This window comes from Brachycentrus maculatus, unplaced genomic scaffold, assembly GCF_059751285.1.
Source record: "Brachycentrus maculatus isolate JH-2025_06_01 unplaced genomic scaffold, ASM5975128v1 h1tg000222l, whole genome shotgun sequence".
NCBI classification, from domain to species: Eukaryota; Metazoa; Arthropoda; class Insecta; order Trichoptera; family Brachycentridae; genus Brachycentrus; species Brachycentrus maculatus.
The window spans coordinates 216,192-288,280 of NW_028280973.1; the positions used below are offsets into that span (position 1 = coordinate 216,192).

Sequence of the window (72,089 nt, forward strand, 5' to 3'; positions counted from 1 at the left end):
TATGAGCTTGTCATACATATTGATTATACTATGAGGAGATGCATGAACGTGGAAGAGGCGAAGAATGTTTGCAAAGACAGAGTGGTGTGGCGTTCTATTCTCTCTGCCTACCCCTGCGGGGAAGCGGCGTGATGGTTAGTTAGTTAGTTAGTTAGTTATGAGGTTGTTTTATTTCCTCGATATTCTTTTTAATTAAATTTCAACAAGATTTTTAAAAAAATATGTCATTATTTGGTTCCACTGTACCTACTTTCAATACTTACTTGTACTTTCAATAAAATAAAAATCTGGTTCGACTGTTAAAAGTAACGGGAGACAAGCTTGCCGACTACTAACTAGTCGGCAAAGTGACCAGCCTAGTCCAGCATTTATATATGTATGTTTTAGCTTTCAAATAGCGGTAGGACTGGAGGTCCTATTCACCCAATGTTATAAACATGAATTTAAAGAATGTTGCGTAACAGTTACAGTAAGTATATTTTAGATCGCAGCTAGTGTGGATGCGATGCAAGTATAGTGCTGGATGTGATGGTAAGTGTCCCAGCGATGTAACACAAAGTGATGATACATATTCATTATATACTCTGATGCAAATATGGGTCAATTTGTTCCACTTGCTGCGAATGTAGAATTATTATTATATATTTAGCCAATGCACATGAACGAGACAAATGCGAACCAATTTATTATTAGTAACTTTAGAACAATAAAAATGATATATTATATTTTTTTGAAAACATGCTCTGATATGAAATGTATATGAGGAGAATTCAGTTACTATATGGACGCTGGAAAGCGAAAATGTTTAATGTAATTTTCTTAGAAATACGTTTTGTTACACATAATATATTTCTGTTGTCCATCTCATGGTGGTTAGCGCGTTTGGCTACGTTTCGCTACCGTGCTTAAGGTCTAGGTTCGATTCGCAGAGGGGGGGGGGCAAAACAAATAGAAGTGATTTTTCACGTTAATATTTGTTATATATCACTCTGTACTGGTACCTACCTAAAGTTCAGGAATGATCGATCACATTACTTTTATGTAATTAACGATCAAGATGACACTGCGTCGATATGATGCAGTCGCCTATGCACCAATGCGTGCGGATAAGGGTTGGAGGAAGAAGAATATTTTATCTGCTTTAGTCCGACTGGGGACTTTTTACTATTTCTAGAATAAAATCATCCACCTATTTCGAAAGCTGATTATTAGGTACCTACTGAATTTTTTTAAACGCAAATTTATCTTTGTTTAACTATTTAGTGCCCTGCCCTATACACCATTTCAAGCACGTAATTATCGAGTTCAGATAATAATGTCATAAATAAACATTCTCTCCGAAGTGCTATCAGAATGGCTGAGGTCACCGAAGAGATAACCTTAAAGAAACCAGACATTTGATGGAATATTTATCGACTCCAAAATATATACATTTTTTAAAAAGACGAAGTACTCATCGAACTCGTTATGCAAATAAACAGTTGCTGCGGGTGGCAAGTATTGGGAACATTGAAAAAATTCAAGCATTAATTAAAGCCAAGCTAACTTGAACATACTAACGAAATTATTAAAAAAAAAAACATATCGCTCACTCCTTTCAAGAACGTCATAAATCAAAAAACTTGATTTTTCAGGAAAACGTTTTTAAGGTTTGAAAATAAAACACAACGTTTTAAAAATAAACATCAAGCCACTTATTGAACTTTTTACTGTGCAACAGATCTTTTTGGGTAAAACCTGAAGGTGTTTTCTCCATTTGAACAATATTTAGTTTATTAAAAAAAATAATTTAACAATACATTTTCTTCAAAATGCAAAAACAAAACTTTCTGCCCTGTAGCGGGTAAATATTAAGTTAAAAATATGCCTCTTTCGCTGTGATATAGTACATTTTCTGGGCATTCCGAAAACATGCACAACTGAAAAATGACGATTTTTGATTTATGACGTTCTTGAAAGGAGTGAGCGATATATGTACCCATTAAATTCCCGTCAAAATGTTTCGAAAACTCACCACTACTGATATGTCCGACTGACAGTTACAACCCGGGATCAATCCTGAACCATACGCAAAAGACACAAAATTGTTAAGCTGTGAATATGTACATTTTTCCCCCTCAACAATGTCAAATCACGGCACAGACTCAGAAATAATAGAGTAAAACGTAAGCCTAAGAAAGGCTACACACTCATGCAGCGTTACAGAATTGATTTATTTTTAAATAATTTTTATCTGTTTTTAACAATAAATTTAGTTTAGGAGACTATCAAAATCAGTATTTGATTTTAACATTTAATATATGCTTTCATTAATTGATTCGGCAGCCACTTTGTGGTAAAATCTATCCATTTTTAATTCAAGTTTATACTTATTATTACTTACAACCCTTATCCGCACCTAATGGTGCATAGGGCCCTGCATCGAATTGAAACAGTGTTATCTTAATCATTACTTACATGAAGGCAAGGTGATCACTCTTGCGCTTCAGGAACCAGCCCAGGATAATATTAAATAAATATTACAGTGTAAAATCACTAATATTTATTTTTACCCCCCCCCCCTGGGAATCGAACCCGGGACCTCCAGCACGGTAGCTAAACACGATGACCATTACACCACGGAGGCGGACAATTTAAGTACACCGCATCGGTGTTTGAAAATGATGCGGAATGCATCGAAACACGTGTCACAGTGGATTTTAAGAAATAGTGGTTTTTAGTAAGTAAAACGTTGATTAAAAATTTAATATATGCATACATAACAGAAATACGCTCCAATTGCAATGTTCGCACAATGCACGATGGTGCCCGATGCAGCGTTTAGCTTGCCCTTGGTCAAATCAAACGTTACAATACGTTAGCACGTTTGACTTATATAAAGTTAGCTGCAAGGCGTGTGCAAAATATCACTATTGTACTGAATTTATACATTTATATTTCAAAAGTCTGCGCAACAGGAGGGCATGTATGACTAGATGTATGAATGTGAAGGAAGCGAGGAGTGTATGTCAGGACAGAAGAGTGTGGCGTTCCATCCTCTCTGCCAACCCCTGCGGGGAAATGGCGTGATGGTAGTAGTACTGAGTTTATAAAGCTTAAGATTACAAGACAAAAGTTAACGTTTTAACTAGAAGTGTAGATAACTAATTACGTACTTACTATAAATTCTTTTTTTTTCGGTATCTTTGATTAACTTCGTAATAATACGGATCAACAACGTTTTACGGTAAAATAAAGTCATTATTAGAAATCAAAGTCCAGAAGTAATGTTAAAGTTATCTTCACTACGTAGTTAAATCCTTAACTTCCGTACAGCAGCCCGGGATATTGTTTCCAAAAGAGTAAGGAAAAAAGAATATTCATGCAACCGTTTTCCTTTTGGAAGAGTGAGCACATACCGCTCACTCCTTTCAAGAACGTCATAAATCAAAAATCGTCAATTTTCAGTTGTGCGTGTTTTCGGAATGCCCAGAAAATGTATTATATTCCAGCAAAAGAGGCATATTTTTAACTAAATATTTACCCGCTACAAAGCAGAAAATGTTGTTTTTGCATTTTGAAGAACAGGTATTGTTTAATTATTTTTTTAATATACTAAATATTTTTCAAATGGAGAAAAAACGTTCAGGTTTTACCTAAAAAGATCTGTTGCACAGTAAAAAGTTCAATAAGTGGCTTGATGTTTATTTTTAATACATTGTGTTATATTTTTAAACTTTAAAAACGTTCTCCTGAAAAATCAAGTTTTTTGATTTATGACGTTCTTGAAAGGAGTGAGCGATACGCGCTCGCATTGCTATCTATCATAGGTCACAAACAAAGGTTGTGACTTGGAAAGGATGTGTCGCGATACGAGGGAATATTGTAGTATGGCCCCAATAACATGGATAAAAAGTTATCACAAGCGTTGACTCGTCAAGTTAATGGTAAGGGGTCAAGGGTAAGCAGGGTTAGCACGTTTAAAACGGATATGATTTCCAAACATGTAAACATGCAAATTTCCTCTGTTCGGTTGTATTCGTTATTTCTTTTAACTTTTAACATGAATATTTTCAAATTATAATATAACCCATGGGTATTTATCGTGCGACATTAAAATAGGTATAAAAAGTTTGAGGAATTACCTTGACTTCAATCCTGTAGATCAAGGAAGCACGGAAAAGAAAAAAAAACATAATTAGAATTGGAATTTTGGGAATCGCGCATAAGAGTAAATTAAAAAATAATGTTTTTGAAACGCGCTTTAGATCCGTATAATATTGACCGAGTTGACGTCACTGACGAGCATCGGTGACGTAAAAGTATTATATTATTGATAGCCGCCAGGGCCTTTAAAAAGTATAAAACAGGTACATATTTCAAAGAAACAAAAAAACCTGTACGTTTTCAAATATATTTCAATTACGGGTAAGATGCAGCGACGCAATCACCAAATTAAATTATTCGAGCAACATTACACGAGCATTCTAAAGCGTCGCGGAAACGGTCAATTCAATTGTCGACTTATACGTCAGTGACATAAAAATATACAATTTCGTTGACCGTCTCCGGAGGGGTTAAATATATATATTTTATATTTTTGACATCTCAACATAGACGAAGAAGAATATGTTAAGTGATCACTTTACACACGTGTAACATTCACCAGTTCTATAAATTTTCGAAACCCCAGGTATATTGATCAAATTCAGTTCATGCGAGACTTCCATATTTTTCTTCATCTATGTTGAGATGTCAAAAAATGTATAAAATAACTCCTAAGCGGAGATAATCCAGATTTGTGGACAAGTATTTGGACACATTCAAAAAGTTGTAAATACATTTATATCTTAAAACATGTATCAATATGTAATATATGTACAGTTCTGAAGGTGAAATGTTTTAGGTTTAAACCAGCCATGTTTGTCGTACTTCATTTTTTTTCATCAGACACGGTTTTTATTTTCGATTAATAAATAATTTCAAATTAATCAGTAAAAAATCATCAAGATTTACCACTTTAAAAATATATAAATGTTATCCATTTAGTATTTTATTAAAAAGCAAACAAAATATTTTTATTTGGCTGATTTCGAGATGGTTGTTCCATCATAACAAAAATGGCAGTCGAAGGTCTAACGTAGGAGGTACGATAGAAGTACTCACTGGAAACAATTGCGATGTAATAGTGTTTTTCATCGTAAATTACTATTGTGAAGTGTAAAAGTTTATATTATATATTTTGTATTCCGTTTGTGGATAATTTCAGTATTATTTCAAAATAATAATTGAAATAGTAATATAAAGAAAAAAATCGCCTATACACGTACGTAGTTTGATTCGAGTTACATTTTGAGAAACTAAAAGAAACAGTGGACTTGAAACAGCCATTTCCTGCAGAGAAATGCCAGCAAGGCTTATCTTAAATTTCGTCTCTCCTTGGTTGAGAAGCTCATTTCGCTCTTGTGACCTGGTCACAAAATTATGTTCTTCTTTAGTCCCTTAACGCACCCATTGGTGCATAGGGCACCGCATCGGATGGACGCGATGTTGACTCGGTCGTATAGTTCACCATGTTTAGCAATACGAGTAGGACGCTCGTACTCAAATTTTGAAAAACAACAAAGTACAATTATTCTACAAGGAAAAAATAAAATTGAATCTAAAAAAGCATTTTCTTATACATTCCTACCTACAGCATCAATCACCCACCCCACCCTTTTTATTATGTATCCTTAATTTTCAAGGGATTATAATAAAAATAATCATTTACAACAAAGGTACAAGTGACGATTATGTAGTATATTACATTTCAAAGAGCAGTATTTTCATTTAAAACATAATTATATATGTCATAAAATATCTATAAAGTGTAATATTATATTCGATGCGTATGTTCTGGCTTTCACCTACATATCTTACTTAACATATGCTCTGGCATATTTATGAATACACATTTATCAATGTACGCACGAAATCATTGATTTGTGCATTTTTGGCATATTTTAAGATAGAGATAAAAGAAGATATTGAATAAGAGGTATAAGGGCCAAAAATTTCATGATTATTGAGCACAAAATCTTTTCACAAAAATCAATAACACACCACTGGTCCGATGACGACTCCCTTCATGAAAGGTCAGTAACCTAAAATACCGTTATCTTCATTACATATAAAGGAAAATATCCCCGTTCTCCTTGATTCGAGTAGTCATAATAATGGGACATTTATCTAAATACTTATAGTTTATTGGGTTCACTAAAGATAATCAATACATTACGAGAAAACACCGCGTTTGATAACAAACCTAACCTAAAATAATTTACGACAGTTTTTCTTAGAAAACAGCCGTTGAACTAACCTTTTCTGACATCACACATGAGACATTTAAATGCCTCCGCAGTATTCCTGTAGGTGCAGACACTGCAATCCCAGTAGTTATCTTCTAAAACCTTCGACTGTCGTTTAGCACGACGGATGTTGTTTTTCTTATCCATTTTGCAATGGCCGATAACTTCACTCTTGCACTCACTATGCACAAAACTTGAATAGCAACGTACGTAAAGATGGCTCCATATTTTCGGTGAATAATTTTACATTTTCATTTGTATTGAATAACGATCGGGTTTAATAAATATGTGTGAAAATCAATCTCGGCGACGAAACCGCAACGCCATGACAGTTGGCTTGTCTGTCGATGAGTAGCGAACTGCTTTACCGACGCGGCGCTTCATACAACATCGTAGTAAATTTTCTCGGAGGCTAAAACTGCGTTTTTGTAGGTACCTTGTGGTTCTTCAAATACTCAATGGCGTCTATTGTCCATTCCAAAAAAACTACTTAAAAATATAAATCTAGGTTTTATCTTGAGGTATTTATGCATCTATGTAAATATCGTCCCCCTCCGTAGTATAGTGGTTAGCGGGTTTGGCTACAGTGTTGGATGTCCTGAATTAGTTTCCAAGGGGGTCAAAAAATATATAAGTTCTTTTTTATTATAATATTTATTCAATATCTCACTCGACTGACACACGAGCGTAGGAATGATTAGTTTGCCTTGGCGTAAATAATATATTTATGCACCATCAGGGGTTACGAACAGAGTGTAGGTATTGCGTTCGAAAGATCTTTTAATATTTGTGAGTTATAAAACAGCGCAGGTTTATGATAAGGTAATAATATTAGAACGCATATTATAATGTACATATTTTAGAGATGTGATATTTATGATTAATAAATAAATCATATTAATTTATCGTATTATCTCAACGCAAATTTTGAATGGGTAAATATGGTACCTCAAGAAATTAGAAAAAACCGGCAGTTTACGTTGTAGGTTACTTGTTAGAAGGTACCTATTTACCTAAAATAACTATTATGTATGAAAAGCTATGTAGTTAACTAAATTTTCTTTTCCACAGAAAACACCATGAGTAATGAGTTATAGTTTTGTAAGTATAGGTACATAGTAATTATGTGGGTACATAAATAAATATTATGCACATAGTGCAACACTGTCCCTAGAAAGCGGGTCAAATCATAACTAGTTTTATGTCATTTATATTGATATAATTATGCTTAAAGGTAGGTACACATGCCCTGCCCTACATAAAAGCTTATTGATATGTATTATGGTAATTTGCAATATATGCGGATATTTAAAGATTTAAAATCACCTTGATGTTTCAACATGCCATAGAAGAAGAAGAATATGGAAGTATAGGTATTTTTAGAAATTACGACCTGTCATAGGCTAGTTAAAGTGGTCACTTTATACACATTCACTATTCTGCCCACACTACTAAAATTTAGGAAATTGGATTTATCCTTCAATTGACAGCTTCTTTCACATGCTAATTCGCGGCACCATGTAAATGGTGCTGAATTAATTCAACCATAGGTTTGAGTTGAATTTTTATTTTTATTTTAGCAGAGACCTTTATGAAATTTGAGTAGTGTGGTTGTCAATAATTGGTAGAATGGTGAATGTACACTTATCATAATATTCTCCACAACTCTTCGTCTTACCCTTCTTATATCCTCCTTGTGGAGGAATTTTACCAAAATGTGGCCATAAATATATTATTATTATTATACAATATTACCCTACAATATTCAAACCTTCTCCCATAGTAAAAAAAATATTATTTTAATCTGCATACCTACTTATCTATATGGGACTTTCGGTGAATCTTTTGCCATAAAGCCTACCATATATGTTTTATCTTTTATGGTGGTCCAGTGCCGTTTTTTATTTGGAAATTTTAGTATGTAACTAGATAAAACCTTATTATTAAAGAAATATCATAGATACTTTGTACCCAGTGACGTTAATTCCATGTAGGCAAATCATTAGTGCCTACCCTGCTCTAGTGGAAACCAAACCAAAAATAAGGTGCTTGAATGTAAGTAAGTATGTCGTTTTCTGTGTTTTTTTTTTAATGACAAATTATACGCTTTTACCTGCTACCTACCCTTATTAAAAAGTCTCTACCAGCCACTGCTAGTGCCTAGTAGGTACCTGCAAGCCTTTCAACGTTTAATCTTCCGATTTCCAAAAATCCTTTAAAACACAACTCTGTACCTACGTATATATCGGTAGTGTAATGGCAAACGGGTATATCTGTCAAATTTTTCATTTTCTAAATTTGTTCCACAAAATGTCTAAAATAGTGTATTCCATTCTAGCAAAAGGGTATAGCTGTAGTTGCAATACTTATTTGGTTTTATTAAGATATGTACATATGCCATCCGAACAAAATATTTAATTTCGCAAGTGTGTTTTTGCTCTCCTGTAAAATTTGGTCTGAGACAGATATACCCCTTTGCCTTTACAGTACCGATATATTGTACGTTACGTAGAAGATAGGTAAACTGGAGCGTTTCTATTCCGCATTTCATTTCATCCCACATCTCTGTAGGGCTGTTTTTCTTCACTTGTTGCTCCCCTTCCCCCCCCCCCCCCCGATGGTCCCCTCGCGCTGCCACCCCGCAGTCCCGGAGATCAACGTGGAGAGGAATGGCACTCCGACTCTCTAGCTTCCAGCCCCTCCAGCACTCGTGCACCTACTCGGGGAGGTGATAGATATGCACCTATACCTAAACACTTGTGTAGACTGTATAAGAGTAAACTATGAAGTATGTAGATACCTACCCCGAAAGAGGGAGCTTTGCTCTATACTGAAGCCACATCACTCCGCTACTTTGTGAACTGCACTGGTGACGAAACGGTAAAATATAGCATCTGTCTTATTATGTATAAAACAACGCATTATACAGTTCCAGAGTAGGTATGTATTCCAGACGAATCATCTGAAAGACGTATCACGTTTCGATCATATCTAAAATTTCGATCATATCATACCAGCGCACTAAATTTGACGAACGTTCCCTTAATGTATTTTTATTTATTTTGTTTCACTAATTTCTACATTTAATTGTTGATGGCATAAGTTTAAAATAAGGAAATATCCATTTACAGATTAAAGTTATAGTAAATAACATTGTACAGCAGGAAAAACAAATCAAACATTTTCAACCCTACGCAAAATTTAGGGGAAATAGAAATTATGAGAGTGATATGATATTTACAAATTATACAAAGACGCTTTTGTTTGAAAATCATTTAAACAATGTTCTGTTCCCTTAATTCAATAAAAAAAATATTTATGAGTTTAATCAAAGCGCCATTGAGGTATCTTACGATAGTGGCACTATTATCTTATTTAAATATCTAAAAATTAAAGACGACAGGACATGTTCTGCGACGCAATAACCTCATTACATAAAGGGGAAAATAAACGTGAAAAGAGGAAGAGGAAGACCAAGAAAGAGTAAAGTGGAGCACAACAAAAGAAAATAATAGTCGTGTAATATGTAATATTTATGGTGACGTGATGAGGATGGGATGGTGATTGTATGAGGGACGAGTTGGAAAAGTAAGGGATGGATCCCAGATCATTCCAGCATCCGTATCCCAGATCTAATACAGAAGCATCTAGGCTTCCTGAGAGACCTTTTCTTGCAAATCAATTTTTTTTTTAACTAAGAAATTTTTAGAAAATATGAATTTAAATTGTATCGCGATTTTACGTTCAATTTACATTTAATATGCTGATGATGCCCTACTCTTAGTTTTTGGAGGTAGTAAAAGAATATTAGAAAAGAGAGGACTCACTGCAATAACTCCTATGGGAACAGGACAGAACAGTGACATGTACACAGGTGTCAAATAGGAGACGAAGTGGTAACGGGACTGTACGGAGCGCACCTAAAAAACTGTATGGTGCGTGATGCATGCAAAGTGTCCCTAACTACTAGGTAAGGACACTTCTAATGGAAAACTCGAAATTAGAGCCAAATATGTACTTGCTAAAGTCGAAAATCGAGATTCGATTCGTGATATTATCGGAAACACGTAGATTACGAACCGGATCAGACATTTTATAGGCTATAGCTGCTACGGTACATTAAAATTACACTTTTTGAAAGCCACCCTAAGGGCACCTCGCAGTATATATATATTTTTTTATTAAACCCTCATCCGCACCCGATGGAGCATAGGGCGCTGCATCATATAAACACAGTGTTATCTTAATCGTCAATACATGATGGAAAGGTGATCGCCCTCCGCTTCAGGCACCAGTCCAGGGTTATATTGAATAAATATGGTGAAAAATGTAAAGGAGTGAAAAATCACTTAAATTTATTTTGATTATTTTTATATTTATAGCCGAGCGTACTGACCAATACACCACGAAGGCGGAATAAAAAATGTTTTTCCTAAATTACATAACATTATATTTTACAGAAAGAGTGTGTACATATATTTTTCTTTGACCACTATCCGTACCGACCGACGCGGTGTCACATGGATCTCGAATTACATGAAGGCAAGGTGACCATTTTTGCACTTTTAATTACTATCTTCAAAACTTTACAACAATTCTGCTCCGATTTTTTTCCAACCGTTTTTCATTTGCACGATAGTGTTCGAATTCTAAAAATATGTATGATAAAACTTTGGTTCAATATTGAAAGTCATAAATCAAAGTAAATTATGCAGATCCTCACCCTCCTGTACTCGTCCATCTAAAATCATCATTTTGTCTCGTAAATTACAGTCCCTATATGAAACCGAAGCTGACGCATATCCCGACGCTATTAATCTGATAATTACTCACGATGCGTTTTGTTTGACAAAAGACATATTGTATTAGTTTGTACCTGCCTCTGGGAGAATTCAGTATTTTATTTCTACTTTTTCATTGGCAGGTTCAGTATAAGTCAGTATACAGTTTTAAAATTAGACAAAACTCTACTTGTGAATGTGATGAGACGTTATCACAAGATTTAGTTGTGGGGAAGTATAATTTTTGAAAAAGAAAGATTTAAATTGGAAACAGAATGTGCAAAAAAACGGTATTCAATTGACAAAATTGATGAGTTAATTAGGACATATGGTAAAGATCTATCGGATTCAGTGGTGTCTTTTAAAAACATATCGCTCACTCCTTTCAAGAATGTCATAAATCAAGAATCGTCAATTTTCAGTTGTGCATGTTTTCGTAAAGCCCAGAAAATGTACTATATCCAGCAAAAGAGGCATATTTTTAACTTAATATTTACCCGTTACAGGGCAAAATGTGTTGTTTTTGCATTTTGAAGAAAAGGTATTGTTTAATTTTTTTTTTTAAATATACTAAATATTTTTCAAATTGAGAAAAAAACGGTTTTACCTTAAAAGATTTTTAAACTTTAAGTTTTAGTTTTTTGATTTATGACATTCTTGAAAGGAGTGAGCGATATGACAAGACGAATAAGACAAATAAATGAGCTATGTGACAAATCTTGATAGATATAAGATATTGAATCTATTGTGTCTTTTTGTATCTTTTGTATTGTTTTTACTGATCAACCTTATTCATTTTATTATTATTTATTATAAACTATATACATCCACTATCATTTTTAAGATATATAAACTAAATATCCTATAAATAAATAGGCAAGGAGAAATTTCTGAGGCAACTAATGTTTTTTTTAAAATAATTTTTAAAAATTCAGTTTACGTACTTATAATAAATATATTTGGCTGGATGTAAAAAATAGTGTGCAATTCTGGATACTAATTTTATCATTTTGTCACCAACAGCATCATTTTTAGTAGAAAGTTTCTGATAATAAGCAAAATAAATAAATTTAATAAAATTCTCTCTGAGGTCACTGAAATATAATCTATCTCACCCCTCTACAATATTCTTCTCAACATCTCTACCCCCAGTGCAACAAAACTTGTTAAGAACTTGACATACCTTTGCGACGATGGTCAATATGTCATCCGCGAGAGAACAGTTTCCACTCCACGACATAACACATAATTCGTGAGTAAGTCCTGCACTGTCCAGGCTGCCTGAATATAGAATAAATCACCTCCCCAAGTGACAAATGCATCTTCTTTGACAACCTTCAAGACACGTCTGAAACATTACTGTTTTTTCTTGGAAAATTATATTATCCCTCCTTGGATATTCTCCTTCTCCCCTTCAACCCTTATGTATTATATATCCTACTTCCCTTACTTACCTACCTATGAGATATACTTCCTAATTGCTGCGATGTTATCATGTGCAACTTATCCAAACAGTTCTAAAAGTACAAACCTTATCCACCCATTTTAGGTTGCACCAACCAAGGATGATTGCAAGTGTACAACAGCCATCTATGTTGGATTTAGAAAAGGTCTTATTTAGCATAGACCCTTTTATTTGTATGCCAGATACAAACTCCGGATTATTTTTACAAACTGAGAAACGCTTTAAAACAGGATTTTCATTTTTTATGTAGCTTATAATTTGACCGCCTCCGTGGTGTAATGGTCAGCGTGTTTAGCTACCGTGCTGGAGGTCCCGAGTTCGATTCCCAGGGGGGGGGGTAAAAATAAATATTAGTGATTTAACACTGTAATATTTATTTAATATTACCCTGGACTGGTTCCTGAAGCGCAAGAGTGATCACCTTGCCTTCATGTAAGTAATGATCAAGATAACACTGCGTCAATTTGATGCAGTGCCCTATGCACCATTAGGTGCGGATAAGGGTTATAATAAAAAAAAATATAATTTGAGCAGTTATTTTTATACATTTAGAGTGGGTCCAAATACTTGCTCACAAATCGGTCAATTGTTCAAAATAAAATTTGGACACATTCAAAACATTGGGAATAATTTATTCATATAAGATTTTTTTTTAGGTGACGTTTATATTGACTTGTTTTGTTATAAATCGAGTAAATTTATATGTAACTTCAACAAATCGCTTTTAGGGACCGCACGCTCCTTTCTTTCAAACAAAATGTTGAAATCAATCAAATAAATAGAACATTGTTACCACTGAAACTGCATAAACTATATATCAACACCACGAAGTTATTATGATTACTTTTGATTTTTATATTAATTAAAAGTATTACTTTTGTGGTTTTAAATGTAACATATGGTTAGTGTAAATTTGATAGTTTCATTGTAATTTAATATCGGCATTCCTCCCAACGAAAGGTTATTTAAATCACCTGTCAAAGAGAGGCCTTCTCCCGAAACTAGTGACTAAATTTAACGCCATGAAATAACAATGCTGTTAACTAAATGAATTAAAACATCAATAATTGTAATGCGTCACAATATCAGGTTGTGGTCCCGTGGTTAGTATCGAGGAGTCAGAGTTTCTAGGTTTTTATTTGATTATTATTTTTTTATTTATTCGGGAATTGTACAGCTTACATATAAAAAAAGATATAATAAACAATAGTTACATTAACAATAAAAGACATTACATTACATTAACACAAAATAGTTAGGTTAAAAAAAGCCAATTAAACAATTCCACGTTTATGTTATAAAACTATTAAAAAACATTCAGAGATTTAAAAAAAGGGTATTAAGTATATAAAATAATAGATTTAGCAGGAAGGAGAAGGAAAGGAGAGGAATTCATGAGGGTGGTTAAAGGATTTTTTTTCTAGGTAAGAAGTTTAAAAATATATTTATAAATATACATACGCATATAGGTTCGAACCCACTCTACGACCTGATTTCTTAGGTTGACAAAAATATAATGAAATCGAAATATTTGTTAGTATAATGATACAAATATTTCCTTATTATAAAACAAAAAAATACAAACACCTAAATTACATGTGTAATAAAACAACAACTATTTTTTACATTTATTTTATTTGACCGGTGATCGGATTTCTTCGTTACCGACAATCCTGGTGATGATGTCGGCAACGATGAAACCCGGTCACCGGTCAAATAAAATACATGTGAAAAAAACTATATATATATATATATATATATATATATATATATATATATATATATATATATATATATATATATATATATATATATATATATATATATATATATATATATATATATATATATATATATATATATATATATATATATATATATATATATATATATATATATATATATATATATATATATATATATATATATATATATATATATATATATATATATATATATATATATATATATATATATATATATATATATATATGTAATTGTTATTTTATTAGGTACATAAAATGCATTTCTACGAAGAAATGTTTGTACAAAATATAATCCAAGAAATATCTTAGTCAAAATACCTATAATAAATATCGGTCCCAGGTCCTTTAAAGTATGAACTGACCTGATAAGTTTTTAAAAGTAAAGGCTGCATCGTTTTTGGAACCTAAAACCCTCCCAGACTATTTTTTTTAATGTTTTGAATATTGAAAGCATTAACTTTGTGGATCATATTGATATATTTTTTGAGAGATAAAAAGACTTCGTGTTTTGATCCACTCACATTTGTGATTGTGACACATTTGTGACACAAATGTGAGTGGATCAAAACACAGTCTTTTTATTTCTCAAAATATAATATTTCTTTAAAATCTTAATATGTATGTATTTTCTCTTACGCTAAACTAAGTATGAATATACGTGCTACGTATATTTTTGGTTACGTAAGTAAGTATATCGTATATCGCGTTCTTATTTCTTACGTTTTAAGTTAGAATTTGAAATTCCACCATTTCCTGTTAGAAGCGCCAAAAGATTTCAAAATTCGCTCGAAATTCAAAATTCGACTCTCCTCCGAACACCGACTCGACTTTTTATCCCATTTTTTCTTACGGACAGCCGCTCGCGACAAGTTTCGCCCGAACTAACTTCACTCCCTTACGATAATGTCTTCGGAACTTGCGCCCACCAAAACCGAGACAAAGTTTCCGCACAAATTTCTCTTTTACTCTTCTTTAAATCTTACGAAAACGTCGGCGAAACTTGTACGGCTGTATACGAAGTATAGTTCCCGTACAAGTTTCGCTCGTTCTCGCGCGGAATGTTCGGGGGAAAGACGGGCGCAATTTATGCGCGGGACCGGCGAGGCATGTACACTGTCGTGCTAAGCAAGTATGTGAAATGTTGAACGGATGACAGCAATGCTGGAAACTCTATACTTGATGGGAGCGCTAGATAAGGAAAGGACCGGCGGAGGGAGACGGCTAAAAGGCATGGCTATAAAATCTATGTGGGAAAAATAATATTTTATCACTACATTTTTAAAACTAAAATTAATATCCACCGACTTTTATTTTTACTACACGCATGAAATAAAATATATCACCGATTTGGTTACGTAATCGTGTGAATGTATAAAAATTGAGGTATTTGATGTGATAGAGATAAATATAATAATAATAAATACCTTATAGAGTCAATTGGGAATTCTTAATTTTCACGCTCTTAGCTTGTTTCAAAATTATTATTAATAAAATCAAAGTTATTTTTAAGACAGCTGTTTTGCTTTGCGAGGCTATTAAAAATTAGCATGGTAATGAAAAATTATTGATAATACCTAATAGAATAATTTCCTTATCATTCCTCGTTCAGTTTGTGTAATATGTACCACTTAAGATGAGATAATCATGGGATCATGGAATTTTAAGAAGTAAAAGCCTATTCAATCAGTATAACTTGAATAATTTGTCATTATCATTACCCCGTGACTCTTCCTTATAAGCATTGTACACAACTCACATAAACTTGTACGAGTACGACTATACAACGTTGCTGCTTTACTCTTTTTCTTTCGTTCAGTACCTGGTTTTCCTTACCCATTTCCTTTCCCATGTACTAAGTCAATTAAATCGTAAGTAATTATGACATGTTTTTAAGTCAATGTCTGTACAATTATTGAAACATTACAATTAATCGACTTTTGTATGGATTCAATTTTGTGTATTTAAAATAAAATAAAACACACCACAATTTCTTCTTCTTCTTCTTTTCATAAGACAATATGGAGTTGGATGGTGTAAAAATATACAATGCACATTCAAACTGTAAAAATAAGTATATACAATGCACATTCACAATGCACATACAATGCACATGCAAAATATATAGTTTTGGATACAACATACAAAATAAAAGAAAGAAAGCTCCGTCTCAAGATTAATTAAATGTATTTTAATTGTCTGTCCCGCTTATTGAGGCTTTTAAGTGTTTTCCATTAAAAGTTAAGTATTTCATAGTTCTTTCGTAATGACGAAATAGCAAGATTTTTCCACATATGTAAATAAAAGTAGAAAAATCTTTTCAGTTGTTTTTTTTATTGTATCACTTTTTAAAAATTATAATTAATTTAAGAGATTAACCATGAATGCACTAATTTTTCTAATTTCAAAACGTTATTTTTTTTACATATTGTTGTGAAGTGAATACACGTGACCTAACGTGCGTTATCTTTCAAGAGAATTAGGGAAATGTGAAAATGTTTCGGAAATGTACAAAGAATGAGTGATGGACGAAAGGTGAAACAGACTTAAGTTGCAAATGTGATTGGAAGTGGAAGCAGTGGAACGCCTAAGAAGACATAGAATTTTCACGCACTCTAAATCCCTGAAAGTGGATAAGTCAGAAGTAAAAAAAAGCAAGCAAGCAAACCTGGAAAGGCGTTGATATCTCCCCCTGCCCATAAAATATATTATAAATCTTTTTGGAAATCATATTATTCTTTAGGTGAAAAATATTATTTTTATTTATTGATACGGCAGTCACTTTGTAGTATAAATCTATAAATTTTTAATGAAAGTTTTACTTAGTAAATACTTATTTACAAAGTGTAACTTAAATTAAAAATACAAAAAATATTGTTAGTATATTTATATCCATACTGGTGATTGGAATGGTGGGAGAGTGAGCACGCTATGAGGAGAACGGTTGAGTTAGAGAGAGATGGAAGATGATAGGAGCGTTCAGTCTATGGGACAGGGGACTCGATGCATACATACAGAATATACTACGAACAAAGATCCTCCACATATATTATTTAATATTATTATTTATATGGATTAAAAAATAATTTAAAAAAATATATTTTGCTTATTACATATCAAAAGGAGCTTGTGTTAGTAAAGAACATGAATAAAATGTCGGTCGTAAGAATCATTTGACAGGACACTTTTTTATGTTATTCCGGGTAACCTGTTGATTCACGATTTACAATACTACGTCACCAGGACACTACGACAATATGACCACGCGTCACCAGTCTTCGTTTACTACCTTCCATTCATTAATAACAACGTGAATACATAATAATAGATTCAATTCGATACACCGTGAATTGAGGATCTGTTTTAGAATTTCAAATGGAAATATAGGTTGAATGGCATGGCATAAGACATTTTTTTACCAAACTAAGCCCATAACAGGTAATGATAAATCCCCACAGTAACAACTGCCAGTATAGACAGTTATGCATGAAGTATTAAAAATATTCTCAATATTATTAATATTTAAAGTATTTACTCTGTGGTTAGTCATTTTTACTTGTTTATTTTTTTACAAAAATATTGATAAAACTAGTATATAACCACTAGTATATACTAATTTTATTAACATTTTTGTAAAAAAAAAATAAGTATTAAAAATATATTTTACTCAAGAATTCCCTCGCATGAAGCTTACTGGCGTCATTTCGTTTACTCTTATGGAAACTGTTTTTATAAACAGTTATTATTTTACGTTATGCGAAATAATCTCAGAGTATGCGCGCAATTAGTCACGTAATCAGTTTTATATTGACTATATGTTAGCCTCGTGTCATATATGTATGTCTGATTGCCTATTCCCATTCCCGGTTGACATTTCGAATCCATGTTTCGTACAACCTTCTTATAAATGAGTTGAGTATAAACTCTGTCTACTCATGTATGAATCAATACATTATATGGCTCCAGAGTATATCTAAAACAGTTTTGTATTCCTGATGAATTGGTTGATAGACGTCTCACGTTTCGATCAGCTACAATAAAATGACTCGACTGCAATCAGTGTTAAACGCAGCAGCGAGACTAATTTTTGTAATTTCTAAATTCAGTCACATCACCTCACTACTTCACAAACTCCACTGGTTACGCTTTCCCGAAAGGGTTGAGTATAAACTCTGCCTACTCATGTATAAATCAATACACAATATGGCTCCAGAGTATCTTAAGGAGCTGTGTATTCCAGATGAATTGGTTGACAGACGTCTCACGCTTCGATCGGCTACAACATCTGCAATGGGCAAAGTGATCTTACCAGCTCGCAACCAACGCACTAAATTTGGCGAGCGTGCCTTTGCTTTTGCGGGGCCGACGGCGTGGAATGCTCTTCCACCAATGGTTAGAAATAGTGAGAGTGAGATGATCTTTAGAAAAAGACTAAAAACGCATTTGTTTGCTAAATCATTTCCACTATAATATTTTCCCCAATTCATTCACAGTGAAGCGCCCTTGAGGTATTTTTTTACGAAAATGGCGCTATATAAGTTATCCAAATTTATTATTATTATTATTAATTGCCACAGGCTAAGTGATCTTACCAGTTCTCAACCAGCGTACTAAATTTGGAGAGGAATCCTCTTACACCAGAAGTTAGAAGTACAGTAGTGAGAGTGAGATGATCTTAAAATAAAAATAAAACGCATTTGTTTGCTAAATCATTTCCAATTCCTCCTTTTCCCCAATTCAATACAGTGACGCGTTCTTGATGTAGTATTTTACGAAAATGGCGCCGTATAAATTATCCAAATTTATTACTATTATTATTCGAGTGAAATGAATGGATTTTTGTAATACATGAGTGTGTTTTTTAATATAAAGGAAAACTTAAAAAATAATATACATATTAATATATTTAATTATTATCTGCAGGTTTTAACGGTCTCTCATATACTACTACTAACACTACCATCACGCAGTTTCCCGCAGGGGTAGCCAGACAGGATTGAACGCCACACCCTTCTGTCCTGTCATACACTCCTCGCTTTCTTCCCATCCATAAGTTTAGTCATACATGCCCTCCGATTACACAGACTTTTGACATCACCAGATTTTAGGTTATGATTGAATTTTTTGAAATATCTATGTAAATCTGGTTTGTCTATATTGTTGGATGTTTATCATCATAAACACGCCAATAATATTTGCTTTGTAACATAGAAACAAGACTAAAAGTAATTAAAATAAAACCAAATTAAATAAATAACATCTTAAGGTGAATTCTCACTGAAAAAGCGCTATAGAAACGGATAACTTATTATTATGATTATAACTATAAAACACAGTTTGAGAATCCCAAAAGCATTTCCGATAGAAACCTACACAAGTGCACATGTGTGCAAAATGTGAGGGTGATACTTGTATGCGTGCCTATACGTATACCAATCTGTGCGTGCTATGCTAGTGTTGTGCGTGATATACCCATGGTACAGCCGATCTGGAAAATGTACGGTAACAGTAAACCTCATATATAAAAAAGTCAAACCCACAGTACAAAGATGCAAAAAATACTAGCTAAATTCCGACACCTTTTTACATAGTGTTAGCCTTTTTTTCCTGATCTTGTCACTGGTTGATGGCAATTCATACATTCTCGAAGGTATTATTTTTTATCACTAGGTAGATTTGTTAAACTTTAGTTAACTGTGACTCTAACTCTACGCGGAACGAATTCAGTACGAATAAATACCAGTTTTCAGTTTAACGTTTATTGATCGAAACTGCATAAAACTTAATCGTTTGAGGCGCATTATTTTTTTTATATGATACGTATATGTATGTATATTAAATGATATGACGTTCCATCCTCTGTTTGATAATCACTCATTTCGCATTTTCGCCTCCGTAGTGAGGTGGTCAGCACGTTGTAATAGGCTGATTCAGGTACAAGGCTCGACGAAAAGTGTCAAAAATAGTTGCATAAATTACCGACAAAAAAAAAACGGAAAATTATCTCAAAGAAGTCGTACATTTTTGCGCTAGCTTGTACAAGTACGGGTTTGCAACCCCGAGTGCCCTAGCCATTGCTGTTTTTTCCTTCCCACTACCCACTCCTTCATTTCATTTCCCCTACGATTCGTCACTTACGTCATCTTTATCATATCTAATATATTTCACTCGTATACCCAATAACCTTTCCTTCGTGCAATTAGCATTTCGTTGACACTACGTAGATTCATCGCAGTGCCCTATGCATCTCTGGATGCGACTCTTGTGTCTACAAATCATTATTATTTCAAAAATATAATTGCAAATCGTTTTATCGTTTCTAGTTTATTCACCAACTGCATTATTCATGCTGTGCCCTTTGCGTACATAAGGTGCGGAAAGAGGTCAGAAGACTAGACTCCTTTATCACCCTTATTTTTTAACAGATGTCAACAGGAGCAGAGGAAGACCGAGAAAAACTTGGCACGTTCGGTGTGTGCAAAATATTTGAAAGGAGTCGAAATAATCGGCGGGCATGTATGAGATGCATGATCGTGGAAGAAGCGAAGAATGTTTGCAGACATAGTGGTGTGGTGTTCCATTCTCTCCCCCTGCCTTCTCTGCCTACCCCTGCGGGAAAGCGGCGTGATGGGTAGTTAGCTAGTTTGTTTAGATTTAAAAAATAAGAGTAGATACCTACCGGCAATGTTATTATAATTAATGTTCATATTATTTTATTTTTTTCACTTCTCATTAAAGATGAAGAAGAATATGAAAGTCTGGGCATCTACGGGGCTGACGACCATACTATGACGGTCGTCAGCCCCGTAAATGCTCAGACTTCCATATTCTTCATCATCTTTGATGAGATGTCAAAAAACAATATGAAAAATAACTCCTATAATTGGAGATAATCCACATTTGTGAACAAGTATTTGGACACACTCAAAATGTTGTAAATTATTAATGTTAATTTCAAATATGTTAAATTAAACGCAACAATAACATATTTTAGGAATAAAAAATCCCACACGCTCCGTCCATCGCTAAACTCATGATCGCATCCTACCATCGTAACATCATGTTACGATGGTAGGATGGTTGGCACTTGGTTGGTAAGTGCAAAACATCTGCCCACCCATACCAGGAGGTCAGGAGAGTATGTAGGTGCCAGGTGCCAGGTGCATTGTACGTGGTGCGTGGTGCACTCGATCGCAGTGGCGTGCGCACAATTCTCTTTATCTCGTTAGGCTACTGCCGATGCCGTCTAATGACGTGTGTAAGATCTGCTCATTCAAAAGATTAATTAAACTGTGGATCGAGATGGGGGGTCTAAGTTTTATCACACTTTCGATGACAGGTGACAAATAAAAGGTCGTAGTGAGATTTCGCTATCGTGAAACATTACATTTTCCTTTCAAACCTCTCTGTGACCTTTTTAAATCCCCTTTCATATGGATTCTCCTGGAGTAAGGTAGGCCAGGCCTATATGGAATGGGTAGGCTGTTTTTGTGCCTATATGGAATGTACGCCCCTGATTAACTCGCAACACGACAATTTTAATTTTAAAAGGCTAGGTAGGTAGGCTACTTTTGTTTTTTTCTTTGTAATTTTGCATGCAAACATGAATACCTTCATTTGGACCCATATGCCGCGATGGCGTTCGTTGGATTTAATTATTCACTTCAAACCCTTATCCACACCCCAATGGTGCATAGGGCACTGTTTCAAATAAACTAAGTGTTATCTTGATCGTTAACACATGAAGTAAAGGTGATCAGCCCTCCGCTTCAGGTAACGAGAGAATGACTAAGAAAATATATGTGGCGAATGTGAGCTGGAAAACAGAACGAGGACGATGAAAAAGAGGCGAGAGAAACTAAAATCTGGTGGTGTCAAAAGTCTGCGTTATCGGAGGGCATGTATATGACTAGATGTATGGATGTGAAGGAGGCGAGGAGTGTATGTCAGAACAGAAGAGTGCGGCGTTCCATCCTTTCTGCCAACCTGCGGGGAAACGGCGTGATGGTAGTAGTAGTAGTAGTTGTAGTAGTATTAGAGTGACAAAATCACTTATTTGACCCTCCTAGGTTATCGAACCGGGGACCTCCAGAACGGTAGCCGAGCGTGCTGACCATTACAATATGGAGGCGTGATTTAATTACGAATAATAAAATGGAAAATCACAAAGTATTTTTTTTGTTTGTCATACCTATATTGATGATTACAATACTTCGATAATACGTTTGGTCCTACATATACATATATATAATAAGTACAAATAGCTCATTCGTCATTTTCATTCATAATTTATTCGCTGAAACCGAATTGAGCATAGTTGCATGGCGTCTGCCTTCCCCATAACGAATTCTTTTTTGTTATTTCAGAATAATAAAGTTTCACTTTGAAAAGAAACTTAAAATGTTGAAAAAGATGGAGTTCACAAAATTCTGTGTTTCGATTCTCGGAAGGATCTCTTTTTCATACACAGAACTCCAAAAGCAGGTAGAAACTAAGGTACCAAATCTTCAGAGAAAACTTCGGATCGCATAAAACGTACAGTATCTGGATATAATCCCTCAGAAAATATTTGGCTGTTTTAATGACCAGTTTTGTAAGCAAAAATATTTATCAATAAAAAGTATTAACTCTTTTTAATAAGTCATTAATTAAAAACCAACTAACTACTACACCGCTCGGCTGTACAAACTAAAAACTCAGTAAGGGTAATTTTTTGTAGTACGTATTTTTTTGCATTTTTGGACTAAGAAGATTCTACTTAGTTCAAAAATGCAAAAAAAAACGTACTACAAAAATTGTCCTTTACTGTGTTTTAAGTTTGGACAGCCGCGCTCTCCGTAGGGGTAGGCAGAGAGGTTACTAACTATTCAGTCTTTGCATTTAACAACTTCCACATCCATACAGATGTATGAGGAGTATGAGGAGATGTATGTATGAGGAGATACATGCACGTCGTCTGTTTCGACTAAATTTCAGGATTTGGAGTACTTGAAAGTGCCATGTCTCTTTCGGCCTTTCTCGGCTTTTATTTTCCGGTCACATTGAGATGATAAATCTGTTTGAGATACCAAAGTTCATTCATCTTCCGTTCGCTTTACATGCTCGGGTCATATCTTATCGATAATGTTATCTCGCCTTGAATTATTTTCGAATTTCACCGTTCGGGCATCTATCATACAATTCATGGCACACACGCCTGAGATCGCATTTCGACTGCATTCAGTTCTTTAAGGTGGTTTGGACATGTGGAGCGAATGGATAACGACAGTGGGGAAGGTGAGCAGAACGACGACGGCCGAAAAAGATTAGGCACGATCAGATCAATCAGAACCTGGTGATGTCAAAAGTCTGCGTAATCGGAGAGCACCTATGACTAGATGTATAGATGTGAAGGAAGCGAGGAGTATAAATCAGGACAGAAGAGTATGGCGTTCCATCCTCTCTGCCTACCCCTGGAGTAGAAATATACCTATTCAATTTGATGATACCAGCTGCTTGTCACACGGCGTATACCCGCCCCGCTTTTGCGTTCCTTAGTGCTCTAGCGAGTAGCTCTCGGCTCGCGGCAGGTGGCGTTCGCTCCTCCGTTTGTACAATATGGTCCGTGTCCGGTCGACAAGCTACAAGTAGAATATATCCCCCGCCTTGCGACCCCTCACGTCGAGCCCCCCACAATACGACAGAGGCCCGACATACGGTTATCAGGTGGAATCTAGAAACAGCTGGATTATATGTAAATACTTTAACAATTTTTAAAATTAATTTAAAATATTAATCTTGAAATGGCATGTATTATATATTTATATAATATTATTTCATAAATATTTTATTTTATTCTTATATATATACATAGGTTTTATTTTAGTATAATTAATTTAATGCATATATGCTTACACCACCTTAAAGAACTCTTCTTAATCTTTTCAATATTCTCTCTAGTTCAGCCTTACATTCCTTTAATATATCTTCGTTTTAGGTCATACAATGATTTTCCACACATTCGTCTGAGGGAGCGCATTCCAACAACGTTCACTCTTCTTTCATCCTTCTTTTGCCAGCTCCAAGTTTCTTCTTTCTCCATTATTTCATCTTCCACCTCCCTACACTACAATATTGATTATTTTATGTATTACTTATTTGTTAAATCAGCATTTGGATTAAGATTTAATATATATATTAAAGTTAGAGTTCTACAAATTAAACGCCAAATCTATAAATAATTATACCCTCAACATTTTGAGTGTGACACAAAATCTGGATTATCTCCAATTACAAAAAAAAGAGTTCCTGCTCAATAAAAAGCAATTCGAAATTGGATCATATACATAGAACTTCCAAGAATTTGAGTAGTAAGGTTGTCAATAATGGGTAGAATTGGTGAATGTTACACGTGTGTAAAGTGATCACTTAAACTAGCCTATGACGGTCGTCAGCCCCGTAAATGCCCAGACTTCCATATTCTTCTTCATCTTTGATGAGATGTCAAAAAATAAAATAAATATATTGATTATGCTTTGAGCGTGTGTAAAAAAATAATAAAAATTTACTTACTGTATTCTGATAACTACTGTAGTCGTTATTAAAAATCCCGAAAACCAACACGGGAGCACTTGCAGGGAGAAAAAATAAAGAAAACAGAATGCTTCCCCCAAACGTGGTTATCTCAGCGTGGGCCCTTTATCTCGCGGCCCCCAACCTGCGACTTGCCGCGTACCGAGCCCTGGTCGAGCTCCCCTAAACCGTACATTTCAGTAGACCCACCTACCTATACAAACACAACTTGTATAATGGCCAGTGCATGTAGGATATAGGATATAGGGTAGAGGTAGTATGACGTAGCCACCGATTAATATATTTTTTAATTAACAAAAGTTAATAATAATAATAAAAACCCTTATCCGCACCAAATGGTGCATAGGGCACTGCTTCATTTATATGTTATCTTGATCGTTTACACATGAAGGAAAGGTGATCAGCCCTCCGCTTCAGGTACCAGTCCAGGGTAATATTAAATAAATATTACAGCGAAAAAATCACTTATATTTATTTTACCCCCCCTGGGAATCGAACCCAGGACCTCCATTACACTACGGAGGCGGACCTGACCCGGCCGCTTTCAAGTATTTGACATACCTGATTGTGCCAAGTTTATTATTTGCCATATTATTATTATTTCAATTGGCCATAATTATTATTTTTATTATTATTAGTAGGTATATGAATATTTAAATTATTTAACTTTGACATCTGAGACACTACTAGTAGGCATGATTAATTAAAATGCAAAAATATTTTTGTTATATTCATAATATATAAGTATGTTATGTATTTTAGTTTATTTTAGTTTTTTGTTGCTTATTTTTTGTTGACATTTATATCATATTTAATATGATATTGACATTTAAAATTGGCATGATAAAATAAAACTTTATCGCTTTTCTCACTATATTTTACCAATGACCGGGTTTCGTCGCTACCGATATCATCAGACTGGTTAGACCCCAGTATGATAATGTCGGTAACGTCACTGGTCAAATTAAATAAATGTGAAAAAAACTATAAAGTTGTTATTTTTCTAATAAAATGCAGTTCCACCAAGAAATGTCAGTACAACGATTAAATTTATATTTTTCGTACATTGGAACAGTTGGTACTTGTGCAGTGCAAACAATATTGTATGCACGAACAATGTAAATATCAAAGGAACATAATACTTATCCAGTTGTTATTTATGAATATTTTTAACCAGACCATTTGATACCTACCTACTCGTATAATTCCCTGATCCATTTGTTTCACAAATTGCGTAGATAGTAGAGATTGCCGAATACTACTGGTTCGGCCGACTAGCCGACTAATCACCCGACTGTGTAGGATTTTCTATGAGGCGAGGAAGAGAAAAGAAATGGCTATATTTTTGTGTCATTTTATTCGACTGGTTAAAAATATTTATCAGATATGTATATACAAAATAAATAAAGTCCAAGGACACAACTCTAAAATTTAGACTTGGCTTCATTTTCAAACACCGTATGTTTGAAAATGATGCGGAATGCATCGAAACATGTCGCTCACTCCTTTCAAGAACGTCATAAATCAAAAAACTTGATTTTTCAGGATAACGTTTTTAAAGTTTAAAAATATAATACTATGTATTAAAAATAAATATCAAACCACTTATTGAACTTTTTACTGTGCAACACTTTTTTTAGGTAAAACCTGAAAGTTTTTTCTCCATTTGAAAAATATTTAGTACATTTAAAAAATAATTAAGCAATACCTTTTGTTCAAAATGCAAAAACAACACTTTCTGCCCTGTAGCGGGTAAATTACTAAGTTAAAAATATGCCTCCTTTGCGGGGATATAGTACATTTTCTGGGCATTCCGAAAACATGCACAACTCAAAATATACGATTTTCGTTTTAGACGTTCTTGAAAGGAGTGAGCGAATTATGTCCTTCTGTCATGCATGATATTCTGTGTTTAAATTCATTTGAGATTTGTCAAAATAACAATGAATGTAATCAAAATATATCTACCAGTTAACAAATTAAATTTTGGAGCCATTGCTTCGTTTATTAAGTTTTTTCTTGTATTGCATTTTATTTTCAGATGTCTCTAGATAAAAGACCACGAGGGACACTTGGAAAAAGATGATGCATTTATGGCGAGATGACTACATAAGAGAACAGAAAAGATCTAGGAACCTACCAGGCGTTGGCTCTCAATGGAACGTAGTTACGAGAGGAAGAAGTTTAATTGTCAAGTTTTATACCGAAATAGGTAAACAAACGTATCAGTACGTTGATAAAAAAAAGCGTTTAAAGAAAAGTTATCCACATTTTATATAAAAACAATGAAAAGATAAGTAGATAGAGAATGATAACGACTGTACGAGTATTATTTTTAGATTCATTATTGCGATAAAATATTTTTCTTTATTTATCTATACGTAAACGTAACTCAATTTTCAATAATAATTAACCTCGTACGAGTACCAGGATAGTATGATGTAGAAATATTGTTATTATGTACAGTTTCATGGCCGATCAGGAACTGGCAAAGGAAGGATGAAAGCAGAGTGAACGCTGTTGAAATGCGCTCCCTCAGACGAATGTGTGGAAAATCATTGTATGACAGAATTAAAAACGACGATATAAGAAAGGAATGTAAGGCTGAACGAGGAATAATTGAAAAGATTAGGAAGAGCTCTTTGCGGTGGTATGGACTGTGGAGCGAATGGATAGCGAGAGAATGACTAAGAAATATATGTGGCGAATGTGAGAGGGAAAACAGAACGTGGACGACCGAAAAAGACTTGGCACGATCAGATCAATCAGAACCTAAAATCTGGCGGTGTCAAAAGTCTGCGTAATCGGAGGGCATGTACAGTATCTACTCAATGAATTAGGGCCACGCAGAATTTCGCGCAATTTCTCAATTCAAACAGGAATAACTCAGAGAAAACCTTGAATAAAACAACATTGAATTTTATTTACACATGAACACTTTATTACGCTTAAATTATGCATATATTTTCATATAAATATAGTTAGTATTTAGTATTTCCACCTTTGGCAGAAATAACTGCCTCAATTCTTTTTGGCATACTTAAAATGCACTGTTTTATCATGTTTTTTATTTCTTCGTCTTCTGACCAAATTTTTTGAATATTTTTTTTTAGACAGTCTACTGTCGGATTTGGAAATGAGTATACCTTATTTTTTAACATGCTCCATACGTTTTCTATAGGATTAAGGTCCGGAGAATTTCCAGGCCAGGGGAGCAAAGGCAGATTTTTCTTAGACAAAAATTTTATTATTGATTTAGCCCGGTGGCAAGGTGCCCCATCCTGCATGAAGGTGTATGGACCTTCTGTTGGGTCGAGTGTATGGTAGAAGGGCAATAAAATTCGTTCGAGGACCTGCTTATAGGAATTTTGGTTCATTGTTCCTTCCACGAAAAACAACGGCCCAGGTAAATTGTTAATAATACATGACCATATCATTGTTGCAGGGGGGTGTTTCATAACTTTTACCACACAGGCCTCATTGTAACGTTCCATTGGTGTTCTCCTGAAGAATCGACGGCTCTCTGTCACGGCTTCTAACCGGCACTCATCACTAAAGATGACCTGAAAAATAATGAAAATTTAAGTTTAATTCAAATATATGAGTTTATTTACTAAAATGATATGTTGAAAATTCAATTTAAATAAATACCTTTTTCCAATCATCTACCGAGTAATTTCGATGTAGCCTGGCCCATTTTAATCGATCCGCTTTCATTCGTGGTGTCAATTTTGGTACTTTTACAGGGCGCCTGCATTTCAGATTTACTTCGTAAAGACGTCGCCTCAGTGTTGATACCGATATATTTATACCCTCTTCTTCCAATTTTATTTTTAATGTTTTTGCTGATGCACTACGGTTTTCTAAGGCACTTTGAACGATTTTTCGATCAGTCCTCGTTGTTGTTTTTCTAATCCTACGACAGCTCTTTCGCCGATTGCTGGTGGCGGGTGACTGATTTTTTATTGATTTTGAAATTCTGTCCACTGTTTGACGAGAAACGTTTTCTTTTTTTGAAATTTCTCTATTAGATAGTATTTCTTATTTCAGTAGCACTATAACACTAGACTTTTTTTCCTCAGAAATGTCTTTACTTTTTCCCATTTTGTCCTTTTCAAAAAAAACACTTGTGTTTACAAAAAAAAATTATACTTTATGAACTAAAATTAAAAATTAAGTTTTTTTCACAAGACACGATAACTATATAACCTCTCTGAACAAAACAACAACCAGAACTCAAGAAATTTCACTGATAAATGAGATAGGACTATTTTTTGAACTTTCAACTATCTGTCTACCTGTGCTAATTAGGGACCTTTCTCAGAAAAAGGGTTTGAAATTTTGTAAAGGCTTAAATAATACAGGTAAATTTTACATATTATTGAAGGTAATATACATGATATTAGATGTCAATAGAAAACTTAAAGTATTTATGTAAAATAAATATAATAATCCAAAAGATTTCAGAGTATTCAAAAAAATAATGGGTGGCCCTAATTCATTGAGTAGATACTGTATGACTAGATGTATGGATGTGAAGGAGGCGAGGAGTGTATGTCAGGACAGAAGAGTGTGGCTTTCCATCCTCTCTGCCTACCCCTGCGGGGAAACGGCGTGATGGTAGTAGTAGTAGTAGTAGTATGTACAGTTTCAGAGGAATGTGCTATTGATCTTCTCTATTGTCTCTTCAATTTATAGTTTTTTTTGTGCTGAGAACGTACATTTTTTCCACATTTCTTTTGGGATTCTGCTTTTTTCATCGGCACATGAAATTTTATTTTGACTTCGCACTACGTGTAGTTTCTTTACTTCCATCCGTAATATTAGTAAATTGAAAGAAAAAAACGTCATTTGGGCTTTTCTTTGTATCTTCCTAGAAGGTGCTCAGCGCATAACATTGCATACTTGTGTCCATTGTGTACCAAATATGACATGACTTTATTCTCGGTACTTGGTACTGAAATAGTCATCATCGATCTCAGTAGGCTCTTTTCTGCATAATGGCAGTCTATCCTTCCCATCTACCCTCATGATCACCGTATTCTTTTCACAAAATCCACAGCACAATACATTTACCACCCTATTTGATATTCCTTTTCAAAGGTTCTTCGACGTCCTTTGTCCAAAGCAAATGGACAAGGATTGCCAAAATATTCAATAGTTGTTGAATGACAGACAGGTTAATTGTGTGGGTTTATGGAATGCGTTAGTGGTAGTTAGCGATTAGAACAGGAATACGATTTTCAGTAGACAAGGTAGTTATGAGTAACAACGAAGCAAGGAATAGTAAGGATAAGAACGGAAATTGGTAATTACATAGTTTGGCTCATTACATATTGAAAGGCCGAAGGGAGATAAAATTATAAACATACTTGGCAGTTATTGGTAGAACAACTTCGACCAAAGAGATCAGCACCCTAAATCTGGCAATATCGAGAGAGAGCATTCGTAACTCAACATGTGGACATGTATACCACGACCAACTAGATGGCGGTTAATACGCATATTAACTCTTAGTTTTATTTGTCTATTATACAATCCGAGTGCAATAACATTATTTTGAAGTATGAAAATTTAGGTAGCTTGCGATTTCGCTTACGAAATCGCAAGCTTCAACAATCTCCAATCAATCTTAATTGACCAAAACTAACCTAAATAGGTGCAATAATCCGAAGATGCAATGAAGTCATTGCATCTTCGGATCTGTTTAAAAAATATCACAACTTCATAGTCGCTACTTTTATTTGTTTAATCACTGTTGCTTTTCTGCTCCTGTTTACCAGTATTGTTACTTCTGTTGATAGCAACTTCTGTAATTCTCTTTTCTTTAATCCGTATATCAGCTACAATGTTCTACAGGTACAATCGTCTACAGGTACAAGCATGTGACTTTTACAGGATGAAAAAGTACTAATATCAGTATTTACTGATTTCGTTTGAAACGAATGTGATAGTAATGGTGAATTTGTGATAAATAGCAATACTACTGAAATAGTTAAAAATACAAAACTGATGATAGCGTAAAGATTTAGAGAATTACAGATGTTGCAATGCATTCAGGATTAGTACTGCAGATGAGAGTCTCACGCCTTTCCAGCATAAGGCCTCGTGTCATGAGTCATGAACGATTTCGCAATTTCCATTGCAACTGCACTCGAGAGCTGTTAGTTGCATTTCCTAAATTATATTACTTAACAGTCCTGACACCTACGGCATGCAGCAACGTTGCGCTATTTCTACATGCAGCGTTATGTTGCACATCTGTATACAATGATTTTAATTTCGTTTTATATCGTGTCTCGATAGTATTATCGTGTTTACTTGAAATTCTACAGGCAGATTCAACTCGGGAACAAATTCTTTAGGAATCTGAGAAGGGACGCGTTGGAAAAAATATAAGCTGTGATTTTTTTGTTAAAATTCCAAGAAATGTGGTTGTAAGGATAGAAGGATGCAGCCGCAAACTATACGGGCTGTATTTGCCTGTGTGTGTACAAACTAATACCGATACATAATACACACTGAAGAGCTACTGGGGACGGTAAGACGCGGGCTGATTTAAATCCATTACGCATCAAGAGAATTGCATATTGCAATATAAGATCAAAGAATGATAAATTTAAATTTGTAAGTAGTATGTGGTGTTATGACTAGACTTTTGTAATATAATTTATGGAAATCTGTCTAAGCATCAAAAATAATTTATATCCGGGACACGTGATATTCACGCATCACAAAACAATTAAGAGAACTTCTGGTAGAAGTATTCAGAAATAATAATCTCAGCTCTCTGTCATCCTGAGACAATCGGCGGAAGACAAGCAACCCTTGGATCAGCAAGCACATCAGATATCAGCAGACTTCTTCTTTTCCTTCGGTGGAGAGATGGCTAACAAGCCATATCTACCGGGATATAAGTCTCTTCTAATTTTTCCATACTTCTCTCGTTTGGGCTTTTTCAATCCACTTACTCCATTAAAAATGCGTTGTAACACACATGATTAGTTTTGATAATAGTATGATCATCTATTAATAACTGTTACGGACGGATCGCACACCCCGTACGGCGGCCCTGAAAAAGAATTCCAGGCGCCTGGCGGCGAGCGAAACGGTCGCCCGTCGGAATGCGACCCGAAGAAGGGCCTCTATGGATTCTACCGATTTCTCATGTATTTACAGAATGTATTAGATGTAAGAAAGAATAAGACAATGGTAATATTAAATGCGCCTAGATGTTAAGTTGTATAAATAGATTACTGATAAAATAAACTTGTAAATTGTAATGTAATAACGAACTGTTGGAACGGCACCGGTACGGTATGAAAGTGTAGCCCGTCCGGTGCCCATTAGAGAGAGACAGAGATATGGCTGTCTCTCTCCCCCGGCCGCTGATTGGCTGTACTTTCCCACTGTCGGGCGGTACGCGATCACGGCCGGGTATATAGAGGGCGCATTTTTTGGTAATAAACCAGTTCTGGTGTGACTGTTGAAACCTGTGTTTCATTTCTCCGCTCCCGCTCCTTGGACTACTCGCCGCGCCGCCAGCCTGGACCGCTTCGCCTCATTATACCGATTCACGGACCAGTTTCGGAAAGCCCTTATCAGGGCTATTGAGGTTGACTTGTCGGTTCAGTGCCCGCTCTTCCCGGCTCATACATCCATTCACCTCCGTCCGTATCCAGCTTACTCGGTAACTCGGTACGGCGGGGCCGTCTGGAACGTCACCCCTTACAACGGTGGCATAGTTGGGAGATTCCGAAGAAGGCCAGGCGTGTACATTTTTGAGAGTCATCGCACGTAACCCACGCCGATTACATTTTGGTCCTTCGAGCCGGATCCTTCAACGCAGTCTCCAGCTACGATGCCTGCATCCCTGAGGTCGGGACGCAACGTCGCCATGGAGCCCGAAGAGCAGCGCCGTGAGGAGGATCGGGACTCTGTCAGTTCAGTCCGGACTGATACGAGTAGCGACTTGCGCCGCCAGATGGCGGAGCTAGCCGCCAGCAACGAGAGGCAGTTCCAGCAACTCCGTGAGCTGTTGTCGAAGTGCACAGCAGCTAACGTAAGCTCCCCAGGGGGGGAGGTTATCGCGGGTGTCGAACAATCCACCCACCTACGAACGCGGCAGGACGACGCCGCCAATCAGCCCAGAACGGGATTCAGGACATCGGCCGCAGCTCTACCGGTTCCGGTGTTGGATCCGGAACCTACGCGATTCGCTGGGGAATCGCGGGACGAACTGACCGGCCACAGAGGAGAAGCGCCCGGGGGACATGGCCCGGCGCCTACTGGCAACGCGGAGCCGAGGCGTATGGAAACCTCTGGCTTGCGTTGGCGCGCACCGGACGAACGCGATCGCTACCCGGTACGCGAATGGGTCGACGGAGCTCGACCGGACGAACGGCACCGCAGAGATGACGGAAGAGCAATCTACGCGGAACCCTCACCCCGAGGCGGGGACTACTTTCGATGGTCGGGGCAGCCGCCGGAGTTGCCCAAGTTCAGCGGAGACCCGAGGGAATGGCGCCGCTTCAACGCGGCATATCTCCAATCTACTGAGAGATGGGGGATAGGGGACGCTGACAACATCGGAAGATTGGCGCGCGCACTGGAAGGGCGTGCGCGTCACATGGTAGCAGGCCTGCTACTGTATCCGCGCAACGTGTCGGAAATATTGCGGACGCTGGAGGACGCCTTCGGCAGCCCGACACTCATCATCGCGCAGATACTGGAAGACGCCCGGAGGATGCCGAGTCTCGCCGACCACCCCGCGGATGAAGCAGTCGTGGATTTTGCGGTTTCGATACGCAACGTCATCACCACCGTGGACGGGATGGACGCTTGCTATCTCGACAACCCGCAGCTGCTAGCGGAGATGGTTGCCAAGATGCCGACGCAACTCCGGTGGGATTGGTTCCGCGATCGCCGCCGCGAGACGAGGAGCAGTATCTACGATCTCGCCGCTTGGCTTGACGAGATCACCGCCGGCATCACGCGCCACGGAGGTCTGTTCAGAATGGTGGCGAGGAACAGAGACAAGGAGCGCGCGGGTCAGCGCGACAAGTGCGCCGAGCCCGCCCGCCGCGAGAACGCTCGACGCGTCGAGCCAAGGAGTCACGTGTTTGCGACGCGCGACACGACGAGTGACAAGGAATGCGTATTTTGTAAGGCCAGCGGGCATAACTTACGCCGATGCAAACGGTTCGAGAAGAAGACCGTGGACGACCGCTGGAAATTTGTGCGGCTGTCCAAACTGTGTTTCCAGTGTTTGGAATCAGGGCACAGGGTGCCCGAGTGTGAAGCAAGAAAGTGTGAAATCTGCCGGAGACACCACAATAGAATCCTGCACTACCGCACGGATGGTGCCGCGGAAGCCGTGAAAAGTGAGGAAGTTGTGGACAATGCGCAGGTGCTGTGGACAAATGACTGTGAGGTCCCGGTCACATTCAAAGTGCTGCCGGTTACTTTGAAGGGACCGCGGGGGACCGCAAAAGTGTTCGCCTTGTTGGACGAGGCTGCGTCTGTGACCCTCCTCGAGGAGGGTGTCGCCCGCGCGATAGGTGCTACGGGGATAGCAAGGAATCTGACGATAAAAGGTGCGACTGGACAAAGCAACACACACAGGTCGCAGCGTGTAACGGTGACCTTGATAAGTGATCACAACGGGGAATTCGAGATCGGGGCGAGGACCATCAAGGACTTGGACCTTGTACACAAAAGTGGCGCGCCCGCGCGGACTGGAGCTCGCGTCATCAGACCGCAGATGCTGATCGGCCTCGATAACGCGTCTCTCATGTTCCCGATCGACACTCCAGTGCTTCGGGAGGATGGTCAGCTGACCATAGTGACCACACTGGGGCCAGTAACGTACGGGGGTACCGTACACCCCAACTTCAATCTGCCAAACAACCGGGTCGAGCAAGGGTTGGACGAGCTATTGAAGAGAAACTTCGCCGTGGAGTCATTGGGCGTCTCCACCGCCGAAAGGAATCGCGCAACCGATAAGCACGCATTGGAACTCTTGAAGAATACTACAAGACAGCTCCCGTCAGGCCAATGGGAGACCGGGCTATTATGGGCTCGGGACGGAGACGTACTGCCGTGCAATCGCCAGGCAGCCTTGAACAGGCTTCACTCTCTAGAAAGGAAGCTAGGACGTGACGCGGCATTGGCAGCGGCTTACAAGGCCAAGATAAGTGAATATATTGGAAAAGGATATGCTGTGAAGCTCGACCCCGCAGAAGAGAATGTGCACCACCCGAGGGAGTGGTATTTACCTCACTTCGCTGTGAGTAACCCGAACAAGCCGGGTAAGATAAGAGTGGTATTTGACGCTGCCGCCCAGCACCGGGGGACGTCATTGAATGACCACTTACTGACAGGACCAGACCTCCTGTCCTCGCTGTTGGGGAACCTCCTTCGATTCAGGGAAGGGGCCGTGGCGGTAGCCGCAGACATCAAGGAGATGTTTCTGCGAATTAGGATCAATGAAGCTGACCAGCCATCGCAAAGGTTCCTGTGGCGAACGAATAGCCGGGATGAACCCGAAACGTACATGTTGACATCGATGATGTTCGGCGCGAAATGCTCGCCCAGTAGTGCCCAGTTTGTCCGCGACAAGGTCGCCCAAACGTACGCACACGAATTTCCGGCCGCCGCGGCGGCCATACAAGGACGAATGTATATGGATGACTATTTGGATGCGACCGACAGCGAAGAAGCGGCCGCATCCCTCATACATGGCCTGAGGCAGGTGCTCCTAAGGGGAGGCTTTGAGCTCACGAGGTGGGCGTCTAATAAGCCAGGAGTCCTGAAAGGCATTGCGGAAAAGGAAAAGGCGGAAAATGCCATCAGAATAGGAGAAGCAAATACAACGGAAAGAGTCCTGGGTTTAATGTGGAACCCCAGGAGCGACACGTTTCTCTTCGAATATGGGACCGAGATGGCCTCGATCCCCGAGAACCCCACCAAGCGCCAAATGCTGAGCGCGACGATGAGTATTTTTGACCCGGTCGGCTTTATTACGTGCCTCACCGTGCGGTCAAAAATTATCCTACAGGCCGTCTGGCGATCAAAGACGGGCTGGGATGAGACGCTGTTGCCGGAGCACTCTGAGAGATGGTCAGAGTGGCGCCGGCTGATGGAGAACAACGAATGCAGAATACCAAGATGTGTGCTACAGTCTAAAGGGCGACTCGTGACGCTGCACATCTTCTGCGACGCATCTGAACAGGCTTGTTGTGCGATAGCCTACTTTGTGAACGCCGGCGACGCGGCGTTCGTGATGGCCAAATCGAAAGTGGCCCCCCTGAAGCCGCTCTCCATACCGCGCCTAGAGCTACAGGCGGCACTGATGGCGGCACGGATGGCTGCCACCATCAAAAGGGAGAGTCAGGCGAGGATAGTAAGAACGATCTACTGGACGGACTCCAGCACGGTGCTATGTTGGATACGCAATGATCCTTTGAAATATGCAACGTTCGTGGCCAATCGATTGGGAGAGATCGATGAGTTGACCACGCGTGAAGAATGGAAATGGGTCCCCACAAAGGAAAACCCGGCGGACATTGGAACCCGCGACAAGGGGACCCCTGACCTCTCAAGAGACGGACTGTGGTTTGGGGGCCCGCGTTTCTTGAGGGAGGAAGAGACAGAATGGCCCACAGAGAAAGTTGGGCGAACGAGACCAAGCGCAGAAGCGCTCGAAGAAAAACCGGTTCGACAGTTTGTCGGACACACAAGGAACGAGGAGGCCCTCCCGCAGGTGGAGCGGTTCTCCTCCTGGACCCGGCTGGTGCGCACGACCGCCTGGGTACTACGATTCATCTCCAGATGCCGGCGGCACTCGGTCACAGGACAACCCGGAGGGGGGTTTGAGTTGCGCGCCGCGGAGATGCAGGACGCTGAAAACATGTGGATTAGGAAGTCACAAGAAAGCTCATTTCAAGACGAGCTGCAAATGCTGCGGGAGGGAAAGGGAAGCCCGCCCGGAAGCCGTCTGTACGCCGCGACGCCGTACTTGGACAGCAATGGAATAATACGAATGGGTACACGCCTTAAGGCCGCGTCCGAATTCGCGGCAGGCCTCACTGCCCCACCCGTCCTCGACGGAGCATGCCGATATGTGCGGCTATTGATTGAACATGTCCACAAGAAAGGTGGACATCCAGGAACAGAAAGAACTGTAGCAGACCTACGAACGAAGTATCATATCCTGCGGCTGAGGGACGCCGCTAAGAAAATATCACGGGAATGTCAGACATGTGAGACAGCTCGGAGCAGACCAAGGATCCCACTGATGGGACAGTTGCCCGCATCCCGGCTTGCGTACGGCGCACCGCCCTTTGCGCACTGCGGAGTAGATTTCTTCGGGCCGATAGCCGTGACTGTCGGCCGAAGACGGGAAAAACGTTATGGCGTTCTTTTTACGTGTATGGTTACACGCGCCATCCACCTAGAACTCGCGTCCTCACTGCAAGCGGACTCCACGATAATGGCAGTGAGGCGGATGATTTCCCGGAGAGGGTGCCCCATCGCCCTGTACTCCGACAACGGGACCAATTTCCACGGCGCCGACAAAGAGATGCGCGACGCCGTGACGGAACTACGGAAGGATGGAAAATTGTTGGCGGAGCTGACAATTCGGAACATAAGATGGGAATACATACCGCCATCTTCCCCACACATGGGTGGGGCATGGGAGAGGCTCGTTAGGTCGGTAAAACGAGCTCTCAAGGCGACTTTAAACGAACAGGCTCCGAAGGAGGAGACCCTGAAAACGATACTGGCCGAGGCAGAGTATTCAGTTAACAACCGTCCACTTACACAGGTGACTCTGCAGCCCGAGGAAGCTATACCCCTCACCCCGAACCACCTGCTCATCGGAACCGCTAATGCGCACCCCACGCTGGCGCATTACGACGAAGACGACGAAGGAGCCTGCCTTCGCAAACAGTGGCGGATCGCCCAGAGATCCGCGGATATGTTCTGGCGGCGCTGGCTGCGGGAATATCTCCCAACGTTGGCCCAACGGAAGAAATGGCGCGATCCCGCGCCTCCGATCCAGAAGGACGACATGGTCGTAATTGTCGACCCGAACCTGCCGAGGAACTGTTGGCCGCGGGGAATAGTGACCCGAGCCGACCAAGCAGCAGACGGCCAAGTACGAGTCGTGGAGGTAAAGACCCCTAGGGGGGTCTACACCAGGCCGGCCGCAAAGATCGCGGTAATAAGAAGAGAAGGCGCGCGACCCGTCCCCGAGAATTTAGGTGCAGACTAGCTGCACGGGGGGAGTGTTACGGACGGATCGCACACCCCGTACGGCGGCCCTGAAAAAGAATTCCAGGCGCCTGGCGGCGAGCGAAACGGTCGCCCGTCGGAATGCGACCCGAAGAAGGGCCTCTATGGATTCTACCGATTTCTCATGTATTTACAGAATGTATTAGATGTAAGAAAGAATAAGACAATGGTAATATTAAATGCGCCTAGATGTTAAGTTGTATAAATAGATTACTGATAAAATAAACTTGTAAATTGTAATGTAATAACGAACTGTTGGAACGGCACCGGTACGGTATGAAAGTGTAGCCCGTCCGGTGCCCATTAGAGAGAGACAGAGATATGGCTGTCTCTCTCCCCCGGCCGCTGATTGGCTGTACTTTCCCACTGTCGGGCGGTACGCGATCACGGCCGGGTATATAGAGGGCGCATTTTTTGGTAATAAACCAGTTCTGGTGTGACTGTTGAAACCTGTGTTTCATTTCTCCGCTCCCGCTCCTTGGACTACTCGCCGCGCCGCCAGCCTGGACCGCTTCGCCTCATTATACCGATTCACGGACCAGTTTCGGAAAGCCCTTATCAGGGCTATTGAGGTTGACTTGTCGGTCCAGTGCCCGCTCTTCCCGGCTCATACATCCATTCACCTCCGTCCGTATCCAGCTTACTCGGTAACTCGGTACGGCGGGGCCGTCTGGAACGTCACCCCTTACAACGGTGGCATAGTTGGGAGATTCCGAAGAAGGCCAGGCGTGTACATTTTTGAGATTCTTCGCACGTAACCCACGCCGGTTACAATAACCGTTTATTACGTTTTGTCGACTCTTAACCAATCTTTGATTGAAAAAAATACGATACGAAAATTGATTTAATTTTTATAGACATTACGCTGTAAATTTGCTAGAGTGCTACTTTTAGTTATGGTAAATGAATAGATAAAGTATTTCACTAATAGTATTATATTTAATTTGTGCGGCCGCTCCAGCCTTAGTTTTAAATCTCGTCTTACCTTCCTTGGACCAAGTCGGCTGGAGCAGGATGGCGCGGGAGGGTTGAGGAGAGGGGGGCGAGGCTGACAAAAAATGCTACCTGCTTCTTTCCTCGAGCTAACCATCTCCCCTCGCCCCCCCCCTTCCCGCATCTGTACAAGGTACACTAACAACCTACAACATTATTTTTTTATAAAAATAATAATACATGTGTTAAGGGTCCGTGTTAGGTCCCATCTTTTATTTTTGACTCGTCTTAAAACGGATGTTTTTTTTAAATCACGTATTTTATTATGAACATCAATAATAATAAACACGATAAATATAAGTGAAGACCCCTCAATTCGTCGAACTTTTTTGAATAAAATAGTTAGTTTGTTCGCGGTCCGTCCCACAGAATTTGGCAGAAAATTGCATCCCAAGTTTGCAGTAGTCAACACGAGTACCTATTAACCTTGATACCAATTTTCTCCGTCAAAATTACTAGCAGCGAGCAAGCGGACCATATTGGACAAGCAAATAATTTCAGGCATCTTCAAGACAACGTAGGGACGAAGAATGAGAAACTGGCACAGGATGATCTGATGCCGCTGAATGACAACATAAAGGGCAAAATGTACAAAATATGCGTGTGGATGGGATTGTAGAGAAGAACGATAAGAAGTTGAACACAGAATGATGGAATGGCGACACAGAAAGACAGGAAGTCAGCATTGAAAAGTGGGATGAAGAGAAGAAGGCAACTAATGATGGAATTGTGTTACATGAAGATGGGGTTTTGGCTCAAAAGGACGTAATTGTTGCGCATAAAGATAGGAAGTCGATACTATTTGATGGGCTGTGACGTATGGGAAGAGGACGTATGGGAAGAGCTCTTCACTACCTTCCACTAGTACAGGTAAAGTGTAGCGAATTTGTTTCACCTACAAATGCATATAAATTTTATGTCTGGAACGAATTAATACCGCTTTCCTAAGATTTCATTGATGTCACAATATGGGTGGAAAAGTTATTGAGATGAGCATCCGAACTATTAGTATTTTCATTACAGCGAAATTTATTAAATTTTCGTACAAATTACCAGACTTTTTGAACCTATTGTAGTAACTATTGAATATCTCCCTGGGGTATTATTGATTAGAATTTCCACTCACACAATTCATGAACAGTGTATGTATGAACCTACGTATTTCATTTGAAACTGAGCATTTTTGGTGTCTATCGGTTAGAAAGGTATCAAAAAGATCTGCCCAAGTAGGAACACGAACCATTCAAAACACTATTTGCGCGTATAGCTACCATAGTAATATGATGTTCCCACAACACCAACAATAGGACACGCAGGATGTGATCGCTGCACGTAGTGGCCACGTACTCGCACCATACTGCTGCCAGTCTAGTCGTGACTCGGACACCATCATGTAAGGGCACGATGGAATACATTTCGTTTTTTCGGCATTCACTTAATAAAACACTGACTTATAACATTATTTTTGTACCACTTAGGTTTATTTTGTTACAAATGGCAATGCAAGTTTTGGAAATTAATAGTACATAATAACATCTGAGTTAAATTCCGATTCAATACGATGTAATACTAGAATATCCGTAAATATGAAGAAAAAAAGTTGGTGAAAATATGTCTGATCTCGTTAAATAGAATTAAGTAAAATTAATTAAAAACAGTAGTGATGAAACGGATTGTGTGAAAAAAAAGTTGGTGAAAATATGTCTGATCTCGTTAAATAGAATTAAGTAAAATTAATTAAAAACAGTAGTGATGAAACGGATTGTGTGAAAAAAAAGTTGGTGAAAATATGTCTGATCTCGTTAAATAGAATTAAGTAAAATTAATTAAAAACAGTAGTGATGAAACGGATTGTGATTTGGCCGGATACCGGTTTTTCCGGTACATCAATTTTTTTTGTGTTTAGTTCTCCGAAAGGTTGTAACTTGTGAGGGTCATGACATCTTTTGGGATTGTTTCAATAAATTTGCAAATGAAAATAGCGGGCAATGTCGGGATCAAGAGAAAAGTGCGATAACCAATGAAATGAACTATTATTTGAAAATAGATTCCAACTCTTTCCTTTGGTTAGTTAGTTATTATTGTCAAACGTAACAATGTTTGCAAAAATGCAGCTTTCAGCTCCATGCATCAGCGTTTATAGTGAGAGGTGCTTTTCTTAGCCGGCCTTAACACAAACCATGCCACAAACGCAGACAACATTGTGTCCATTCATCATTGTTTACCTTAAGATAATTTAAAAATATTAATCACCTGTTTTCTGCACTTATACCTGTTGGTTACAAACTAAAATTTATCGTATTTTCATTCGTTTTGTATACATATTTTATTAAATATTAAGAAAAATATCTATCTAATATCCAGAGAAGTACCGAGAGTAATTTTTTTAAGTATCTGCTATCCGGGCGGATAGTAAACTAAGACCGGATAGGACGGATATCAAATATCTCTTTTATCCCCAAAAAATAGGAGATGAAAATGAACTAATTATTTAATATTCTCAATATTATTAATATTTAAAGCATTCACCTTGTGGTTAGTCATTTTTACTTATTTATTATTTAATATTGACAAATAATTATTCACGAGGCCTTATTGTCGTTTTTCTAAAACCGAAGCATGTTGTAAGGACGTATGTACAAAATTTGTACATACCTTAGTACCGGTAAATAAATAAAAACAAGGAAAAATCTTCGTCACGCCCATCTTCAGGCTGGAAGATTTGAATGCGAGTACAATAATCATGCATCCTTTCAATCCATTGTTTGAGTTTTTTATTACTGGGAAATTTGTCCCCAGATGACTGCAGCAGCTACGTATATTCACATAGAATAAAAGCTTTGTGATTTTTTCATAGAGTTTTTCATCATTTTAATTCTATATACAGCGTTTTTAGAAACACGTTTTAATATAAAATATACTCAATGAAACAAATTTGGTCTCCCTGGAAAAGTACGCAGTTCTAGGCTATTCTAATCTACCAAATTATTACTTTAAAATTTTGTTTTTTTTTAGTTCGGTTAAGTTTCTAAGATATTATTTTTATTAAGATAAGTTTTTATCCTTATTTGAACAATACCATTTTAAAGGGTTGGAACTAGAACTCTGTTATGTATAACTAAATAATTAGTTTAGATTCACTCAAATGTCTAATAATAACAACATTTAGATCATTTATCTGTTTAATCTCTTTACTTTCAACATACTCACCTTGTATCCTGCCAAATGTAGATACCGAATGTTGCTAGTCAGTTATACAAAAACCTTAGGTACAAACTGTTGATTATTATCAGGTGAATGAATAATTCTTAATTGATTGAAAATTTTTTTTTAAACGTGGTTAGTATAGGTAACAATTAAAAAAAAATTTTTTTTTTTTAATTGTTTTAAATATAAACCATTTTGATGAATGAATCTTCACACTTTTCTTGTTTTTATTGCAAAAATGTTTTTGTCGGATGTTATGGGACGGGAATGTACAGGAAAATAAAATAATTAGTAATAAAACAAGCATAAATTTTTAACAAATAAAATATTTATTTGCATTTGGGCAATGTGAATGACAATGTGCCATTAAACTTGCGGTATAAGGAGGAAATATCCTCCGCAGTTGGAATAATAATTGTTTATCCTACTTACATTATATTATAAACATTGGCCTATCTAAACACTAACATTTTACAGATTTCCTTAATACTATATTTACAAATTTCTCATTTTTACAAGCTTATCGAATGTTTATATTCAAACGTTGCTCCTAATTCATTGTATACCATACATCTACTGTAGTCGCGCTAGTTACGAAAAGATAAGAAAAGATCATGAAATTCAAGAGTACAGGGATTATAATTGGGCCATAATTGTAAATAAAAAACGAATTACAAAACAATAATGAATACAAATAAAAATATGTAATTTTCAATATTTAAAAATGTAAAACAATTTACGAAATAACGTTTGGAGTAACTGGTATCGACAAATTTTACGATTTACAATACTCACAAAGTCAGATATTAAGAGAGAAAATCAACATAGTAACATTGTGCTTTACATATAGCTCACTACTTTCAAGAACGTCATAAACCAAAATTCGTCAATTTTCAGTGCATGTTTTCGGAATGCCCAGAAAATGTACTATATCCCAGCAAAAGTGGCATATTTTTAACTTAATATTTACCCGCTACAGGGCAGAAAGGGTTGTTTTGCATTTTGAAGAAAATGTATTGTTTAATTATTTTTTTTAAAAATACAAATTATTTTTCAAATGGAGAAAAAACCTTCAGATTTTACCTAAACAGATCTGTTGCACAGTAAAAAAATTAATAAGTGGCTTGATATTTATTTTTAATAGATTGTATTATATTTTCAAACTTTAAAAACGTTCTCCTGAAAAATCAAGTTTTTTTATTTATGACGTTCTTGAAAGGAGTGAGCGATATGTATTTATAACAAAATAAAACAAATAAGTAAAAAAAGATCCATACAGTTAAAATAACTATATATAAAATAGAAATAGTGACATAAAAATAATCAAAGATAAATGAAACGAAATAAAATTTATTTCCAAGACAAAGTGTGTAAAAAATTGGCTGAAAGTTAATAGAAGACGGATAAGAAAATATTTAATTTTTATTATAATTATTTTGGTACAAAACATATTTTGTCTTTTTCTTTGACTAGTAATTATTTTTACATACTCATTCGTTCTGTGATATTCTTTCGTTACAATTATATGTACAATACAGGAAAAATCTTAGAAATAAAGAATATTTTCGTATAATGTAAAACTGGAAAGTATACGAAAGTTACGTATTTATTTTGTACAAAAAGTAGCTATATGCGTAGCAGATACAATGAAAATTGTACGTTACTTGAAAATCAAAATGACACAAATTTCATAAGAAAGTCGATAATAACAGTCCATTACAAATCGTATTAGTTTATGCGTATACAGGATATGAGACATTCAAGGTTCAATAAAACTAAACTTGTAGTCGGTGAAGTTATAAAATATTCCGGGTTAAATGTCATTTTGGTGTTAGATATTTGTTATTCGAGTCTTATAACTAAAATAATAATAACCACCGCAGTCCACCATTACTCTTATATCACAATCTGTTCAAAGTAACAGTTCATTTCTTAACAATACTTACATCCGATAAACAATACAACTTATATAAACTTAAATACAAATAATGACACTGACAACACCAAACATAACCAGAGAACAGGAATTGAACGACTCTCATTGCCGAATTACTCCAACAATTTCACGCGATAAAGATCCTGCCAATATACACAATCTTATATTGTTTTATAAGGTTATTCATTCTTATTTTTCATTTTAGAGTAGCAGTCCTTGAACTTTTGAATTAATTGTTATATTTTTCTAAATAAAACGTTATTCTCCGAATACTGATTTTTTCCAACAAAGGGACATAACACTCACCACCACGCAACACCTATCACCTGTCTTCTATCAAATGTCTCGCACTTGTAGGTCTAAGCATCTGCAGCCTCACCCTGCCTGTATGTAATCAGTTTATTCATAAGATAAAATTAATGCACAGAAAATAATGTTTTGAAATGCCGAATCTATCATTAAAGTAACAACAAAGAACTTCAGATTAGAATATAAAACAAGTTAGAATTCTTTGATTTCCAAGAATTTTCAAAGAGTTTTTTGTTAATGTTGGGAAAAAGAATTATTATAATCGATAAAATTTAGTTACCTTAAAAATTTATCGCAGTTTCATCAAAACTATTACGTGAAAAGGTATTTCGATGTTGTTATGACGAATACGAGTTTAAAATAAAATGATATCTAATACAGCAGATAAGATAATGATTTTATCCAGTTAGGAGTAGCATTCGGAGAGGCTCAATAAAAAGTGGCAGATGAACGTATCAGATAAGAAAAAGAGACGAGCGGAGGAGAAATGCAGCAGCGGCTTGTAGCAGCCCAGTCCCTGCCCCAGCGGTAATACCGGTTTGGTCACTTCACGCACGACGGACCGCACTTACCAGAATTATGTGGAATTTGTCAACCGAGCGCTCAGATTCGCCTACAACTATTGGAGCAGCATTGAAAGACATAAAAAATTAGACTCACAATATTAAAAGGATAATTAAATGTTTAAGAATTGAATTGCCTATGCGCTGTGAAAAAAAAAATTATTGTTGAGATAATAATAAAATTAAGATTACGGCCTATTTATTGAATTCGTTGAATTAATTTAACAAAACAACAATATTGATTTTTTTCTACTTTTATTTTATTTGACCAGTGGGTCACTGGTCAAACAAAATAAAAATGGAAAAAAACTATATAGGTCGGCAACCTCGTACTTTCGTGTCAAATAGAGTTAAACAATTGTTTTTTGACTAAAAATCCCAGCAAGGACAAAAAGTGACATTATCATATTTATTATTATTACATTCCGTAGATACCGATAATTTGTAAGACTAATCCCGATTTTTACCATATACTTTTCAATCACTTAAATAATTTACAAGTTCAATATATTGTAAATGGACGCCTGTAATATCCTTTCAAAACACAAATGACGGAATTCATTGATCTCAACTGTTATGGAACCATGAACCTAGAGATGAGTTCGTATCTACTAGTTGAACTTTCCATTCGAAGTCACATGATAAATTCTTAGAATATTGTCGAGATAAATACATGTTTATCTCAGTAGTACAAATTCCATTCACCCTCGATACTTAAAACCATTGTTTACTTAAGCCCAGTCCAAAAAGATGACACCCGCGAATCAACATGAATACTAGTTTGATGGTTCCTAGATTCAGAAGTGATTAATAACCGAAAGTTATTTTAATTATAATACATTAAATAATCACAACTAAACAAACGTTTATTTTGTCAGACCCTAACACTGGAGTCATTAATTTAGTGTGTGAATTAAATATTATTTAAGAAAATAACATTTCATTATTTTCATCCATCTACGACCTAACATATTAGTTGAGATTCGTTTCGTCGCATGGCGTCGATAAGATCCTAAGCAGATATTTATAGATGCAATAAGGACATGATGCGACATAACACTCAGAATAGCCAATTTCATAATGTCATCATAACATAAAAAAAAACATCTACTCCGAAAATGCAACGATCTAATACGATTGGTCTCTACTGCTATCAAAAACTTCGAATGAACCATTTGTTAATTACCAGAGGTTTAGAGTTAGTCCTGTTTTCAGTATCAAGGATGCTTACGTGACTTAAATTGTTCAGGCTTATTTCCTTGACTAACAGCTACCACGCACTTTAACTAAAAATAACAAAACAAAAAGATATATATGTTTTGGTCCTCTTTCAAATCGTTGTTCAATTCATTATGATAATGGGTGGTACCATGTTCTAAGGAATTAAGATCGTTAGCGACTCTTTCCTGCACCAAATGGCGGTGTGCAAGGCGCAGTCCCAACTCTAGTATTGCACATTATCGAACAAACTAAACCTAGCATTCTGGTAAATCTTCATTTGGGATTTTTGTTAGCTCAGCTGTGTTTCATATCTCGTGTTCAGTATACACGCTATATGGTATATATCTATCTCTATAAACATTGAACAAACACGTGAGTTCAGTATCGCGCACACATGTGGTATTTATATCTCGAGCAGAATTCATTATGAACTGTGCGTTGTATGTTACGAGCAGGTCTCGTATATGTAGCACGCCCTGATAAGCCGATACCAACCTATTACGTGCCGTACTAAGCAGGTACGCGTTATCCCCGGGTCAGTAATACATAAATGAATCTATAAATCGTTGATTTCTATCAAATTTTCATGTAAAAACAACAAATATACTTTATAAACATGGCCCATGATTTTAGTTTCCCCGAGCCAACCGATTAATTTTAATTACAGAGTTAAGTACCTACATATTATGTCAAGTACCTACCTACTGTCCAGCAGTAGTGACCGAGCGCAAACGAAGTAACCGATAGTGCTGTTGGTAGCAATCTTTGATAGGGCCATTTGGTTCCGCGAGAGTTCAGTAGTTGCACCCGCAATATTCCACGGTTGTGCAAATAATACGTAACTCCTCTTATCAACGGTTAACGGTCTATGTATATATATAATGTCAATAGTTTTCCATTTTTATCCCTCACTTTAAGGCCGTAGTCACTGATACTGTTTGCATTAAATAAGTTATTTTGGGTGTAAAGAAGGAATAATGGATTGATTTGGTCACGTCCTCCACACCACCCCGAATTTTTTTTTAAAAATATACTCATTGTCAGTTAGTATTTAAATGTAAACTAGAACTTCATACGTAAATTACAGGATTTTTAAAAAAATATATGATATGCTATTCAAATTTACCTCAATTTTTACTACATAAGGATGAATGTTTGTGACTGGAATACTATCAGATAGTAAGAAATTGAGAACAAGTTTTGACACTAGAATAAGTAAGTCAATTACTGAACTTTGGTATAAATTATCAAACCGTTACCAATAATTATATGCACTACCAAAGTTAACTTCAGTTTCTCTAAATTAAATGGTCTTCACCCTTTCATTGGATAAGTTGACATAACTCATGTAAACTGTATACAAGTACAACGATAATTGTACAATTTCAAGAAAGGCAGAGAAATAATACTGTAATTTCTACATCATTTATTCTGAAGTAATAGAATTGAAATTGATCGTTTCAAAGATAATTTTTTTTGTGGATTCAGATAAAAATATTATTTTATACAAAGTTTCAAAATTTAAATTTCGCAAGTTGTAATCTCCGATCAATAAATGAAATAAAATCTAACGAAAAATTACCGATAATTATGAAGAATGGAGAAAACAACTCTTATTTAAATTATATCGCAATGAGTATTTCATAATTGACAAATGTTATAATGATTAATTAACAAATATAATAGAAATGTAGAAAAGGATTGCAAATTTATGAAACGTTAAATACTTCTGCAACTAAAAATGTAAATTCAGAAACTAACAATGAGAATAGAAGAACCGAGTAACTGAGAACCAGATGTAACTGAAAGTATGGCAATGCCGTCAAGAAGTTCAAGGTTTCAGGTCTTGAATACTATGAAGTTGTGTTATGGTATGTGTTATTATTTGTCTGCCTCCGTAGTGTAATGGTCAGCACGCTCGGCTACCGTGCTGGAGGTCCCGGGTTCGATTCCCAGGGAGGGAAGGTATAAATATAAGTGATTTTTTCACTCTAATATTTATTCAATATTACCCTGGACTGGTACCTGAAAAGGAGGTCTGATCACCTTTCCTTCATGTTGATGATCAAGATAACACTGCGTTTATATGATGCAGTGCCCTATGCACCATTGGGGTGCGGATAAGGGTTTGAATGAATGTGTTATTATAATGTGATACGTATTTAGTTGATGGGCCTGTTGTGTTTGCGATTATAATATGTATTCAGAAAAGTAAAGATAATACTAATGGCATTGTATCTCACTGTATCTCAGTCCGGCATAAGTATTCTCGCTGCCCAGTAGGCGACCAACTGAAGAACAGATAGTGCTGTTATTGGAGACAATCTTAGCTTGTTCGTGATAAGACCGTTTGGTTACGTGAGAGTTCAGCAGTTGCATCCGAATTATTCCACGGAGCTGACCAAACAATGCGTATCTGCGCCTTATCTCATTTTGCAACGGTTAATGTATTATAATCCCAATAGTAGCTAGTAGTATATTAGTGATTATCCATTCTTAGCCTTCACTAATAGCCTTAGCCTTCAGCACTAGTCCCTGATACTGTTTTGTTTTAATTATTGTAATTTGAATTTAATAAAAAAAATATTATCCTTATCTTGGATTTATTTACGATATAAGGGACATTACGTCAGATCCTATTTAGTTGTCCGCCTCCGTAGTGTAATGGTCAGCACGCTCGGCTAACGTTCTGGAGGTCCCGGGTTCGATTCCCAAGGGGGGTAAAATAAATATAAGTGAATTTTTCACTGTAATATTTATTCAATATTATTAACCTGGACTGGTACCTGAAGCGGAGGGCTGATCACATTTCCTTCATGTGTAAACGATCAAGATAACACTGCGTTTATATGACGCAGTGCCCTATGCATCATTGGGGTGCGGATAAGGGTTTTATATATATATATATATATATATATATATATATATATATATATATATATATATATATATATATATATATATATATATATATATATATATATATTTATATATATATATATATACATATATATATATATATATATTATATATATATATAATATATATATATATATATATATATATATATATATATATATATATATATATATATATATATATATATATATATATATATATATATATATATATATATATATATATATATATATATATATATATATATATATATATATATATATATATATATATATATATATATATATATATATATATACTATTGAACTATTCTGGATGGCCTATGGATTTGGAGTTGTTGCGAGATATTGATTAATCAAAGTACTCATAATATGATTAAAGAAGGTATAACACGAACGCAAACTAAAAGTGTTAAATACTGAAAATCTCTCGTTCTTCGATTTGCTTTGAACGTCGATACGTCTTCCGTGTCCAGTATAAGAGCATACTTCAGTTGCACAATCAACAGAAACACTCGACTACGTATCGACCAAAAACCAGCTGTTCAAATTTCAAGCTATGTTTTAGAGAAAAAAACCTGATACATCCAAGTACCTATTGCGTGTATGAGAAAACGCTGACTTCATGCCTTATGTATCGAGGATAGAAAATGAAAAGGCTTCAAGTCCTTTGTGGGATACAATATCTTTGTAAAAATAATATTTTTGCAGTAACCAAAGGCAAAACGTTTTTTACTCTAAGAGCTCATATAGAGAATGTTTTAATTTTTGTATTTTATTTTGCCATTTTATACGATATATAATATAAATTTTATAATGATCATGAACTCAAAAATAGTTGAGTCGAGTGAAATGTGTATTTTAAGAGGGTAAAAAAATAGAGAAATTTAAAGTTTAAACTAACGTAATTATCAATTTTGAAAATTTGTGTTACAACGAAATAAATTTTCATATAAATATATACTGTAAATATATACTGTATATATAAATATATACTGAAATATATACTGTAAAGATAACAAAGCATAAACACAATAGAATTTCAGCCGGAAACAAAATACGAATAAATTGATATTTATAAAGGTAAAATGGACTCTTCTGGACAGGAAAAAAACGTTTAATCATCGAAATGTAAAAATATTTAGATTCCATTTAAAAAGGGCTGTGTTTTAGATAATAAAAAGGGGTTAGTACTTTAGATAATTCATACGAAAAATATGTAAAACAGAGCTTGTAGTTTAATTTTTCGCCATGAGGGTAAGAAGTTCCCCTAGTACCTAGTACAGGCGACCCTATCGCGAGGGGAGGAAACAAAGGGTGGCGTGACGTCACGCGCAGGGGTCAGGTGGACCCACACGAGGGTGAATGCACTGGACGCGGTGGAAATTAAATAATTAACCAAAGAGTTCATGTTGGCAAGCTGGAGAAATGGCAAGGAACGAACAGTCACTGTGTGACTTAATTTTTTTTGGACTTTAAGTATATAAAGATGCAACATCACAGAATGAGAAAAAGGTGAATTTCATTGTACAATAATGTAAACAATAAAAATGGACAGCAAAATTCTTTCTAATATTAACGATGTGTATACCATGTGGATACCAACAACAAAATCAATGATACAAAAGTATAAGCTCAGTTTAAAAAAAAAAATGTTTGGACATATCGCTCACTCCTTTCAAGAACGTCATAAATCAAAAATCGTCAATTTTCAGTTGTGCATGTTTTCGGAATGCCCAGAAAATGTACTATATTCCAGCAAAAGCGGCATATTTTAAACTTAATATTTACCTGCTACAGGTCAGAAAGTGTTGTTTTTGCATTTTGAAGAAAAGGTATTGTTTAATAATTTTTTTAAATATACTAAATATTTTTCAAATGGAGAAAAAACCTTCAGGTTTTACCTAAAAAAATCTGTTGCACAGAAAAAAGTTCAATAAGTGGCTTGATATTTATTTTTAAAACATTGTGTTATATTTTTAAACTTTAAAAAAGTTCTCCTGAAAAATCAGGTTTTTTATTTATGACATTCTTGAAAGGAGTGAGCGATATGTCTCATATCGTGAAAATATGAGAGAAGATACGCGTAGTCTTTAAGATGAACAAATTTAGCGGAGGTTTGGAGCATGTCCGCGAACAATTTTAAAAAGCTCTAGGTTGATACATACTTATGGTAGTTAGGTAATAAAACAAGGTACTAAAATGTTATCGAATAAAAAATAAGAATAAGAAATTTGTTTAGGTAGAGAAATTATGTAGAATTGTAAAGAAAAGGTGGGTTCTGTTTCTTCTTAAATTTCTTGGGAACCTAAAATACCATCCCCCTTAATCTTAAACAAAATATATTTATTCCTTTATTCGTCGCAGCCCCTATTGAGAACCTTTCCTCTCTGGCGGCCTTTTGTCCCTTTATTCGATATTAAGAAAAGAAAATACAAAAAAACCTGCTCGTATGAGGGATTTTTCATTATTCCCAGCGACTTGGGAATACGCGCGGACGAACGGGGGACCTTCAACCGACAATATTTCTAATAAACGTGTCCATTAAATAAATTAAAGAGCATGTCGAACGTCGAAACAAAAACACTCGGATAAAACCAAAATTGACTGCTTCTATCAGGTGCCCGGTATTATATAAGGGAGGGCCTACTTTTGCTGTTTAACGTAAATAGATTTGTATTTTATTACGTTATTAAATTGTGCTGTCTCGATTCAATCCCATCAGCACTGTAACAATATCAGCTTCGACAGTGGCACAATTGTTGGTCTGACCAATTGACGCATTCTCCATTCGACGGCAACTAATAAATTGCACAAGCACGACTGTATTTCTGTCAATATGCGGTGCCATTTCTAGATGTCATAAGATTGAAAACACGCATAATGCCGAAAATTTAATATGGAATTTACAATAAGACGAGTCACAACTTTGAACGAATGAATTAACTATTAAATTCAATCGAGTCCAATTCGCTAAAGCCAATTGTGCAAAGCGGAAGATGCCGTGGGCTGGGTACGAGAGACTTTGCGGAATTAATGCGCGATGTTTGTGTGAAAACATTGAAAAAACATGGGGCAGAATGGCAGATATCTAAATCTGTTCCATGGAGATGAACAAAATACCATAGGACAAGAGTCCAATCTAAAGTATTATCAATGTGTGGAACTTCAGCTTTCGGGAAATCCTTTGTAAGTTTAACAAAATCCACTTAAAACGAACGGTCAAAAAGTATGATGTCGCCAAATGAGCACATGACAACGTCCAAAATCCGCCCAGCTCGACTTGACCTAAACATGCAGACGCAATGGTGCATAGATAATGTCAGAAATGTTATTTAGCATTTAGTAAGGTTAAGAAAAACGACAACCAAAAAACATAATTTCATTAAAAATACAAAACGGAGCAACGTATTACTGAGGGATTACCATTTCAACGGAAAGTGAAAAAAAGGTTAGTGGAAATTTTAACAATGTTAGTTACATTTTAATATATCTGGATTTTAAAAACACTGACGTCGTAAATTCTCTGATCGCGTTTTAAATATTTTTCTTCATTAAAACGAAAATAAAGTAAGGTTTTACCGCGTTCGAAGAAAGCTAAAAAGTTTTAGGATATCGCTCACTCCTTTCAAGAACGTCATAAATCAAAAATCGTAAATTTTCAGTTGTGCATGTTTTCGGAATGCCAAGAAAATGAACTATATCCCAGCAAAGGTGGCATATTTTTAACTTAATATTTACCCACTACAGGGCAGAAAGTGTTTTTTTTTTGCATTTTGAAGAAAATGTATTGATTAATTATTTTTTCCAAATATACTAAATATGTTTCAAATGGAGAAAAAACCTTCAGGTTTTACCTAAAAAGATCTGTTGCACAGTAAAAAGTTCAATAAGTGGCTTGATATGTATTTTTAATACGTTGCATTTTATTTTTAAACTTTAAAAACGTTCTCCTGAAAAATCAAGTTTTTTGATTTATGACGTTCTTGAAAAGAGTGAGCGATATTTCCTAGTTTTTATCAATTATGACCGAATCGTTACGTTTTTATATGAATAACGCATATAACTGAAAAATGAAAGAGAGCGGTATTTTTGTTACATTTAAAGTCCATTCGCGCCGAAGGCAAATGATAATTCGAGTGCAAAAGTGCAAAATCTTTCGATCGAATATTTCGTAATCGCGACACGAGATGGCGACTGTCACTGCTGACTGGTGACGGAACGTTCTAAATATAGAATTTAATGTTATGATTAATTCGAACTGTTTAGAAAAAGTCGCCAACTCGTTTAACAACAAATAACGAAATACATATTACTAAAGCGCTGTGTCATCAGAATACTCAGTGGCATTTGAACCTTCGAAGGTTAAACAAACAAAATGGACTTTGAAATGTAGGTACAGCGAAAAACGTTTTACAGTCGACTAAATGGGAGAACGACAGTGAGAAAACGTCTTAGCAAAATACATTATGTTAGTATATAACCATTCATCTTATAACAGTAGTGTAGTGTCGTTTACAAGCCGGTTAAGTGATCGTCCTGACGAAGAGACGAGATTTAGATAAAAATCCCGGTAAAGTATCATCTCTTCAAAGTATTAAGTAGAGCTGGTAGTGTTCGAGATATACATATTTATATATAAATATATACATTTAATCTATAAAATTCATTTCCATACGGGTTTATGAGAAAAGGATGACGAAATTCCGAAATTAAAAGAAGAAAAAAAAACCACGAAGGCAACGTCAATGTCGTGATAAATTTTATCATTGCATAAATGATATATGAACGATAAAAAATCGAGGCGTTACGGCAAATGCAGGAATACGGAATGAGCGAGGATGCATGACGTGGTAAGCGGAGTATGACCGTACACCCATCTATCGCGTAATATTATCAAAATTACACACTCGTACCCCGCTTTACGGAAGAGACGTCCGTAAATCGAAGTGACGAAGGTTGCTACGTACTCGCATAATATATGTAATACCAGCCGCCTTGTAACTATAAAGTTTGGGTGTCCCAGAGGTGGTTCCGAAACGGTGGGAGCCATGGTCATCGCATTTCTACACCTCGATATATGTAGATATTAAAAAATAAAAAGATAAGACCCAGGGGGCTATTTTTCCTATAAGTTTAATCACATTTCCACATTATTTCCTTGACGTCGAAATATGTCTCGAAAAAAGCAATTATTTCTTACCGAATTATAATGACGAGCCCTAACAAAAATATTAAATTCGTGTTTTGGCTAAAGAATCCATGATTTTAGATTGATAAATTGTTCAAAAATACAATAAAAAATATTGATAAGGATTGTCAATAATCGTAAAATGAGAGTCGTTCAATTAATTTCTAACGACAAAATGACTCCGTCATTAATTTGCACTGCCAACATTATTTTACAACTCAAAAAAATGAAGGCACATTTCAAAGAGCGTCGTTTTATATTCTTTGGTCACGACCGTGAGATACGCCCTAGTGTAAATATGCCTTCGTTTTTAAATATCCCTCTTCTTTTTATAACCCTTGTGCATCCAATGGCGCATAGGGCATTCAAAATACAATGATTTATGACGTTGACAGTACATATTAATGACAAGAGTCCAAAACTGGCCATCATTCTTAACATAACAGTCTTGTAAAGTTTAGATGAGTTTAAAAAAAAACTTAAAAAAATAAAGAAATAATATGAAGAGCACACAGAAGAAACACGCGATGTCACGAAATACGATATTGAATTTATAATTTATTGAAACTTCTAATCGCTTCATCGCAGAGTAGTATTATAGCATATATTTTTTTGCCATAAACTTACTCCTATAAAACTTACGAATGATATTTGCATTTATAAAAAAATGCAAAAAAGATATTACCGTAGTCAAATTTTATTAAATTATCGACCGCTTTTAAAACTCGATAATTTATATTTTTAAAGTCTAGGAATAATTTTGAAAAAAAATTACAGGTCATTATTATTCGCGAGTGAATGATAAAATAGGGCAGCTTTGGCCTGCTTGTGTGTTCTAGAACAATCTATGTATGTATGTTAATATGTTAAGTGTATACGATATAAATTTAAGTTCGAAAAATGCCAATATATTTTAATACAACACCGAATTAGTTAGGACTTGATGAATTCCTTAACTATCTGTTCATTATAATTTTGTACAATTGTTTCAAATTCGTCAGTAACCAGATACCGCGAGTTCTTCTCTGTGCCCGTCAAATACTAAAAATTAAAAGCATGCAAAAATAACAAATTAAATTACTATGGCAGAACTCGTTCCGAGTCCATTATAACTTTGTTTCGTTCATCCATCCTTCGGAGACATTTAATTGATAATGTACAATTCGTATTCTCCGAATGTCCCTTCTGGTAATTATTAAACCAGTTTGTACGAAGTTGGCTCAAAGTCGGACCGCGAGAGATCGGAATCTACTCGAGACCTGTCGGGTTTCGAAAATACGTTAAAATCGCCGTTTCTGAAGATTTCAAAATCAATATTGTAAAATGTTGAAAACGGCGCGATCCTGTCGCGTAGAAGTGTCAGAGTAGACTCGGTCGCGCTGTAAACCGGTTCGCGCAGTCCCCGGTCTAGGCGGTGGAGGCGAGGCGGCGGATGCTGGGACCGGAGCTATCAGCTGGAGCTCCACAGGCCGAGGTTGACGGAGGCCAGGCGCGGCAGGCGCGCGAGCCGCTGCACGCCGGCGGGCGTGACGCCCGTGCAGCCGTACAGGTCGATGCAGCGCAGCCGCGTGAGGCTCTCGGCGATGTCGTCCAGGCCGCGGTCCGTGACGCGGTCGCACTGGCCGATGCGCAGCGCCTCCAGCTCGGGCAGCGCGCGCGCCACGCGCAGCAGCCCCGCGTCCGAGATCTGGCACGCGCTCAGCGACAGCTCGCGCAGCCGGAACAGGCCCTGCGAGGCGTGCGCCAGCGCCGCGTCGCCCACCTTGTCGCAGAAGGACACGTCCAGCGCGCTGATGGGCGAGCCCGCCTCGGCCAGGTAGCCCACGCCGGCGTCCGACACGTTGTCGCACGCGCGCAGGTTGAGCTCGCGCAGCGCCGGCATGCGCGCCAGGTGCTTGAGCCCGCCGTCCGTCACGGACACGCAGAAGGACAGGTTGAGGCGGCGCAGCGCCGGCAGCCGCGCCACCTGGCGCAGCGCCTCGTCCGTCAGCCGCTGGCAGTCCTGCAGCCCCAGCTGCTCCAGCTCGGGCGTGCCGCGCGCCGCGTCCTTCTCGGCGCCCGCCAGGTGCCCGATGCCGCGGTCGCCCACGTGCCAGCACGAGCGCAGGTCCAGCACGCGCAGCTTGCGCAGCCCCCAGGACACGAGCAGCAGGCCCGTGTCCGTCACGTTGCAGCAGCCGCCGAGGCGCAGCGTGTCCAGGTTCTTGAGGAACTGCGCGATGCGGCCGAGCGACGTGTCCGTGACCTGCTTGCACAGCGACAGGTCGAGCTCGCGCAGGCGCGGCAGCTCGGAGGAGAAGGCGTGCGCCAGCCCCGCGTCCGTGAGGCTGTAGCAGCCGGCCAGGCTGAGCGCCTCCAGCTCGGGCAGGCCGAGCACCACGTCGCGCAGCGAGCGGCGCAGCGACAGCACCTGCACGCGCCGGATGCCGCGCCGCACGAGCGACGGGAACAGGCCCGGGTTGCTGCGCCGCAGGTGCAGGCGCGCCTCCACGCCGCGCCACACGGAGCGCGCGTAGGCCGCCTCGCGCCACGCGGCGCACGTCTGCGCCGCGCGCCCCTTGTCCGGCACGTCGAGCCACGAGAAGATGAGCGCGAGCAGCTCGGGGTACAGGCGCGACACGTGCGTGGGGCGCGGGGCCCGCGGCGCGCGCGGCCCGCTGGGGCCCAGCGGCGGCCGCCACAGGCGCGGCGCGCCGCCCTCCGGCGGGGCCGTCTGCCAGCCCACCTCCGTGAGGCGCGGCTCGGCCAGCGGCCGCTTCCTGCTGCCGCTCGTGTGCATGGCGCGCTGCTGCTGCTGCTGGTCCTCCATGCGCTCACATGTCTCCGCCCGACGCGACGCGAACCGTACCTGTACTCTGTACCGCACACTCACTCGGACTCTCCTCGCGGGACACTACTCACTGCTCCTCACGAACTTCGCGGGACACTTGTTACCATTTTAAAAACACGTACTTGTCAATATCACGCGGTGGGATCGCGCTGAGCGACGGCGACGCAGTCGAGACTTGTTACCCGTCCGCTGTCCGCGAACAAACTGGCCGCGAGTTGTTTGTGTCCCTTCCGAACAAAGTTTCGCGGGCCGGGATTGGTCGGCGAGGGCCACGTGACTCCGTCGGAGAGGTATTGATTCGGGAATATTGCGGCGGCATTTTTAAGTTTGGTAGTGGCCGAGGGAGAGAAACATACGCGACCGAGGCGAGTGGGAGGGAGATATCCGTATTGTGTGGAATGCACGAACGAGCCGAGAGCGAGATGGACAGAGTGCGGGAGGAGCCTGTCGCGCGTAGGACATTTTTACCGAAAACAAATGTTTTTATTTCCCTATCAAAAAAAAAACATTATGCTAAATTTTCAAATAAACATTTGAAGATCAAAATTTTACCATAATTCATTAAGATGTTTAAGAAAAAAATAACAAAATCATTGCCGTTCATTTAAAAAGTATATTCACTGTATATTTATTCTCTATATGGTTAATCGTATTGAGCATTTACTTTGTGGTTGATCATTTTTACTTCTATATTTTTTCACCAAAATGCTAGTCATATTAGTGTATAACCACTCACTGAAATGTTTTATATCTACCGATTTCGAGACGTACCCGTCTCTTCGTCAGGACAATCACTAAAACAGCATGCAAACAATACTACACGTCACCACCATAGCACTTTTCACACATTTACAGTGACAGATTATATACAAATACATATTACTAACATTTTAGTAAAAAAAATATAAATGTAACTACGTATACACAATTTAAGTTATCATAATGCCAAATTAAAAACGTGCAATTTTTCTTTTTCATGGATTGTCTTGGAATAATGAATAGTCAAAGAACAGTGAGGATTTAGAAAAAAACTTTTACTGACACTATACAAGCAAAAACTTTAAATGCAAATAAAAATATTAAAACACGTTTCAACTTATTTTATCATCGTATCTAGAGAGATAAGAGGTTAATTTTTCCTTCAATTTATTTTTCTTCATTCGCACCAAACTGTTAAAGTGAGAAAAAATATCATTTGTTCGCATGATTCCAGCATTCCTCTATTTATATTCAAAGAATGTTAAAACAGATCTCTTCTGTACCGCAAAAGTTTTGGCTACTATACCGAAGATGTCAGTAATGTATTTTCAGTTATTTCTTAAATGTTTTTCGCAGATACTTAGTGGCACATTTTATGAACTTTATAAAATTAAACAACTTTGTTTTAACCACTTTTTTTTATTATTAGTGTACTAAAGTGTACTTTAACCTACCGGTTTCGACAAGAACCTTGTCATCATCAGGGTTTATTAAAATATAAAACATTAAAATACTCATCGATTTAGTTTTTGGTAAGGGAATGTAATTAATTATGAGTATTTTAATGTTTTAGAATTTAATAAATCCTGATGATGACAAGGTAATTTTCGAAACCGGTAGGTTAAAGTGTACTAATTATAAAAAATGCTAATAATAATATAATAAGTTTTTGTCCGCCTCCGTAGTGTAATGGTCAGCATGGTCGGCTACCGTTCTGGAGGTCCCGGGTTCGATTCCCAAGGGGGTTTAATAAATATAAGTGATTTTTTCACTCTAATATTTATTCAATATTACACTGGACTGGTACCTGAAGCGGAGGGCTGATCACATTTCCTTCATGTGTAATCGATTGAGATAACACTGCGTTTATATGAAGCAGTGCCCTATGCACCATTGGGGTGCGGTAAGGGTTTTTTTATAATTATAAAAAAGTGGTTAAAACAAAGTTGTTTAATTTTATAAAGTTAATATCATTTATGTTTTTTTTTAAGTTTAGTTTTTTTGTTGTTTAAGGTTGAAATATAAAAAAATATTGATTTGAAGTAATATGAGAAAGAAAGTATAAAGTAAAAAAAACCATTTCTATTCATATTAAAAATAGTATTTTTATGTAAATATAATAGGTCCTTCTTTATGTTTTCAACAAGGAAATTTATCGGGAATTCGATATTCTTTTTATATACACAGAAGTAACTATGTAGTTTGGTATTTAGTCGGAAGATGACAGTAGCATGTATTTTTGCCGATTCTTGAATTAGTCTCATTGATCATCCTTTATGTAAAAAAATATTATACCTTTAGGTATAAAATTATAAAAATATAGGATTGATCACTCTGACAAATTAAAATTTTACAAAAATTCATACTGTTGCCATCTTACGACTTTGATAATTGTTTTCACCGCTAGATGGCAATGTTGAAGCAATTCGGAAAGTTTTAGATTTAGATTTTAAAACATCAACTTCTTAAAGCTCAATAAAACGTTTTAATTTATTTATTTAATATTTTACTTCCAGTCATAATTAAAATAAAATAAATATCTGACAACAATAATTACAGTATTATGTAGGATATTTAGGATGTAGTGATGTATGAATTATGAAAAAAATTACATGATTTTTATTCATTCTTTAAAAAATCACATAGTTTTGAATATATTTGAAGTGGTAAATGAGAACATTTGTATGGAGATTGTGGTCTATAACAAGATGGTCGAGGTAACAAGTTATTTTTGCATTTGTACGGTTGTATAAACGGTCGTGGTTGCGTTCGGGTGGGAAGGGGTGATGGGATACAGGGAAGAGAGGGAACTGATGACTCGGGCTGATTTTGGGAAGACTTCAATGATGCCGGAGACAGTATATGTGATAATTCACAATGACATCCAGAAAACGGTATAGATTCCGATGATGACAGTGATTGGAGATGTGACGATTCTGGAATCATCGGTGGAGGTGGGCTTGATAATGTTTGATGATGAGTCAAACCACATTTGCATTCGAGAGTCGAAGGTGGATTAATCTCTGTTTCTCTCGGTGGCAGTGGTTGGGGTGGCGCTGGAGATGACGATGTCGCTGGTTGAGGAAAAGTTTGCATAGGACGGAGATGCGGTGAACCACATCCACATACAGGATTTACAATTGGTGAACATTCTGGTGTTGGCGCAGGATGTGCAAGAAGTGGTGGTAACGGCGCTTCAGGTGGAGATTGCAAAGGACGATGATTTACTGAACTACACCCACACTTGGCAGTCATAATAACCGGTGATTCAAATGATGATGAAGGCAGATTTGAAAAGTCTTTGAATTTAGGTTTACGTAGAGACTGTTTTGGATGTAGAATATTTGATGAGCTGCAACCGCATGAGGAAGCCACTGGAGCTTGTGGTGGTGGTTCGAATTTAGGTGGAGATGGTGGTGGTGGTGGTGGTGGTGGCGGTGGTGGTGGTGGCGGTGGTGGTGGAGGAGGAGGAGTTGGTTGTAGAGGGAAGTGTGGTTGTAAGGAAGGAGCGTGTATTTTACCGCACGCACATACGGGAGCTTGTGTTGTCAGATGCAATAACGAAGATTCTTGTAAAGATGGTTGTAGATTGTTACTTAGCAGTGAAGGAACTCCAAAAATAATTCCACTTTCTCGTTGTTTTACTCTTATTGATTCTTGCGGTAGTTCCATCGGCAGTAACTGAGGCGATGGACGGTCTGTCGATGGATTACATAAAAGTTGTTGGATGGGTGTTGATTGTTTGGAACATACTGCACACGTACATCTCAAGTCTGCATCTGCGGGAGATATCACCTGTTAACAAAATATAACTCAGTTAACAAAAAAAAGAATGTTACAATAAACTTCATCAAAACATTGTGGAATAAAAATAAAAATATACCTTTTGCAGGAGAAATATTGTGACAAGGCTAAAGAGCCATTTTCCGGTAAATGGCTTCATTTATGCCAATTGGAGAGAACAGAGTGTTAAAAATCACTTCCATCAACCTAATTTATGCTATTTATCTTGAATAAAGATACCGGAAAATGAATACTGATATACAATATATTTAAATTGACGATATGATGCATGTCTAGATAAAGCACGTCCCATTTCTTAAAATCTCTTTATCAGTCATGTAATATTTTGATTATCGTTAAAAAAATGATTTTGATCCAATATTTTTGACAGTCTGGGAATTTATCAAAATGCTTGTAGAAAATTTTCTTATTAGTTCTATAAAAATATGTTTAAAAATCGTAGCAATATTTTTTCAGTTGATTTAGAAATTTTGATACTTAAATATTTGCAAATTTGTTGGATTTGCTTGATGTTGCACTTTATCATTCTGAAATCAAAGTCCATAGGACACTGTATTGCAGACCTTTCATGATGAAATTACGTGATCGTTATAATTAATATAATTCAGCGGTTCAGATCCCAAACCTGGAAAAAAATCAGGAAATAATCAAGCGTAAGAACTAAAGATGACTTGTGTTGATTCGGACTGTACGGAACAACTCTCGTAATATAAAAAAAATCAGTAGAATAAAGCCGTGTTTTGATTTACATTTATAACAATCTACAAAGCTTCCTATGGTCTGGAGAAACAGCGACATGTGCTTTTCATCTTCATTTTTTGAATCTAAGGTCCCTATTACTAATTTAGTAACGATTTTTGATCTCCGATCAAAAATCAATCATTCAAAAAGGGCGTTACATTACGTTCCTGGATGTCCAGCCAAAGAATATATCCATATTATTTTTTGACATCTCATCAAAGATGAAGAAGAATATGGAAGTCTGGGCATTTACGGGGGTGACGACCGTCATAGACTGGTTTAAGTGATCACTTTACACACGTGTAACATTCACCAATTCTACCCATTATTGACAACCACACTACTCAAATTCTTGGAAGCTCTATATATATTAACCAATTTAGAAACCTTGTTCTTGAATCACTAGAACTTCACTAGAGACATCTATTGGTGAGATGTAAAGAAGCTTTTTACTAAGCAGAAACTCTTATATTAGTATGTGAGGTCCGAATCCTGGATTATAATCACACACATGAGAAACGCCAGAAAGTACCATTTTCGTTTTGATTATTTAATCTTATAATTTGACCAGATAATTTATTTACAACATTTTGATTTAATTGGAGATAATCCAGATTTTGTGCACAAGTATTTGCACACACTCAAAATGTTGTGAATATATCCAGCTCGATGGACCGATCATATCAAAGACACCAAAGGTCTTATCTATCCTTCTAGCTAGAGAGTTTAGGAACTGCTGAATCCAGGAACCGATGAACGGAGTTGTTAGTGTGAGTGAAGATACTGTCCTATAACGGTCATCTATATATAAGACGGCAGTAGTACTCTGCAGAAAAAGCTTTTTCTTTTTCTCCGTCTTATTTCTCATTACTGAGGGTTGTGATCCTTGTGGAAGCAATGACTCTTCACCAGTTATCCCTTGACTGCACTGCACGTAGCGCTCCGACCACAGAGGTGCCTAAAAAATCCTAATTCAGAATATTAAGTAAACAAATTTTCACTGTTTTACTATTGAGTTTTAAGTTAGTAAAATGGCGTGGGAAATTGAAAAGTTAAAATCATCGAAGATTGCTGCTATTGCGGATATTTGTCAGAATTATGAGACTGGTGACAAAAATTTTATGATAAATAAATTAAATCTCAAACCGCAATCCGCAAAAAAATGCTGACACAAATGTTATATTATGAAGAATCGAAAATTCGGCATTGATCTGTTCGTGACGAAGTGAATGATGATAATCTGGAACGTGTAGATAATGACGAGTACCTATTGGAATATGTGACATTCCTCGCATCGTGGTATCTCTCAAAGAGATGTATCAGGAGATCATGGTATATATTCCAGGCGACGTCTGCAGAATGCGTATTCAACGGTTTGTAGCTGGAAAAGATGGCTTTCTCAATAGACAACTTCATCACACTACTGTTCATGCAGCAGGTGATGATAGGACTTATTTTAAATGTTCTAATTAAAATGGGTAAACATACATTCTTTAACATGTTTGGATGTATTTTTTACAGGCGGTATTTACTGCTAGTCCGCCATGTCCTCGACAGCCATACTGCCAAACTGCTCCACTTTGTACATCACCGCTACGACCACCTCCGCAACAGCAGGTTCCCTGCAATCCACTTCCTTGTAACCCTCTGCCATTCCTACAACGATCTCCATGTAACCCATTACCACCACCTCCATGTAACCCACGTTCATCACCACCATGTTCTCCTTGCAAACCACTGCCACCACCACCACCACCACCACCTTCTCTTTGCAAACCACAGCTACCATCTCCACCTCTTTGCCCCCCTCACACCAACCTCTTGCGACTTACTCCCACCACCACCTCCACATCCTTTTCCTCTACCAACTTTTTAATGCAACCTAATTCCACCACATCTACCTCCTTGCATCCTACATCCTTCACCATCACCACCTCCTTGCAACCCACTCCCGCCACCATCATCTCCTCTTTGTCCTCAACCACCTCCATTATGCAACCAACTACCACTACCACCACCTCCTTGCAAACCGATTCCACCACCTCCAACTTCATACCCACCACCACCTCCTCCATGCAACTCAATTTTACCACCACCTACTCTTCCTTCTTTCAAACTAATTCTACCACCTCCATCTCCTTGCCATCCGCCACCACCACCTCCATGCCCTCCACTACCTCCTCCTTTCAAACCAATTCCACCACCTTCACCTCCTTGCCCTCCACCGCCACCTCCTTCGTGTAAACCACTACCGTCTTGCATACCTTGTGTAAGGCCGATTAACATGTATGTATGTCGTAATATTAACTATTAATATTTTTATAAACGTTAGGTAGTAAATGTACATATATTTAAATAAAATTGTAACTCGACATTTCTATCGTGGTGTGTCCCTAATTTCGTACAATTTTTCTTTGACTCGATCTTTGATCTTTCCCTTTTTCCCTTTTCCTCCCTCCCGTTCCTCTTTCAGGTATTTTCACAATTTGACATTTTTAAAACTGGAATAGTACAAGTACTTTGTGTAATTCATTTATGTAGGTGTTCTGATTAATGTAACTATTCTGTAAAATTCCCAAATAAAATGAAATACAATAAATTTTTTTTACAAATCGGCTCCTTCAGAATACATTTTATATCATATTTAAGTTGTAAGTAAGTTAACTGGTCAAATTATAAGCTAATATAATAAACATGAAAATGATATTTTCTGGCGTTTCTCATGTATGTGATTATAATCCAGGGTTCGGAACTCACATACCAATAAAAGAATTTCTGCTTGATTAACAGCTTCTTTTCATCTCACCAATAGTCTCTAGTGAAGTTCTAGTGATTCAAGAACAATGTTTCAAAATTGGTTCATTTATATAGAACTTCCAAGAATTTGAGTAGTGTGGTTGTCAATAATGGGTAGAATTGGTGAATGTTACACGTGTATAAAGTGATCACTTAAACCAGCCTGTAACGGTCGTCAGCCCCGTAAATGCCCAGACTTCCATATTCTTCTTCTTCACCTTTGATGATTATTCAAAGTAATCAAGTTTCTGTAATTACATGAAAAACGTATATTCTAGTGAAAAAAAAGTCAAATCTCGCACTAAGTGGCCATTAATAAATTGGTTTTATTTCAAACAAAATTGATAATATTGTTAGATTTATGTGTTCTTATTAATAATTTTGATTGATAAAAATTGTTCTTTTTTTTATTACTGTACATACACATTTTTTGTTGGTTCAATGTGCATTTTCTTCTCACATTTGGTTGAAGTAATGTTTTTTTCACTGATTGTACTTTCTGATTACCTCTGCATTCAAATTATTTATAATACAATCTTACAAAAAATCAATAAGTATGAAATTCGTTGTAATATTAAAAAAAAATATTAGTCTGTATGCGACCCTTAGGAAAATTTTAGGTCAATGATGCTGCCCGGGATGCAATTTGGGTTGGCCGGGCCTGCTTTAGACTAAAAGATAGAGAAACGGATTGTAGGCCACATACGTTCGTGAAAACATTCCCACTCTATAGGAGCGATCAGAATCTCCTTGTTATCAATATTATTCATATTTAATGCATTAACTTTGTATTTAGTCATTTTTAGTTTTTTTTTTTACAAAAATGTTAATAATATTACTACCTATATAACCACTCACGGTGAGTGGTCATACACTAATATTATAAACATTTTCGTAAAAAAAAAAAATAAATAATAATAATAAAACCCTTATCCGCACCTCAATGGTGCATAGGGCACTGCGTCATATAAACGCAGTGTTATCTTGATCGTTTACACATTAAGGAAAGGTGATCAGCCCTCCGCTTCAGGTACCAGTCCAGGGTAATATATAAGTAGAATCTCCTTTACTAGTAGTGACTTTTGCAACTAATACCATCATATAAAAGGTGTCCTGCGTCTGACTCGTGATAAAGTGTAGAATTGAAATAGAGTACTAATGCACTAAGGGTCTTCGACATGAAAATTTGTAATTCTGAAAACATGGCTGAATAACCGAACTAAACGAGTCAATTAATACTTTTTAGGTTAAATCCCACTTTACCACAACATGATTCCTATTACTTCTATTATCGTAGTTTTTAAGTAGTATAGAAGACACTCCTTATGTGCCGCCTACATGGAACGTATGGCACACGTTTTGTGTATATGTATTTCATTGGATGCAAGTACATATTATATAAATCATCGTTTCAATCTTTAAGATTAAAATGTGTTACGATAAATACGAAATATAAAAAAAATCTATGTTTTAGTGAAAAATACTATTTATTTTTATAAAAACATGGAACAGGGTTTTTTTTTTAAATTATATACGTAATGTGTAAAAGATACAGTCAATTTGGATTTCGATTTACAATTTTGCATTAAATATATTTAAAATGCGCATGGGATACAAGGCGATGGTAATGGCTGGCAAGGTGGTGGTGGTGGGGGAAGTGGCATGCAAGGAGGAAGTGGTGGGGGTAATGGATTGCAAGGAGGTGGTGGTGGTGGAAGAGGTTGGCAAGGAGGAGGCGGTGGTGGTGGTGGAAGTGGCTGGCAAGGTGGAGGAGGTGGTGGAAGTGGCTTACAAGGAGGAGGTGGTGGTGGTGGAAGTGGCTGGCAAGGTGAAGGAGATGGTGGAAGTGGCTTACAAGGAGGAGGTGGTGGTGGTGGAAGTGGCTGGCAAGGTGGGGGTGGCGGTGGAAGAGGTTGGCAAGGAGGAGGTGGTGGTGGCAGTGGCTGACAAGGTGGAGGCGGTGGTGGAAGTGGTTTACAGGGAGGAGGTGGTGGTGGTGGATGTGGCTGGCAAGGGGGAGGTGGTGGTGGTGGAAGTGGTTGGCAAGGTGGAGGTGGTGGTGGTAGTGGCTGGCAAGGTGGAGGCGGTGGTGGAAGCGGCATACAAGGAGGAGGTGGTGGTGGAAGTGGCTGGCAAAGTGGAGGTGGTGGTGGAAGTGGCTCGCAAGGTGGAGGCGGTGGTGGAAGCGGCATACAAGGAGGAGGTGGTGGTGGTGGCGGCAGTGGGTCACACGGTGGAGGTGGTGGTGGACATGGCAGCACACACGGAGAATATTTTACGCTGTGACATGATGAACGTATGCATGCAGAATATGATCCCTAAAATAAAAATGTTTCAAATTAACGTTAGCGGTAACAGTTTAAGGCAAACAATCTTTATCACATTTTTTAAAATTAATTATTGATATTCAAAATATTCTTGAACACTCACCTGTAAAAGTAGTAATCCGATCAGAGCAGACAACCCACTCATTCTGGTAAACTCCATCTTCTTGTGCTGGAGATTGTAAACTGTGACTATTGCTTTCCTTGTCCAACCTTTTATACTATTGGAAATACAATTTTGGCACGTTTCACTTAAATAACTTACAGATATACAAAAACGGTTGTAATCAAATGCGGTGATAATAATTCGTTGAAACGTGCATTTATGCATTAAAAAAATGCTATAATTTCAAATATGACGTTAAGTATTGTCCAATAAGCAAATTTATATATAAGATTTTATGACAAACTGCTTAGATATTATCAAACGTTGTAGTGATAATACTAATAAAAACTAAAATGGAATTAATTTTTAAAAATCTTTTGAATCTGAGACTTATACTCAATAAAAAAAACGACTTCGTCTAGAATTTTGGTTTTTAGCAATTGGTAAACTGATTATATTAACAATATTTTGAGTGTGTCCAAATATTTAAATAAAATATACATTAATACTTAAATGATCACTTAACCAGCCTATGACAGGTTATAAGCCATATAAATACTCACACTTCCATATTCTTCCTCGTCTATGTTGAGATGTCAAAATGTAAATAAATAACTCCGAAGCGAAGAAACCCAGATTTGTGAACAAGTGTTTAGACACTTTCAAAATGTTGCGAATAAAATAAATGGTCATAATTATACGGTGCATGAAATTGAAATCATCTTTTCAGACATTTCCCAGTATGTAAAACAATTCGGCTAGGACCTTGCCTACATCTAAATAAAAGTGCTAAATAAAATATAAAACATTCTCAAACATAGATGGCTCCAGTGAACCACGCCATGAAATTTGTGATATATCGCTCACCCCTTTCAACAACGTTAAATATTTGAAAAAAACTTGATTTTTCAGGAGATTTTTCGTTTTTAAAGTTAAAAAATATTATGAAATGTTTTAAAAATAAATATCAAGCCACTTATTGAACTTTTTACTGTGCAACAGATCTTTTTAGGTAAAACCTGAATGTTTTTTCTCCATTTGAAAAATATTTAGTTTATTTAAAAAAAATCCTTTTCATCAAAATGCACAAACAAAACTTTCTGCCCTGTAGCGGGTAAATATTAAGTTAAAAATATGCCTCTTTTGCTGGGATAAGTTACATTTTCTGGGCATTCCGAATACATGCACAACTGAAAATTGTCGATTTTTGATATATTGGTGTTGAAAGGAGTGTGCGATATGTAGGGTTCTTTTAGCTTTCAATTACTTTGCAAGACTTGCTTCCGTTTTAAGGTGGTGATCATAAATACAAATTATTAATTCTCCTCCGTAGTGTGATGGTCTGGACACTCGGCTACCGTTCTGAAGGTCACGGGTTCGATTCCCAGGGGGGGGGGTTAAATAAATATAAGGATTTTTCACTCTAATATTTAATCGATTTATATTATCCACTGACACTTCGTGATGGAATTGCATTTTTAATATATTATTAGATTAAAACCATTTATTTAGCTTTTTCACTTTATTTTTATTTGACCAGCGACCGGGTTTCGTCGTTACCGACATCTGATGATGTCGGTAACGACGAAACCCGGTCGCTGGTCAAATAAAAATAAAGTGGAAAAGCCAAAAATATTGGTTTTAATCTCATAATGTACTCTAATATTTATTCAATATTACCCTTTTCTTCATATGTTAACGATCAAGATAACACTGCGTTTATATGATATATATTATATATTTATATTTATATATAATGATATTTTTATTTATATAATTTGGGTACGGATAAGGGTTTTAAAAATGAATTATTAATTATTAATACAATCTGTTTAATCTGTTTACTTACTATATTAATCAAAATACGTAAAATAAGTACAAACAAGTACTATATAGTACTGGTATGTTTTTCGGAATATATTTTGCATGTTCCCTTCCCACTTTTATTAAATGTTCATGAATACTCGTAGTATATTTAGTTAGTAGTGCATAAGTGTGTGCATTTTTACGCAAGGTTGCAAATATATATTTTTTCAGCATTAAAACAAATATTTGCAGCGTGATGCTAATATACTCTGAGACGTGAGATTGTTCGATATGGGTATATGATAAAATTAATACGGTATACTCAAAAATGATGTTTAACATTTTTTTATTATTTTAGACGTGACAGTTGGCCACTATGCCGGGTATATAATGACCTGCAAGTACAGAACTAATCTCAGTTCCACAATCACCACTCAAACAAGATGAAGGTCTCTCGATTGAGCTGGAGCTCTACCCTCGTTGCATTATTGCTATTGCAGGTATGTGTTTTAAATAATTTATGAAATGCTTAAGGTATCAATATATAATGCACACTTTTATACATATTACAAATAATATTTGATAACAGTTGACATTAAATGTTGTTAAAGGGAAGTCAGTCTGCTTGCATACGTTGCCCGTGTGAGTGTAATCCACCGTCACTACCTGCACCGTGCAACCCACTACCGCCACCACCTTGCGACCCGATTCCACCACCACCAGTACCTCCTCCTTGCCAGCCACTACCACCACCACCGCCTCCACCTTGCCAGCCACTTCCACCACCACCACCACCTTGCCATCCACCTCCACCACCACCGCCTCCTTGCCAGCCACTTCCGCCACCACCTCCTCCATGCCAGCCACTTCCACCACCACCTCCACCTTGCCAGCCACTTCCACCACCACCGCCTCCTTGCCAGCCACTTCCATCACCACCTCCACCTTGCCAGCCACTTCCACCACCACCGCCTCCTTGCCAGCCACTTCCACCACCACCACCTCCATGTGAGCCACTTCCACCACCGCCACCCCCACCTTGCCAGCCACTTCCACCACCACCTCCTCCTTGCCAGCCACTTCCACCACCACCTCCTTGCCAGCCACTGCCACCACCACTTCCACTTTGCAAGCCACTTCCACCACCACCTCCACCTTGCAAGCCACTTCCACCACCCCCTCCACCTTGCCAACCTCTTCCACCACCGCCCCCACCTTGCAAACCCCTTCCACCACCCCCACCTCCTTGCCTACCTCCACCTACACCTTGCAACCAACCACCAGTGTGTATTCCTTGTGCGTGTTGAACTTAATGTAATTGCTTTTAAATGAAATCTGTTTTATGAAAAATCTTGTATCAAAATATTTTGATATAAAACTCATTTTAACTCAATTTCAATTGTTATTTTTATTTATTTGCTTTAATAAATCGGGTAAATAACCTTTTCGTAATATTTTTTTTTAAAACCACCAAAAATCAAAATTTAGTTTAAAAAATAATTATAATAAATTTCTATAAAATTTGTGGCGTTTGGTGACTTGAAGGATGTCGTACTATTATGAGAGGGTAGGTAATGATAATATGACGCAATTTAAAATATAATACATATCTCTAATGGAATATTTAATTCGGCAGTTAGACAAGCCCCTGGTCGTCTAATCTGCGACATCAATCTACTTTTCAGTCTGTCAGCGCCATCCTTCTGTGTCTGACGTCATCACCCCCTCCCCTGCCCACCCTGGGCAGGGGGAGGGGGTAGGTATTATCCACTATGCCGAGCACCTAGTACCGAGTACTTAGACATTGCGGGCTAATGTTGGGAGTTTTTAATAGCTAGCATTATTCAGGGTACAGGAATCAGAAGCGAATGCAAAAGTATTGGAATATGTGACAATACTGGGCTCTTGTAAGATCAGTAATATAAAAAAAACACACATACACAAAGTATTATATCTTCATCTAACCCTTATCCGCTTTCAATGGTGCATAGGGCACTGCATCTTCAATACGCAGTGTTATATTGGGCGTTACTTAAGGCAAGTTGATCACTCGTTCGCTTCAGGGTAATATTAAATAAATATTAGAGTGTAAAATCACTAATATTTACTTTCACCCTCTCCTGGGATTGAACCCGGGACCTCCAGCGCGGTAGCTAAACACGCCAACCATTACACCACGGAGGCGGACTTAGCTGAAATAAATGGTTGTAAACCATCTTCGTAATATTTAAAAAATTCTTTTCGAATTGGAGAAAAAATATTTTGCATATTAAAAGCTTTGTTAACTTTTTGGTATGGTATTATAACACTATCCCTATCATTTATCGTTCATTTTGTGTAATACTTACCACTCTAAATTAAATTAATTTAATTTATATTTGGAGCACTAACTTTGTGATTTTCCATTTTATAATTAAAATGTAACTTTGTTTTGTTTTGTTTGTTTTTAAAATGTAAATTTGTAGTGATTTTAAAACAAAGTTACATTTTAATTAAAATTTTATTTGTGTAATAATACAAAGTGAACGATGAATGATAAGGAGAGTGTTGGGAAAAAAATGACTACAACCTTTCGTTTTAAAATAATTTGAAACATCTTTCGGAGAATTCCAAATATTAGAGGCCCATATTTCAAGTACATACATATATATTTTATATTTATTTTATTTATTTCATAAATATATGGATACATTCATAGATACATATATATTTCATAAATACATTTATTATATTATCGATAAAATTAAGAAAGGTGTGTTGAGATGGTTTGGACATGTAGAACGAATGAGTGAGGAAAGAACGGTAAAACAAATTTATGAAGCGAATGTTAGCGGGAAAAGAAGCAGAGGAAGACCGAGAAAAACATGGCACGATCAGGTATGCCAAATACTTGAAAGTGGTCAGGTTAGGAGTCGTAACAATCGGCGGGTATGTATGAGGAGATGCATGAACGTGGAAGAGCCGAAGAATGTTTGCAAGGACAGAGTGGTGTGGCGCTCTATTCTCTCTGCTTACCCCTGCGGGGAAGCGGCGTGATGGTTAGTTTTTTTTTACATTTATTATATGTATTACGGCTCTTAAGGCATGGCTAACATGTTAATACAATTTTTATATATATTTTTATTTTTTTTTATTTGTTTTTTTTTTAATTATTAG

The 72,089-nt window shown here is 37.3% G+C and overlaps 3 protein-coding genes across 4 annotated transcripts in view; 1 reads left to right on the forward strand and 2 right to left on the reverse strand.

Annotated features, from left to right (window-relative positions):
* The window catches only part of RYBP (ring and YY1 binding protein), a 10,725-nt gene extending 4,037 nt beyond the window's left edge, over positions 1-6,688 (reverse strand). Inside the window, exons 1-2 of one of the 2 annotated variants that reach the window (XM_088264288.1) lie at positions 6,341-6,688; positions 4,125-4,137 (exon numbers count right to left, since the gene is read on the reverse strand). In XM_088264288.1, coding sequence (XP_088120414.1) covers positions 4,125-4,137; positions 6,341-6,476 — 149 coding nt within the window. In that variant the 5' untranslated portion in view covers positions 6,477-6,688. The remainder of the gene's footprint in view (positions 1-4,124; positions 4,138-6,340) is intronic. The other variant, XM_088264289.1, reaches the window with a different exon arrangement.
* A 26,083-nt stretch (positions 6,689-32,771) lies between these two features.
* Positions 32,772-38,189, forward strand: LOC148306842 (uncharacterized). The gene is made up of 2 exons (XM_088264304.1): positions 32,772-32,972; positions 34,080-38,189. The coding sequence occupies exons 1-2, from the start codon at positions 32,772-32,774 to the stop codon at positions 38,187-38,189; spliced, it is 4,311 nt and encodes a 1,436-aa protein (XP_088120430.1).
* Positions 38,190-55,867: 17,678 nt separating this feature from the next.
* LOC148306843 (F-box/LRR-repeat protein 14-like) lies at positions 55,868-58,311 on the reverse strand. Its single transcript, XM_088264287.1, has one exon. The coding sequence runs from the start codon at positions 57,354-57,356 to the stop codon at positions 55,998-56,000; it is 1,359 nt and encodes a 452-aa protein (XP_088120413.1). The 5' UTR covers positions 57,357-58,311; the 3' UTR covers positions 55,868-55,997.
* Between the last annotated feature and the right edge of the window lie 13,778 nt (positions 58,312-72,089).

Coding starts and splice junctions, on each gene's coding strand:
- LOC148306842 (XM_088264304.1), top strand. CDS start 32,772: ATGCCTGCATCCCTGAGGTCGGGACGCAACGTCGCCATGGAGCCCGAA. Junction 32,973..34,079: donor CGAAGTGCACAGCAGCTAAC/GTAAGCTCCCCA, acceptor GTATTTTGTAAG/GCCAGCGGGCATAACTTACG.
- LOC148306843 (XM_088264287.1), bottom strand. CDS start 57,356: ATGGAGGACCAGCAGCAGCAGCAGCGCGCCATGCACACGAGCGGCAGC.